The following is a 72,089-nucleotide window of genomic DNA, read 5'->3' as shown; positions in this document are numbered from 1 at the left end:
ATATTTTGGTTGACAGCAAATAACAGGGGGGGATTCGGTTTGCCAACGGCTTGGTCTTAATGGTAGACTGTACTGAAAGTTTACAATGTAATATCTTGCAGCTTGGAAAGAGGTGCAGGACGTATGATATGATAACTAACACTTCAAGGGCAAATGATGTCAATACGGAAGAAACCTACGATTACTGAATACAGTACCAGATAGTGAATAGGATACTGGAAAAAGTAGAGTAGGCTCTTCAGTCCCGAACCTGTGTTCGCATTCAATATGTTATATTTTGCTGAAGTAACTTTAAAATGTTCAAAAAAAGAAAATTAAATTTTGCAATTTTTTAATGACTTGTGGCATATATGCTACATCAGGACTCAAGGAGTTGATTTTTCTACCATTATTAATCTCTTCCTTATATTTTATTGTATTATTGCAAGTCATTAAAATGACATGTAACATATATGCTTATTTCAAGTTTTTATGGTGTGCATTCTCCCAGGTAAATTTGCTCTCGAGAGCTACTGTTCACAGTGCACTATGTCTTCTGGTACTGGCTTAAACAAATATGTTGTTGTTTTTGTTTGGGTCATCAGTCCATAGACTGGTTTGATGCAGCTCTCCATCCCACCTGTCCTGTGTTAACCTTTATATTTCAACGTAACGATTACAGCCTGCATCTACTCTAATCCTTTTGTGAACACGTGAACAGCTTGTACAAATGCTAATGTGAATTAGAGCAAGTATGATTTAGAACTATTGTTAGGTGATGTAGACAGATAATATTAATCATTAGCAGGAACCGCGTTAGATTTTTCTAAACCGTTTAATTAAACGCAAGAAAAAAACTATATTTAATAACATATATCGTTTTTACTTTTAATATTGGTCGTTTTCTACTATTTTAATATTTCACCCCCTTTCAACCTCCGCCCTTAGGGATGTCTTACCCTACAGTTTTCTTTCCTAAACAGTAAGTCATATGAGTATCACGTCTGATTGAGAGCTAAGCTTGAATATGCACACGTATATCCATGATCTTGGTCATTTTCGATATTCCTTTCACCCTTTCTAACCCCCATCCCGACTGGGAATTAACTTTGGCTCAAACGGCATCCAGAGTGCCACGGTTCATCTCAGCTACCCCAAAGACAATGAACTCGCCACTAATATCGGTCACTTTTCGGATTATTACATTTCACCCCTTCCTTTAGGGGTGCTAGGGGTTTCTTGTCTCTACAGTAATTTTTCCAGATATTAAGTTATATGTGTATCTAGTGTGGTTGAAACCTATGCTGAAACATACACACATTCACCCGTAATCTCTGTCATTTTCGACATTTTCTTTCTTCACTCCTTCTCACCCCTAGGCCATGGGGACTGAACTTGGACTTTTTATTTTTGTATGCCGTTTATATAATAATAATAATAATAATAATAATAATAATAATAATAATAATAATAATAATAATAATAGTAATAATAATAATAATAATAATAATAATGATAATAATAATAATAAGAAGAAGAAGAAGAAGAAGAAGAAGAAAATAAGAAAAGAAGAAAATAAAAAGGAGATAAGTTTTAAGAAGAAATACAGTACATCATAATCTTTATATTTGATATACTGTTGGATAGGCAACCCGCTGATCAGTCTTGTCATGCGGTTTACTTACCGTCCCCTAATTTCTTTTCTTTTTTTTCCACCCTTCTCACCCCCTATGCCGAACTACCGAGCAGATTTCGTTCAAACCACTTCCTAAACCCTCCCAGGGGTAATAAAAACAAATTGTGAAAATTTCAGCGAAATCGGCCTAGTAGGTTTTGAATCCATTCGAGATACACATACAAACATTCATTTGTATATACACTGACCGACAGAGCAAATGCAACACCAAGAAGGAGTGGTTCGAAAGGGATGTAAGTTGGGGAAAAACAGAGACGGCACGGACGAATAATTGATGTTTATTTCAAACCGATATGCAGGTTACACAATGCGCACGGCATCGACTCCGTAGGATGTAGGACCACCGCGAGCGGCGATGCACGCAGAAACACGTCGAGGTACAGAGTCAATAAGAGTGCGGATGGTGTCCTGAGGGATGGTTCTCCATTCTCTGTCAACCATTTGCCACAGTTGGTCGTCCGTACGAGGCTGGGGCAGAGTTTGCAAACGGCGTCCAATGAGATCCCACACGTGTTCGATTGGTGAGAGATCCGGAGAGTATGCTGGCCACGGAAGCATCTGTACACCTCGTAGAGCCTGTTGGGAGATGCGAGCAGTGTGTGGGCGGGTATTATCCTGCTGAAACAGAGCATTGGGCAGCCCCTGAAGGTACGGGAGTGCCACCGGCCGCAGCACATGCTGCACGTAGCGGTGGGCATTTAACCATTTAACGTGCCTTGAATACGCACTAGAGGTGACGTGGAATCATACGCAATAGCGCCCCAAACCATGATGCCGCGTTGTCTAGCGGCAGGGCGCTCCACAGTTACTGCCGGATTTGACCTTTCTCCACGCCGACGCCACACTCGTCTGCGGTGACTATCACTGACAGAACAGAAGCGTGACTCATCGGAGAACACGACGTTCCGCCATTCCCTCATCCAAGTCGCTCTAGCCCGGCACCATGCCAGGCGTGCACGTCTATGCTGTGGAGTCAATGGTAGTCTTCTGAGCGGACGTGCCTGCCGGGAGTGCAGGCCTCCTTCAACCAATCGACGGGAAATTGTTCTGGTCGATATTGGAACAGCCAGGGTGTCTTGCACATGCTGAAGAATGGCGGTTGACGTGGCGTGCGGGGCTGCCACCGCTTGGCGGCGGATGCGCCGATCCTCGCGTGCTGACGTCACTCGGGCTGCGCCTGGACCCCTCGCACGTGCCACGTGCCACATGTCCCTGCGCCAACCATCTTCGCCACAGGCGCTGCACCGTGGACACATCCCTATGGGTATCGGCTGCGATTTGACGAAGCGACCAACCTGCCCTTCACAGCCCGATCACCATACCCCTCGTAAAGTCGTCTGTCTGCTGGAAATGCCTCCGTTGACGGCGGCCTGGCATTCTTAGCTATACACGTGTCCTGTGGCACACGACAACACGTTCTACAATGACTGTCGGCTGAGAAATCACGGTAAGAAGTGGGCCATTCGCCAACGCCGTGTCCCATTTATCGTTCGCTACGTGCGCAGCACAGCGGCGCATTTCACATCATGAACATACCTCAGTGACGTCAGTCTACCCTGCAATTGGCATAAAGTTCTGACCACTCCTTCTTGGTGTTGCATTTGCTCTGTCAGTCAGTGTACATAGATTAACAAAAAACTATATTTAATCATTTACAATTAAAAACCCATGACTCAGCCGGGAATCGAATGTGGGGCCGCCGGATGACGGGCGGACGCGTTGCCCCGTACACCGCGGGGCGGACCATCATACATCTTACACAGTAAATGGAATAACCTCGCCATGCTGGTTTCTCCTGTGGGGGTAAATAATTTTAAGGACATGGCATCAATTCCAGGTGCCTTGCTCCTATTTAGGTCTCTCAAGGCTCTGTCGAATTCTGACCTCAAAACTGGGTCTCCCATTTCATCAGCATCAACAGCCTCTTCTTGTTCCGTAAACTTATCATATACTTCTTTCCTTTGAATCAATTGTATATTTTCCTGCCATTTTTCTGGAAGTGGCCTTCTATGTGAGCTCTTAATATTCATACACCTAGGTTTACTTGATTTTCCTGTATGCAGCATCTACCTTTCCTACAACCATACAACCTTCAACATCCTTGCACTTATCTTTCAGCCATTCTCCCTTAGTAGTCCTGCACTTCCTATCTACTTCATTTTTTAATCGCCTGTATTCTTATCTGCCCTCTTCGGTTTTGGCAGTCTTGTATTTTCACCATTCATCAATTAGGTTTGATATATCCCGAGTTATCCACTGATTCTTTCTTTGTCTTACCTTTCTTCCTAATTTGTCTTCAGCAGCCCTACCGATATCATTCGTCACGACTCTTCACTCTTCATCTGTTTCCTTCAGCTTTTTCATTTAGTGCTTGTGCTACATATTCTATGAAACAATCCAACATACTCTTTTCTTTCAACTTATCTACATCCTATGTCTTTGCATTCCTTTCTTCAATTTCTTCAACTTCAGGTGGCATTTCATGACCACCAAGATGTGGTCCGAGTACACGAATACTCTTACAGTATAGCGTTGACTGCTACTGTGAGCTCACTGCATTAGCTTTGCTACACCTTGATTTAGTCTCATTCTGGGAGACTGCATGTATGATGAGTAAAGAGGCATAAAGAGGCGTAAAAGGGAAATGAGGTAGTTTCCCGTTGCTGTCATCATCGAGCCAGAAGTTCCAATTACATATGTCTGCCAAGCCCATTGAAATGCACGAGTTGCAATCCAACACCTGGTTTCTGAATCCCTGGCTAATCGTAATGAAGTGTCTCCAGTTCTCGTCCACGTATAGAGCCATCGTTTGTGGTGTTTCAACCAAGTATTAGCAAGGACTAAATTATGATTGGTGCAGAATTCAACCAGCCCATCTTTCATTCCTCTGTCCCAGTCCAAATTCCCCTACGGCATTATCTTCTCTTCGGAGGTGCATATGGTTGTGGGGTTCACTCAGTCTACACCACTATACCCCATCAAGTGCCAAGGTTACGGATGGTTACCTTCCACCTCTTCTATCTGCTTCTTTGGGACGCGCAAGCCTAAGGTCACATGGTTCACAGGGGCGGTGATCAAATGTTTATTTCATCTTCGTGTCCTCACCCTCTCCTATGGTTCTGGCAATATGAAAGTGAATATAAGATATGAGCGATGTTATTATGAATTGAGTGAAAATGGCGCTAATCTCATAGGATCGGTTTGTGCGTGCATTTCAATGGGCTTGGCAGACATATGTAATGGGAACTTCTGAAGCAACGGGAAACTACCTCATTTCTCCCAGAATGAGACTGAATCAAGATGTAGCAAAGCTAATGCAGTGAGCTCACAGTAGCAGTCAACGCTATACTGTAAGCAAGAAGTCTGTATTTGGCGCGTGGACTCAGGATATATTATTCACAAGTGCTTCTTCTTCTTCTTCTTCTTCTTCTTCTTTTCTTCATTGGGGCTCCAAAATATTAGTTCCCAATTAGCGTCGACCTCTAAGATATTTTACTACCATGTTTTCCCTTCATTCCCACCTAGATATACCTGCTCCCTTCACAAAGCTGCAGGTTGTTCTTATTGGGTCTTCTTGGATTTTTTCTCTCTCTTCATCTGGTAGTCCTAGAGTGGAGAGTCTGATTCTACCCAGCGCCTCACATTCGAAAAGTATGTGTTCAGATGATTCATCTGCTTCATTGCATTTCCTACATATATTGTCTCTTATTACTCCAATTCTATGTAGGTGTTTTTCAGATGGCAGTGTATTGTCAACAGTCCTACTACCCATCTTATATTTTCTCTGCTGAGTTTCAACAGTTCTTTAGTATGCTTCTTGTTTGCTCCTTTTATCAGTTCCTTTGCAAGCCTGCATCTTGGAGTATTTTTCCAGTTTTCCATTTGTTTCTTTTGTACCCATTTTCCTATGTAGTGTTGGGCTTGTCCATAGGAAATCTCACATACAGGTTCTGGGCCTACAAAATGTGTTTCTGCCCCTTTCCTGGCCAGTTTATCTGCCTTTCCTTCTATACCTGCATGCCCTGGCACCCATATTATTTTGACAATGTTGTACTCTGAGAGCTTCAGGAGAAGTGAGTGGCAATACCAGACAATTCTGGATATTATCCGGACTGCTTCTAGTGCCTAAATGGCCGCTTGGCTGTCCGTAAAAATGGAAATGTTCTTATTCCTATAGTTCATTTTCATATTTTCTTCAAGACATGCTATGATAGCTATTACTTCCGCTTGAAAGACTGTAGTGTGTTTGCCCAGGCTCATCTGGATTGATCTCTCAGGTCTTCCCCGTTGATCCCTCCTCCTGTGCCATCCTATTCATAAGTTAGAAGTTGTTGTTTGGGTGATCAGTCCATAGACTGGTTTGATGCAGTTCTTCATGATACCCTACCCTGTGTAACCTTTTCATTTCTACGTAGTTACTACATCTATTCTACTCTGTTCGTCATGGCCATGCCTGTGTCCAACTCTACAGTTATTGACGCCTACACTTCCATCAAAAGCTAATCGAACAAATGCTGGGTGTCTTATAATATGTCCTTCATTCTATCGTTTCTTCTAGTCAAATTTCGCCAAATCGCCCTGGTTTCAGAAACAGACATGAAAGATGATTTCTGGGACAATGGCAGGAGGATACTCGGAATGAGGAGATGAAGGCTAAATTAGGATTTAACTCGATAGATGGAGCTGTACGTATAAACTTGTGAGTCACTTTCATATTGCCAAAACCAAGGATGAGGGTGAGGAGAGAAATATAAAATACAGTAAATAAGGAGGTGTGAAAATTATTAGACTTAGCACTACTTTTTTAATATTTCCATTGTCGTATTACCTATCATTTCATCTCCTCACGGGCCATGAAGGCCCATGGAGGGGTGGAAGGTAAAGGCTTCCACTATCCGTAACCTCGGCACTTGATGGAGTATAGTGATTAGCTCTACGCCCCGCCGCCTTTTCCCCCAGGAATTCACCTGGTACTCATCTTTGGTGTAGGCTGAGTGAACCTCAGGACCATATGTGAAGTGAAAATCTCGTTTCTTAACTTTCTCGACGTCCTGACGGGGAATCGAAGCCACGTTCTGCCGGGTGAACCGAACACGCCTTTACCGCCTCGGCCAGGCGGCCCGTTTGCCTACCTATCATTTGCCTGTCCATAAAAATCATTTTGTGCTGCACGGAGCTCTTTTGTATGTTACTTGTTGCCCGTTTAAAGTAGATTGTAGAAAACAAATTGCATTTTCTTTCAATGACATGAATGACGGTATTAAAGTCAATGGACTCCTCTATCAATATTAAATTCTAATGTTGAGATTCTAAATTTCTCTTTTGAGCGTAAATACATGAACTGGTTCTGCAATATTTTGCTTTACTTGAGCGCTGTTATAGGCTAATTTTCTGTCCAAACTCTTGGAAACATGTAGGATTAGCAACAGTCCAAACAGAATTTACGTCGCACCGACACAGGCAGGTCTTATGACGACGATAGGAAAGGGCAAGGAGTGGGAAGGAAGTGGACGTGGCCTTAATTAAGGTACAGCCCCAGCATTTGCCTAGTGTGTGAAAATGAGAAACCATGGAAAACCATATTCAGGGCTGCCGACAGTGGGATTCGAACCCACTATCTCCCGGATGCAAGCTCACAGCTGCGCGCCCCAAACCGCACGGCCAACTCGCCCAATACAGAATATTTAATCTCAACGTAATACCACAGTCTAATATATACAGTCGCGAAGCTCTGTTAAGAGGAAGGTTCATCCACTTGACAGCTGGAGCGACACTAGCACCTCCAGCGGCGAGGTAGAGGCAACTTGCTAGCAGACAACAGGGAACGAATTACCACTACAGTCTAAAATGGTCATAACTTCTGAACCATTCATGCAAATAATGCCCCGACAAGGTTATTTTCATCCTTATGAAATAATGGAGGAGGCCAAACAATTAATTTCGATGAGGAGTTCGAGGATAATTTCGAAATATTTATTTAATCTTAAGGAGTTTTTTTTTTTACCGCGGACTATAACATAAAATCGTTTCTAGAGGGCAAGCGGTTCGAAATAGGTGCATACCATCCCGGACTTTTTTGAAGAGGTTGTTATGCTCTACAGGCTTCACATAGGCTTGCAGACTGAACGCTGAAAGGAATGACCGTCTATACTGAAGGTATGTAATTAAATGTAAATACGTCAATAGTAATAACAGCATGTCCTTATCCTATAAATTACAAGATTTCTTAAAACATTACAATTTTTACATCACCAGTAGCATTTACATCATTTCTGTGGTTACAAAATAGTAAGTATGAATGAAATCCTAGGAATATGATGATTACTATCTGGTTGCTGTGACATTCTTCTACGCTAGCTATCAACACGCAAGTCTGGTGTGACATCAATTCTCGCTCGATGTTATGTGGGAAAGATTCATGTAGGGAGTGACGCTAATAAGAACGTCACTGAACGAATAGATATGGTATCGTAAGATCAGGTAGGCGTGGTACATGGCGTTCACTCTCTTGAGCTTGACTGTCATTGAACTTGTACGAGAATCACCATTAGCAAGGGCGTCACACTCTTGAACTGCAGCTTTTTGATCGCAAGGTTTCCGGACTGGACGTTCCTATAATTCTTTTTTTAGCGTCTCTTGTCTTCCGGGAACATGCTCCATTCATAGTGGTAATTTTACGATTATTTTCGAAATAGAAGAGTGATAAACAAATGCATCCTATTCCAACTCATGAAAAAGGCTATCGCTAGGTGGAAGAGTTAATTCTGATGTCATTCGATTATATTTACGTCAATGAACTTTTTCCCAATAGCAATTTCCTCGTAGAAGCATTTTTTTACTAGCCTATAATAATTCCGCCAACGGCCTTAGCCGTGTTGAAACACCGGATCCCATGAGATCTCCGAAGCTAAGCAACATTGGGCGTGGTAAAGATTTGGATGGGTTGCCACGTGCTGTTGGTGAGGGGTAAGGGAATGGAGGATCGGAAAGGAACTGGCCACTCTATCGTACGTAAACTCCGGCTCAGGCACACCACTGCAGAGGTTCGGACCTGCGTTCGGGCAGAATACACCCTTACTGTACCCTTACCTTTATAATAATTCCGAACTGTATTGAGAGTTCAAATCTGACATTCGTGTACACAAAATTCTGAGTAAGTTATATGCCAGCCTGTCATTATAGATTAGGGGTTTCCAAATAGTGGGGGCTCGAGGGCCACATTGGAAAACCTAGGCATGATCCCGGGTAGCACTTTAATCATATGCCAATTTTCGAATAATTCCGCAAATAGAACATAGGTACAAGTATGAATAATATGCATAGTTCAATTGAAATGAAGGTTTAATAATTTTAATTGCTTAAAACGCTATTTTAAAATTTCATAAAAGAGTGAAATTAAACATATAAACACTATTATACCCAGGAAAATTGAATTTGGAAGAAGAGTACCCAACAATGTCAATTCATTTGAATTATTTGACAAATGACAAAAACAGAAAAAAAAACTAAAAACAAACTGAAGTTATTAATGTAGTGAAAACAAAAATTAAAGGACAATTTACTGGAAGTAGTGTGAAAGGAACAATGATATACAGTTGTAAGAGCCTAGAATCGCAGCAATGTACTTCCAGGAGTACTTCCCTGAAAATTTCTTCGAGTGTGCATCACCGTGTACTAGCCAGTACTACCAATGAGAGAAGAACGAAGAACTGAAACCGCTTCTTACACCAATGACAATTAAAGTATTTCTTGGTATTCATTGCATGCTATGTTGCATAAAATGTTCACAGTGAGGTTGGCATGGATCCCATAGCCATTTCTATAATGGTTAAGACCTAGCACTGGCATTTGTGAGAGCTCAATTTCCACCAAAGTTCGGATTTTAATTTTAATCTATTAAGTGAATTCTTAAAAAAAGAAGGAATTAGTTCTGAATTCAGTCTATAAAGGGTATTTAAATTAACACATTTTGAACGAGCTATGGAATATTTTTGTGCATCACTGTGTACTACTACTACTACTACTACTACTACTACTACTACCACTACTACTACTACTACTACTACTACTACTAATAATAATAATAATAATAGTAATGGGTTTACGTCCTACGAACTATTGTGACAGTCTTTGGAGACACCGAGGTTCCGGAATTTTGTCCCGCAGTAGTCTTTTAATCTGCCTGTAAATCTACCGACACGAGGCTGGCGTAGGACGGTAGAAGCGCTGGTCTTCCGAGCCAAAGTTGGCTTGTTTCGATCCCGACTAAGTCCAGTAATATTCGAAGAGGCCAACTTTGGCTCGGAAGACCAGCGCTTCTACCGTTTGAGCCATTAAGCCCGGTCATTCTAAACAGTTGATGTGGTTAATTTTATACTTGAACTAGCTGATGTACCCGTGCTTCGCTACGGAATTCTACAGTACAGTATTCTAGGTTAGGTAGTGTTCACGTTGTGAGCAAGATTGTATTAAATTGCGTAGCACTTAACTTAGAAACACGACGGGGAATTCACCAAACGTTTTTTCTCATATGAAGACTGGGTTAGGGAATTTTCATTGTAAGGGTAGGCCACCTTGCCTACCATCAGTCACAATCAGGTTGGGGAGTTTTCATTTTAATGACAGACACTCACTCTCCACCTGCCTTTCTACATCCTCAGAAAGACTGTCTTAGTAGTTTCCCCAATTGAATTGAACATAGGTCATTACAATGACGTCAGTATGAATGGTGCGATTAAAAGCAATGCTTTTGTATGAAATACTCGATCAAATGAAAACCCACACATTTTCTCTGCCGATCTAACAGCTCAAAGTTCCAGAGCTGGAATGACCAAGCCGCAGAGAGCCGTGATCCGTGAACACAGTTCGTCTTATCTTCGGCCGGGTGGGGGTGTCGAATAGTGAAGACTCCCAGGGCAAAAACTATGCCCTCTTACTAATCTTACTAATCTTACTATGCCCTCTTACTAATAGGAGTACCCGTCGAGTCGGAAAATCTCAGTTCACTACGCAGGCGGCGGAAAAATCTATCTGACTTGGATTCAAATTTTTCCTCCAAGCCAGAGGAGAAACCCCAGCTCACTGCAAATTTGGAATAAAATGCATGTAGAATTTAATAAAAGTGAAGAGGAAGAAGCTTTCCTTAAGAAACGGCTCTTTTCAGGGTTGAATTTTGAGTTATTTCGTGAATTGTGGTGCTATAATTTGGATTAGTTCTAAATTGTAATCCTAGACCAGGTCATACTAATACTAATACTACTAAGTGAGAGTTTGCCTTAAGTGTGCACACTGCTCATTCAAACAGTGCGTCAGAGTAGGGATCGAATTGCTGGAATACTCTGATGAACCAGTCTGTAACGTACTGGCAGTATCAGAAAATATATGAACCAGAGAAATGGCATTCTAGAGAAGAAAGTTTTCTAACTCCCTAGTTATTTTCCGCCAATATTCAGTCAGGCTGTTATACTCGTTACGCAGCATTAATCCCATCTATTTGAGTTGAGCAGCAGCATAAAAGACAAAGAACATCACAACAAACAGTGGTCATTGTAATGTTATTGTTGATCATTGTTATGCACTTTCAATATTGTAGGCCTCCACATTTAGTTTTCCTCCGCCTCTGAAATACCACTCTTATCATAGTCGGTACGGTAAAACTGAATAAAACATAAATGATAAGCGCCTTCCCCTAAACTACAATTTCATCCAGGGTGAATAAAATTGTTTACAACTTAGACTGTAGTTTCTTATTCCCCGACTCCATATACCGATTTTCATTAAATTCTGTTCACCCATTTTCTCGTGGCTCAGCGTTGATGTGGGCTTGGCAACAAAAATACAAATTGATGAATATCTGTATTATCGAAGCCGGTACGGTAACAATGTATGACATAAATGATCGGAAATTTAATTCTATATAACTTTGGTTATGTAGTATTTCGTCGGCTTACTTCTAAAACCTCGTATGTTACAATGTTATTCCTACCCATTACATTCCTTAACACAGGTCACGCCTCCCAGTCACATATTTATATGCAGTCCATCAGAACCTTTTTCGTAGTGTTCATTTTCCTGTGGAGACGTGTAAAGGAAAATGGACCTTACCATACAGTGTTGTAGGGATGTTGTTTTCATGGCGAATTTAAACACTCCTTCAGTTTAACGTATTTAAGGTTCATTTTCCTTTACACATAACCAGAGGAAAATGAACACAACGAAAATTGTTCTGATGGACTATGCATCCAATTGTGGCTGGGAGGCGTGACCAGTCTTAAGGAAGAAAATGGATAGAAAGTGAATTGGGAGATACGAGGTTTTAGAAGTAAGCCATCGATTTATCGATAGGACCACTAATAAAATAAATATTTGAGAATTAAATTTTAGGCCTTCCCCTAAACTACCATTTCACTCAGCGTGAGTAAAATGATTTATAGTCTAGATTGTAGTGGCTCATCCCCCGACTTTACATACCAGTTTTCATTAACTTCTCTTCAGCCGTTTTCTAGTGACGCGTGTACAGACAGACAGAAATTACGGAAAAGTAAAAAGTGCATTTCCTTGTTACTATGGACATGACCGATACAGAAAGACCATTTTTTTTTCAAATTCTGAGCAATGTACAGACAAAACTCTTATTATATATATATAGATTCTACCTAACCAGTGTTTTTACATTACCATCCACTCAATTACTTTGAAAATTAATCACTTGTTCAGTTACTGAAAGGCCGGAATATGTCTGCAGGTTCAGAAATAATTAACAACATAATTCACTTGAAAATGAAATGGACGTGCTTACATAAACTACTTCTTGAAAAACATTTATTGCATAAACCAGTTTTGTCTCGTAACAATAAGTCTTCAGCGATTAAATGCGTCACAAAACAGGTTTTTCCGTATAAGCATATCGTAAACTACTTTGCCATCTGTTCTAATCTAGAAGAATGAATAATAACAAAATGTAGCATATGTTGTTTTCTCAGCGAATCGTAGGCTGTGATTAATAGCAAGAAATCCCCGGTGTGGTTTCATTCTGACGACCTCTGAGCCGTGTGACGGAAACCGGTCACACTGTTGCGCACAATGAAAATGTCTTGTTAAAGATACGCGGTACATTTGTCGCTGGCGGTAGTTGTGCTGCCACACCTACCATATCCCGGTAGTAACGCACATTGTCAGATGGGTGCTCAGTGGAGTTTGAACCGCGTTGCATTGTAGACTCCTGCTTCAAATAATGGTTAAAAAGCTCCAACTTCTGATCTTCTCTCATTGACCGGATGAATCCAAATAAAAAGATATTTCCTTTCCCATTCTTCAGGATCAGAATAACCAGAGTGCAAGAACGTTTTGTCGGTCCCTTTTGTATTATAGTAATTTTACTCCTTACATTAAAAAGCGATACATAAAGGAAATTCACCTTTATTACTCACTGGACAGAGTGAAACTTTAGTAGCCATAAACAAGGTTAAAAACCGGGCGAGTCGGCCGTGCTGTTAGAGTCGCGCAGCTGTGAACTTGCATCCATGAAATAATCGGTTCGAATCCCACTGTCGGCAGTCCTGAAGATGGTTTCTCGTGGTTTCCCATTTTCACACCAGGCAAATGCTGGGGCTGTGCCTTAACTAAGGCCACGGCCGCTTCCTTCCCACTCTTAGGCTATACCATTGTCGCCATAAGACCTATGTGTCGGTACAATGTAAGAAATAAAAAAAGGTTAAAAACCGAGCGAGTGGCTGCGTGGTAGCTGTGAGCTTGCATTCGGGAGATAGCGGGTTCGAGCCCCAATGTCGGCAGTCCTGAAAATGGGTTTTCTGTGGTTTCCTGTTTGAATAATAATATTATTGGCATTACGTCCCACTAACTACCTTTACGGTTTCCTGAGACGCCGAGGTTTAGTTCCGCAAGAGTTCTTTTACGTGCTAGTAAATCTACCGACACGTGGCTGACGTATTTGAGCACCTTCAAATACCACCCGACTGAGCCAGGATCGAACCTGCCAGGTTGGGTTCAGAAGGCCAGCGCCTCAACCGTCTGAGCCACTCAGCCCGGCTTTCCTATCTTCACAGTAGGCAAACGCTTGGACTGTACCTTAATTAAGTCCACGTTCGCTTCCTTCCCGCTCCTGGCCCTTCCCTATCCCATCGTCGCCATAAGACCTATCTGTGTCGGTGTGAAAAAAAAAGGAGGTAAAAGCTCACTTCTTATCTCGAACTCCTGGCTCCTGAAAGCACGCTCACCGAGCTCGATAGCTGTAGTCGCTTAAATGCGGCCAGTATCCAGTATTCGGGAGATAGTAGGTTCGAACCCCACTGTCAGCAGCCCTGAAAATGGTTTTCCGTGGTTTCCCATTTTCACACCAGGCAAATGCTGGGGCTGTACCTTAATTAAGGCGACGGCCGGTTCCTTCCCACTCCTAGCCCTTCCCTGTCCCATCGTCGCCATAAGACCTATCTGTGTCGGTGCGACGTAAAGCAACTAGCAAAAAAAAAGTAATTCCTTAAGGTGGCGACGGTAAATATTCCGACGCGGCAAAATCCGCCGAGTGTGTAACCGGTCTAAGTGCAGGTAGCCTAGGTACGAGAGCGTCCCAAACTTCAGCCTCGGAGCATGGGCCTGTCATATTTCAGAAGCAGATGACATTAACACGTGTTCCTAAAAACACGAGTACAAAGGCAATGGATGGATAGTCCACATTATTCAACCGAGACGAGACGATTGATCAACAAGAAACACGTTGGCAGTTGTGCACTGATAATACCGAAGAAGGTCATGAACTGGTCTTGATCAGTGATAACATCATTCTTATTTTAAAGTCCTGTTTACTATCATCAGAAGTCAAAGGGAAGAATGATAGCATGTCTTGTCAAATTATTGCTTAGTAATGATATCATGTTGTCGGAGAATAGCAGGATGTGTGTAGACTACTGCAGTGTGATAAGAAGTATCGTACAACCGTCGTCAAAAAGATTGTTGGAATTTCAAACGATTGATTTTATGTCGTGTAAATCTCGTACTTTAAGGACATTAATATCTGCATCAGAGGACAGTTTCCTTCAAAAAAATAGAGGTTTCTAATAGCTGAAGGGAGCAAAACCATCTCATGAAGGACTATGGAGGAGTGGAAAGCGAAGGTTCCCATTATCCGTAAACACGGTACTAAATGAGATAGAGCGGTTAGCCCTATAGCCTACTTCTAGCAGCCTTGCTACCCAGGAATTAACACAGGAATTAACTCCAGGCAGCAGCGGCGATTGGGAATTAGTAGTGGGCATAAAAATGTATAGACAACAGAAAGTACTGGAGGAGGAGTGGGGGTTAAACAGTAATATTAAGAAAAAGCTACAAAGTGATACATTTTAATGTTCTGTGAGCAAATTTCGACAGAGAAGTAGAGGCTGACAGTTTACCCATAACAACTTACGGAGCAGAAACTTGGACAATGACAAAGAAGGATGAGAGTCGAATACAGGCAGCCGAAATGAAGTTCTTGAGGAGTATGATACAGAAGAGTAGAAGAGACAAAATAAGGAATGAGAAAATTCGGGAAGAAATTGGAGTGGAAAAATTGAATGATAGAATAGAGAAGAGCCAACTAAGATGGTTTGGGCACATAAAGCGAATGAGCGACGAAAGAATGCCAAAAAAGGTGATGGAAATGCAAATCCAAGGAAGGAGAGGCCGTGGACGACCAGGATTGAGATGGAAGGATACCATCCAACGCAGCATTATAGAAATAAACCTGGACTGGGACACAGTGTTGGAGGAGGAGTGGTGGAAAGATCGAAGAAAGTGGAGAGGAACCATATTTGCCCCTACCCGGCTACAGCTGGATAAAGGGAAATAATGATGATGATGATGATGACAATAACATTTTCAACAAAGAAACACTTATTCATCTACTAGCAAATGTACCCGTGCTTCGCTACGGTATTCTACAGTGTATACGTATATCGAAGTACATGCAGTGAATACGATTTTTTAAATCGCATGTCTCTTAGCGTTATGCAAGAAGCAGCATGGGGAGGTCCTCATACCTTGTTTCCAATGTAAAGTGCGAGTTGCGGAGTTGTGAAGATAACGGAAGGCTCACTTGCCTACTGACATTCACAATCGAGTTGGGAAGTTTCCAATACAATAGGAGGACCCTTGTCTACTGTGCGGTCACAATCTATTTGGGAAGTTTTCGTTACAATAGTAGGCCCCCTTTCGTACTTTCAGACACAATCGGATAGAGGAGTTTTGAACACGTTCCCTTGCCTTCTGCCAGTCAAATCAAGAAGGTAATTATTCATTACAATGGTAGGCCCTGCTTACTAATGCCAGTTACACAGGAGTTGGAGGACCGCATTCCTACTGACAGTCAAAGTCGTTGTGGGGAGTAACGATTACAATAGCAGGCGCCCTAGTGCTGACAGTCGCTAGCGATTTGCAAATTATAATGGCGAACACACCCCTTGTAGATCGCTACAAATCGATTTCAATGAATATATACAGATCGACATACGAAAGTATTTGCATGATTACAACATTGCAGGCCCTCATTTACAGATTAACAACTGCTAAACGGTACGTTATATCGACACACGGATTGCACCACAAGTCGCCTCTTTTAACGGCTGAAATGATTGATCCTAAAATATTTCCCCGTATCTCCATTACGGGGCAAATATTCCTTTATAGGAAGGGGAGTTAGGGATTGGAATAACTTACCAAGGGAGATGTTCAATAAATTTCCAATTTCTTTGCAATCATTTAAGGGAAGGCTCGAAAAACAACAGATAGGGAATCTGCCATCTGGGTGACTGTCCTAAATGCAGATCAGTAGTGATTGATAGGGCGAACAATTCGATTCACTTTCAAATACCACCGGACTGAGCCAAGATCGAACCTGCCAAGTTGGCCACTCAGCCCGGCGTTGTGAAAGTAGCAGGCGTGACCTTAATTAAGGTAAAATTTCAGCATTTTCCTGGTGTGAAAATGGGGGACCAGGGGAAACCATTTTCAGGGCTGCCGATGGTGGGATTCGAACCCCCTATCTCCCGAATGCAAGTTCACAGCTGCTCGGTCATATGATGATCCAAACAGCCTCTAAACCAACGAATCAAGCAAGTTTTACAGTACGTGTCTGAACATATCGTTATCATTGCCACAGGACTTCGGTTTATACGTGGAATTCGAACCACAGGGATGTGACATTTGATTTTCAAAATCTCACATGTTCGGGTCGGGATTCGAGCCGTGGTCGTCTTCGTGAGAAGCCACTGACGACGCTACTCGACTACCACGCCCTTTTGTTAGATATCAATCACTTGTGCCACGAACTGTTCACTGAAAGCTTTCTGAATTTCACGAACTACTGTGGTCACGTCAATTTGCCAAGCGGAAGTTGTGCCATAACCTTCGTTCACACGTCATACACACAGGACATTTCCTGAAGCACTTTCCATAGTTCAACCGGAATTCCGAGATATCATCAACACTCGATGTAATGATTTCCAGTTCTATCCGTCGTTTAACAGTGACATTTATTTTTTATCGTTCCGGTGTACGTTCGTCATGAGTTTATTGACTGCGATGGCCCTCGCTTTTTGCAATGATGTAATGACACTTACCATCAGCATTACCAAGAACATAGAAGTTTGAAAAACCTTTGATACCTAATATAAATCAAGATGATTACATGTTCTTCGAATCATCATTCCATAGACTGGTTTGATGCAGCCCGCCATTGCTACCCTATCCTGTGCTAATCTTTCATTTCTACGTAACTACTGTTTGGCATATTCATGCGTTAGACTACCCCTGCCATTCTTACCACCTACATAAAACTAACTGAACAAATCGTGGGTGTTTTCTCGCCAAATGTCGTCAACTATTTCTTCTCTCACCAACACTCTTCATTGGTGATCTAATCTATCCATCTTGCCTTCAGCATTCCTCGGTAACACCACACTTCAAAAGCTTATATTTTCTTTGAACTTTAGGACACATATCTCCCCTTATTATGAGAAGCTATACCAGGTGAAAATCGATAACTAAGGAACCTACATACTGCGGCACTAATATTTCGGTTTCTGAACGAATCTACACCTGAATACCTATCCTCAAATTTTCTTCTCTATCCATGGACTTAATACCAGATCGACTTCTACCCTTATGAGACTCTTGACTCACTTATCTGTAGACCCCACACAGCCGCTGCTTACAGATGTCTGGGGCAAGCCAATGGAACACTCTCTCTCAGTATACGCCTCATTTAAATGGTCTTGTCGAGATTCTCTCTTAATAGGTGAACAGCTTGTAAGAATGTTAGAGTGAATGAAAGCAAGTAATTTAGAGCTATGGTTAGGTAATACAGATAGATGATATTAATCTTTAACAAAATAACTATAGTACTACTATTTTATTCCGCTAATTTAGGTAGTTTCTTGATACTGTGTACAGTCTTCTTAATTTTCAAATTATGTGACTGTGTACTCGTATGTTGTGGTGAAGTGTAAGAGAGGGCCGTGAGCCTAATTTCGCCACATGCAAAGGCATAAATCCGCCTCTATGGTTTAGTGGTTAGTGTGATTAGCTGCCACACCCGGAGGCCCGGGTTCGATTCCCGGCTCTGCGACAAAATTTTTAAAGTGGTACGAGGGCTGGAAAAGGGTCCACTCAGGATCGGGAGGTCAACTGAGTAAAGGCGGGTTCGATTCCCACCTCAGCCATCCTGGAAGTGGTTTTCCGCGGTTTCCCACATCTCCTCCAGGCAAATGCCAGGATGGTACCTAACTTAAGGCTACGGCCGCTTCCTTCCCTCTTCCTTGTCTATCCCTTCCAATCTTCCCATCCTCCCATAAGGACCCTGTTCAGTATAGCAGGTGAGGCCGCCTGGGCGATCATTCTCCCCAGTTTTATACCCCGACCCAATGTCTCACGCTCCAGGACACTGCCCTTGAGGCGGTAGAGGTGGGATCCCTCGCTGAGTCCGAGGGAAAACCAACCGTGGAGGGTAAACAGATTAAGAAGAAGGAAAAGGTATAAAATAAATAAATAAATAAATAAATAAATAAATAAATAAATAAATAAATAAATAAATAAATAAATAAATAAATAAATAAATAAATAAATATTCTCTTTCTTCCTGCGCTACTTGTTGTTAATGTTTCACTTCCATACAATGCCACGCTCCAGACGAAAGTTTTCAAAAACAAATTTTAATTTGTACATCAATGTATGAAGTGAGCAATTTTTTTTCTTCCGTACTCACCCAACATATTCACATATGCCCATACTTCATGTTCACCTGCAGTCAATTTGTTTCACAACTCACTAAACCACTGTGTTTAATGGATCTGAAATTTAAAGAATTATTATCACACGGTAGCTGCAATAATAATAATAATAATAATAATAATAATAATAATAATAATAATAATAATAATAATAATAATAATAATAATAATAATACGTTCACAAACGGTTTGATGCGGCTTTATACGCCGCAAGAACTTTCATAAACAATATCCTGGAACTCCTGTTCCTATTTCTTGCTGGATGCAGAATTTTTCCATCTGTCTCTAGGCACAGGCGAGAGCAAAATATAGCTTCCACTCATTTCTCAGTCTCATTTACTGCTCTACTAGAGCCTCCGTGGCTCAGGCGGCAGTGCGCCGGCCTTTCACCGCTGGGTTCAAATCCCGGTCACTCCATGTGAAATTTGTGCTGGACAAAGCGCATGCAGGGCAGGTTTTTCTCTGGGTACTCAAGTTTCCCCTGTCATCTTTCATTCCAGCAACACTCTCCAGTATCATTTCATTTCATCTATCAGTCATTAATCATTGCCCCAGAGGAGTGCGACAGGCTTCGGCAGCCGGCACAATTCCTATCTTCGCCGCTAGATGGGGGCTTCATTCATTCCATTCCTGGCTATGGATTTTCATTTTCATCTGTAGTAGTAGCAGTAGTTGGTGTTTACCCGACAGAATTAAGTAAAAGTCACCCATAGTTCGCCCAAAAGAGACCCGTTCCTCTGCCATCTGATAGAGTAATGTGGAGCGTCGAAATTGACGCGTTGGCAGTCTAGATGGCATCAAATAAAATGCCTGCAGACGGTAGCGATCTTATTATTATTTTCTTCATGGGGTCTCTAAATATTAGTTACTAACTAGCGTCGACCTCTAAGGTCTTTTGCTATCATGTTTTTCCGTCATTCCCCTTCACAAAGCTGCAGGTTGTTCTTATTGGGTCTTCTTGAATTTTTTCGCTCCCTTCACCTGGTAGTCCTAGAGTGGAGAGTATGTTTCTACCCAGCGCCTCACATTCGAAAATTATGTGTTCAGCTAATGTACAGTAACGATAGTAGTAGTATTTAAAATATTCAGTCTTCATCCCTAAGGCTGGTTGGATCCTCAACAGCTCTGCCATCATCTGTCATACATGGCCTAGGCATCACTGAAGAGGCGTACTAGGGAAATGAGGAGTGAGGTATTTTCCCGTTGCTTTCCTCGCCGAGCCAGAAGTTGCTATTACATATCAGTCTGACAAGCTCACTGAAATGCATGCACCAACCAACCCTATGAGCAACATTTTCGCACCATTCATAGCAGGGACTGGCTGCAGAAGGAACGGTATTACTAGCATCGCTCATACCTCAGTCACTTTCATATTGTCAAAGCCAAGGATGAGACAAACACAGGTCAATGAAAGTAACAAAATTGTTCTAGCCTATACCAGACGACATAGCGCACTGTAAACACTATGTCCTGCCAGCAAAGGCACAGTATTTAAAATAGTTTAAATAAAATAAAAAAATAAATGTAAGTTTGCTGCCTGTGAATTGGTAAAATCATTAAATTCTGGTAACATTTGATTGACATTTTCTACAAGATCTAGAATAGTAATAATGCTATTTGTTTTACACCCCACTAACTACTTTTACGGTTTTCGGATACGCCGAGGTGCCGGAATTTAGTCCCGCAGGAGTTGTTTTACGCACCGGTAAATCTATCGACACGAGGTTGACGTATTTGAGCACCTTTAAATATCACCGGACTGAGCCTCTGAGCCACTCAGCCCGGCAAGATCAAGAACAGTACTTCGTTAAATGTTACTCTGATCCTGTCAGATAGTCTAACAATCTGTACTGTCAATGCTGGTATATTTACTGCCAACTGATTAGCAACTGCATCGTTTCGGGAAGTGCGATATAAGCCTATTTTTATTAGAATAAGACTTCAGACTTTGAAAAGGACTTTTTTTATTTAGTACTCTACAGGAATGCGCCGTCCTGATGGACTTTGTAATGTTATTGCCCCTCGCATGGAAATTGGTCTCGTGACTTTAAGAATAGTTCTTGGCAGTAAACTGATCCTCGATTCTAAATTGATAGGCTGGGTGGTTTTTAATAACAAGAGGTTAAACTCCAAGGACACTTGACACAATATAAACTGAATTTCGAAATGATAACATACTGTATGAATGTGTATGAACAATTCTGTGAGGAGTTACATGAAAAATTAACAAATACCAGTGTAAAAGGAGCTACAGTAGTTTTTCATATCTCTTACATGAATTAGTTTGGAATCTTTGAACTCCTCACCCCGCGGCTATTTGAGCTGCTCTAAAAAATATTGCAGTGCCACGTGATCAACTTGACATCTTCAGCCATATTGTCTGGCTTTCTTGCCTTTCGTATCAAGATTGAACCCCGTTGCAAATATCAGCTCAGAAGTAAAATCACTGGACTGGCCAGGAATCGAACCCACGGCAGGCTAGCTACCTCTACACCGCGGGCTGGCTTGAACTTCTGACAATGGTTGGTATAACCATGATGTAAATGTAAGTAAACCGGGCGAGTTGGCCGTGCAGTTAGGGGCGTGCAGCTGTGAGCTTGCACCCGAGAAATAGTGGGTTTGAATCCCACTGTCGGCAGCCATGAAGATGGTTTTACGTGGTTTCCCATTTTCACGGTCACTTCCGTCCCACTCCGAGCCCTTTTCTATCCCATCGTCGCCATAAGACCTATATGTTTCGGTGCGACGTAAAGCCAATTGTAAAAAATATAATACGTAATGGATAGGAACAAAGAAGAGACAAATAAAGTCGTAAGATAGGAACACGTATGAGAATATACAGTAGCCACAGAAAGTATTCGTACACCAACATTTTAATGTATACCTTGTATATTAAGCACCATGAAGTAATATAAACACATCCAGTGAGACAAATGCATAAAGAAAAGACACCTAGCTGTACATTTGCTATGAGATTTACAGCGCTCAATATAATAAACAAATTAACTCGTCTTTTAACACAACAAAAAGTATGCGTACACTACTAGATAATTCAAACACTTGCCGAAGTCTTTGTTCAAACACAGTCTTAATACTTTGTATGCATGCCTTTAGCTTTGATGACATGTCCCAGACGTCTTGGTATTGAGTTAACTAAACGTTTGGTGTACTCTGCAGATATGTTGGACCATGCTTCTAAGAGTATAGCTTTAAGATGTTCTTTACTAGTAAAATGGCGTTTTTACACTTCTTTGCCTAGATGATCCCACAGGTTCTCTATAGGATTGAGATCTGGACTCTGCGGTGGAGTGAGAAGTCTTCTTGGGGCATTGTTCAACAGCCATTCACGGGTTATCATGGCACAATGCTTAGGATCATTGTCCTGTTGGAAGTGGAAGACTCCTTCCAGATGAAGCTTGTGTACACTGCTGCTTAAATTATGGCGCAACACATCTATGTACTTCCTGGCATCCAAAATACCATCAGTAAATGCCAGGTTTCCCACTCCATTCGCAGCCATGCAGCCCCAAACCATCACACTCGCTCCTCCGTGTTTTACCGTGGGGATTACATGTTGAGGTTCAAGTTCGGTGTTTGGCTTCCGCCATACCGTGCTCCTCCTACCAGTTCCAAACTGTGTAAACTTCGCTTCATCAGAAAAAATAACGGTGTTCCAAAAGTCCATTATCTTTTCACAATACTCTTTCGTGAACTGTAGGCGCTTCTGCCTATTTCTTTCACTTATAAGTGGCTTCTTTCGTGGACATCTACTACGCAGGTTCGCACTGTGCAATACATTCCTTATAGCTTGCACATTCACCGTTTTGTTGGACCTTGAAGCGAGTTCTGTAGCAATGGATGCAGCACTCCGGAACGGTTCCTTTCGTGCACAATATTGTGTCGCTCCCGTACTGTCAGCACTTTTGGACGACCAGATCTTGGTGTGTTCTCCGTTTGTCCGCTGTGCTTGTATTTATTACTATTGTACTCACAGTAGTAAAGCTTATTCCGAGCTGTTTTCCAGTCTGACGATAACTTTTACCTTGTTTATACAGTAACACTATATTCTCTCGTTGCTTTAATGAAAGTTCCGTCTTCTTTCGCCCCATGCTAAATAACCTTGCGGCAACGACAGCACAGTGATGACTGAAGAGATAACAACCCCTCCTGCAGGCAGAGCGGCGTAAACCTGTGCGACAACTGGTTTAACCAATCACAAAGACAGTACATCCGCACTGTACGAATACTTTCTTGGCGGTACGATCTGCAGTATGTATACAGTATCGTGCCGATCATGTTACATTTTTAAACGATCTGTATGTTCAGCGTGTATATCTGATGTCTGTCGTTATGCCGTTTATAAGTCTAACTTCAGCTCGTATGCCGTAATGATGTTCCATCACATACCATAAGTGTACGAATACTTTCTGTGGCCACTGTACACATTGCCAAGTCAGTGTAAGAAGAAGGCACATTCACCTTCAACACAACATTGTCCTCCAACGAGAGATGTTCACAGAGGTTTTGCATATCCTAAACTTGTTTCTCATCATCAACATTGCGGCAGGATCAAACAAAGATCAGCCTTATCTAAAGAAGAAGTAAAAACAAGACAATGACAAATATTTAAACACAAAAGAACAAGGACGATCACCATATCTTCACTCACTGCTGTTTTTTTAATACCGAAATGAGGTCTCTTCTTATCAATTATCAGTTCTTCTAACATTTTTCCCGGACCCCGACGAGGACGTTTCTGACTTCCAGCTTGATCAAGAGATTATTTTTTATTTATTTATTTATTTATTTATTTATTTATTTATTTATTTATTTATTTAATTTACCACAAATCATACAGACTTATAGATGGTCTAGTGAGAAAGGGCAATCCGCATGTTCATTAGTTGCTTCACATACCCACTTCATTTACGGTAATTACAGTCAGCTTGACATGTGTTGCTTGTAAGCCCCGGAAAGCATTATTTTTGATCATATTAGACACGTTTGCGAAATTACTAACTGGTTTGATAGAAGGCAATTTGTGTTTAGGAAAGCTTATTCCAGTGAGGCTCAACTTTTAGGATTCCAGCAAGATATAGCAGATATGTTAGACTCATGAAGTCAAATGGTCTGTATCGCTATTGACTTATCGAGGACTTTTGATAGGGTATAACATGGGAAACTACTGATGAAAATGAGGGCTGTTGGACTAGACAAATGAGCGGTTGAATGGGTGGCTAAATTTCAAAAGAATAGGACTCAGACAATTAGAGTAAGTGAAGCATTAGCTGATCCTTTAATGATTAAAACGGCGGTCCCGCAAGACAGTATTATTGGTCCTATATGTTTCTTCTTCTTCTTTCTTAATCTGTTTACCATCCAGGGTCGATTTTTCCCTCGGACTCAGCGAGGGATCCTACCTCTACCGCCTCAAGGGCAGTGTCCTGGAGCTTCAGACTCTGGGTCGGAGGATACAACTGGGGAGGATAACCAGTACCTCGCCCAGACGGCCTCACCTGTTATGTTGAACAGAGGCCTTACCGGGGGATGGGAATATTGGAAGGGATAGACAAGGAAGAGGGAAGGAAGCGGCCGTGGCCTTAAGTTAGGTACCATCCCGGCATTTGCCTGGAGGAGGTGGTAAACCACGGAAAACCACTTCCATGATGGCTGAGGTGGGAATCGAATCCACCTCTACTCAGTTGACCTCCCGAGGCTTAGTTTACCCTGTTCCAGCCCTCGTACCAATTTTCAAATTTCGTGGCAGAACCGGGAATCGAACCCGGGCCTCCGGGGGTGGTAGCTAATCACACTAACCACTACACCACAAAGAGCGGACGCTATATGTTTTCTTAATTAATTAATTTTTAATGATATGAGCCGGGCGTAGAGCTAACCACTTTACCCCGTCAGGTGCCGAGGTTACGGATAGTGGAAGCCTTTACCTTCCACCCCTCCAAGGGCCTTTATGGCCTGTACGGAGATGACTTTGCTTTATAATGATATGAGTAAATAACTGGAATCACAGATGAGGCTTTTTGCGCAAGCTGTTATACCGCACAGAGTAATACACCGACTGACAGAGCAAATGCAACACCAAGGAGGAGTGGTTCGAAAGGTATGAAAGTTGGGGAAAAAACAGAGACGGCACGGACGAATAATTGATGTTTATTTCAAACCGATATACAGGTTACACAATGCGCACGGCATCGACTCAGTAGGATGTAGGACCACCGCGAGCGGCGATGCACGCAGAAACACGTCGAGGTACAGAGTCAATAAGAGTGCGGATGGTGTCCTGAGGGATGGTTCTCCATTCTCTGTCAACCATTTGCCACAGTTGGTCGTCCATACGAGGCTGGGGCAGAGTTTGCAAACGGCGTCCAATGAGATCCCACACGTGTTCGATTGGTGAGAGATCCGGAGAGTACGCTGGCCACGGAAGCATCTGTACACCTCGTAGAGCCTGTTGGGAGATGCGAGCAGTGTGTGGGCGGGCATTATCCTGCTGAAACAGAGCATTGGGCAGCCCCTGAAGGTACGGGAGTGCCACCGGCCGCAGCACATACTGCACGTAGCGGTGGGCATTTAACGTGCCTTGAATACGCACTAGAGGTGACGTGGAATCATACGCAATAGCACCCCAAACCATGATGCCGCGTTGTCTAGCGGTAGGGCGCTCCACAGTTACTGCCGGATTTGAACTTTCTCCACGCCGACGCCACACTCGTCTGCGGTGACTATCACTGACAGAACAGAAGCGTGACTCATCGGAGAACACGACGTTCCGCCATTCCCTCATCCAAGTCGCTCTAGCCCGGCAACATGCCAGGCGTGCACGTCTATGCTGTGGAGTCAATGGTAGTCTTCTGAGCGGACGCCGGGAGTGCAGGCCTTCTTCAACCAATCGACGGGAAATTGTTCTGGTCGATATTGGAACAGCCAGGGTGTCTTGCACATGCTGAAGAATGGCGGTTGACGTGGCGTGCGGGGCTGCCACCGCTTGGCGGCGGATGCGCCGATCCTCGCGTGCTGACGTCACTCAGGCTGCGCCTGGACCCCTCGCACGTGCCACGTGCCACATGTCCCTGCGCCAACCATCTTCGCCACAGGCGCTGCACCGTGGACACATCCCTATGGGTATCGGCTGCGATTTGACGAAGCGACCAACCTGCCCTTCTCAGCCCGATCACCATACCCCTCGTAAAGTCGTCTGTCTGCTGGAAATGCCTCCGTTGACGGCGGCCTGGCATTCTTAGCTATACACGTGTCCTGTGGCACACGACAACACGTCCTACAATGACTGTCGGCTGAGAAATCACGGTACGAAGTGGGCCATTCGCCAACGCCGTGTCCTATTTATCGTTCGCTACGTGCGCAGCACAGCGGCGCATTTCACATCACGAGCATACCTCAGTGACGTCAGTCTACCCTGCAATTGGCATAAAGTTCTGACCACTCCTTCTTGGTGTTGCATTTGCTCTGTCAGTCAGTGTAAATACAGTAAATTACAGGACAGTGATCCACTAAAAAAATAAAAAAAAAATCTCGACAATACTGTAAGATGGACAACAGACACGGGTATAATGCTAAGTGGGATGAAAAGCCAGGTTGTAAGTTCTACCAAGACCGGGCGAGTTGGCCGTGCGGTTAGGGGCGCGCAGCTGTGAGCTTGCATCCGGGAAATAGTGGGTTCGAGTCCAACTGTCGGCAGCCCTAAAGATGGTTTTCCGTGGTTTCCCATTTTCACACCAGGCACATTCTAGGGCTGTACCTTAATTAAGGCCACGGCCGCTTTCTTCCCAGTCCTAGCCCTTTCCTATCACATCGTCGCCATAAGACCTGTCTGTGTCGGTACGAGGTTAAGCCACTAGCAAAAAAAAACAGAAAAAAGTTTTACCGAGAGGGGAGGGCCTCTAGTTTTAATGACTGTGTTCATGAGGTGATAGTACCGCATGGGGATCACTGTACTGTATGTAGCCTACTAGGTATTAATACGAGGAAAAATCTTAATGTTGAGGTAATCACATTAACGATGTCTGTATAGGTTATATATCTCTTCATATCGTTATGAGAGTATTTAGGGTTGTAGTAAGGATGTAAAAGAGAAAGCTTGTTTCTGGTAAGACCCCAGTTATAGTATGGTTTCAGCGTATTTGACTCATACTAGGCTTCCTTGATTCAAGAACTGGAAATGATCCAAAGGAAAGCAGCATGATTTGTTCTTGGTGACTTCCGAAAAAAGGAATATTGTTACAAAAGTGTTGCGGACTTCGGGTTGGGAAGACCCGGAAGTAAGGAGACGAGCTACTCGACTAAGGGGGTATGTTCTGAGCTGTCAGTAGAGAGATAGCGTTGAATGCCATTATTAGACGAAGAAGCTTGAGTGTAGCTTTTACAAATAGGAAAGATCATAATATAAAGGTAAAATTGGAATTAAAGAGGACAAGTGGGGGCAACTATTCATTTATAAAAAGAATGATTAGATATTGGAATAATTGATCAAGGATAATGTTTGATCAATTTCCAAGTTCATTTAAGGAAAGGCTAGGTAAACAACTGATAGGGAATCTGTCACCTGGGCGGCAGACCTAAATGCAGATCATTGATGATTGACTTTGACAGAAGACGGAAGCCGAATGCATCTCATTCTCTCCTGTCGACCAGAGATGGGCACCAAGAGTTTCTTCCAGGAATTGTTCCTATGAGAGGCGGAGTGCTGGTTGCTTTTATACTTCGATGTGCACAGCACGTACATATCAACATACAATTCTCTAAGCATGAGGCAATTCCAATGCCATTTGCTGTTTGTATTCACGTACGTCTTTCAAATGAGACTCTCTGAGCGTAAGGTTGGAAATTATGACGATTTTTTTCCTTATTTGCAAGGTAACCGGACTGACCTTCGAGTTGGCAGTGAGCTCACGACCTCTTCTACGGAAGGCTATGCAAGTTGTTGACCAGGGTCTTTAACGTTATGCAACAAAAGATCTAAGGTAAGGATAATAGAGTCCATGATAACCCCTGGCAAAGTGGAAAGTAAGTGCTTCAATTATCCGTAATGTAGACATTCTAAGTGGGATAGAATAGTTAGCTCGATGCTCGGGCGGCTTTTCCCTTAATAATTGTTCTAGTACTCATTTCGACTGTAGAATTAGTACATTCTGAGTTATGGGGTCATTTTGTTTATTAATTTCTAGAGGAATAGAATCTGTGTCCCGAGAAAGCCAAGCACGCCTCGGCCTCTATTATTATTATTATTATTATTATTATTATTATTATTATTATTATTATTATTATTATTATTATTATTTATTTTCCACTAATTGTAGTTACAATTTAGGGATGGTGAATGGAGAAAGGGCATAGCCCCACATACACAGAAGTGCCTCCATCACCACTTAAAACTATAATATACAAATATACAATTACATTCTACATGGTGTTCTTATATACAGTTACCGTATTTACATAGGCATATTTACATAATACTCACAAGACCTGTTCAACATTCAAGTCATTCGACGCATCCACACACACACACACACACACACACGCACACACACACACACACACACACACACGCACACACACACACACACACACACACAGAGATTCTCTCTCTCTCTCTCTCTCTCTCTCTCTCTCTCTCTCTCTCTCTCTCTCTCTCTCTCTCTCTCTCACTCTCTAGAAACCCCACATATATTTTAGCTAGGCCGGCTCACTCATACCCATTTACCGTCTCAATTACTCGGGACCCCATAACTTTCATCCATCCTCCCACTCATACTGAACATTCTCACCGGGAGAGTTGACCGTGAGCGTAGAGGCGCGCGGCTGTGAGCTTGCATCCGGGAGATAGTAGGTTCGAATCCCACTATCGGCAGCCCTGAAAATGGTTTTCCGTGGTTTTCCATTTTCACACCAGGCAAATGCTGGGGCTGTACCTTAATTAAGGCCACGGCCGCTTTCTTCCACCTCCTAGGCCTTTCCTATCCCATCGTCGCCATAAGACCTATCTGTGTCGGCGCGACGTAAAGCCCCTAGCAAAAAAAAAAAATGAACATTCTCACAGTAGATAAATTATGTTTTGTACAGAGGGTTTCGTTATATATACATCCTTTTTACGTCTTTACAAAAATTTTCTGCAGGTAGTTCTTTTATCTGCGGTGGGAGTTCATTCCACAACCGAGCAGAACGACTAAAGAAGCCACTTGGATATGATGCTGTTCTTGCAAATGGAGGGAAAAGGGACACACCTCGACCTCTTTGAGCGGAACGATAGTTCAGCAGTAAGCGGTTGAAAGGGTTTATATGAATGTTACCTGCGAGGGATTTTCTCAGGAAAGTAATATCTATTTGTTTACAGAGGGATGTTATGGAGGGCAGTGACCTGGCTGTATTTAAATGACCGTGTTGAGTAATTAGTCATTCTGCTCGGCGTTGAACTCTCTCTAGTTTCGTCATGTTCTCCACTGTAGTAGGGTGCCAGGAAGGAAGCCCGTACAACAGTATTGGCCGTCCCTATCGGTGGTCACGGCCGTACTAATGACAAATAGGCTGTCTGAACGGCTTTCTTCCTGGCTCCCAGTAGAGATCTGCGGATGAATCCCAGGACTCTGTATGCTTTGCACCTTATTTCCTCAACATGCTTATTCCATTTTAAATTGCTGCAGATGTGAATGCCAAGCAATTTTATTGAGGTACAAGGCATCAGGTTTTTACCACACAGTGAAATTTCGTGTTGTAACTGTGATCTTGCTCTAGTAAAGCGGATATATTTACATTTCTGTACATTTATACACATTATATTTATTTTGCACCACAGAACCACGTTATCTAGTTAAGACTGTCCTTCTTTAACGCTTTTGCCGCACCCTCTGGGATCGCGCATGCGATCTCCACTATGTCGCACTTTGCTCTGTTTTACGACCAGATACATTCCTAGTCCTCTTCTAGTTAGACTAGTAACTGAAAAAATAAGAGTCATATCAAATAATACAATAGTGCCATCTAAATATAACCCTACAACTCTGTCGTCGTAAGTTCCAATCGACTGTGCCGGGATTGAAGCCTGTGCCTGCAGAAGACGAGCTGCTATCCAACTACACTTCTTATTAATTCTGCCTAATCCCTACTAATTTCTGATAAAACAATAACAATATAATTAGGATAATTTTGGCTTTCGAGGAGCAGTATTATATTTTCATGAAATCATGTTAATTAACTCTTCAGTTTCTGTGCCTCCGTGGCACAGGCGGCAGCGCACCGGCCTGTCACCGCTGGGTTCCATGGTTCAAATCCCGGTCACTCCATGTGAGATTTTTGCTGGACAAAGCGGAGGTGGGTGGTGAAGGTGGACGTCCTGCATTCTCAGGAGGAGCAGTAAAAGGTTCCTCGACAGATGGTAGATGAGATGTTTGCTGGGGACTTGTCTGATCGGAGATGGAAGGGAGAGGAAGAGAGGTCAGGACGGGAGAAGGATGGGACGGAGTGGTAGTTGTAATAGGAGTAGTGGGAGGGAGATGTACAGAAGTAGTTGTGGTGGTAGGGACAGGGCCGGTAAGCGAAATGTTGGGGAAGGTGGGAGCAGAGTTGGCGGTGGTGGCGATGGTACTAGTGATGAAACAGGAAGACGAAGGAATGGCGAGGTGAGAAATATGGAGGAGTTCTGATGGCTGTCGGAGCAGTTTCTTGAGCTTTGATGTAGGCTGGAGTAGATGACACTCGATGAAGTCGACGATTAATAATCACTCCGGTAGCTTGGACGGAGGTGCAGGCACTGGCAGAGTGGAAGTGAAGAAGTACCTCCGGCGCTGGATCAGAGTCGTAATACGTAAAGACGGGTGACACTATAGACACCGAGATGGCGAACGTCATTAGAGATATCCTTGACTAATATTTGAGAGAGCTGGGTCAACATTATTGACTAGGCAAGAAGACATGGGTCGAGAAGGCCGTCAACCCACTTGGGGACAGCCAATATGCTATTTGGCTCGGCGAGGGACGAAAGTAGAGGTGTGGCGTCACCCCGGCCGATCAAAAATAAAGGATACGACGAAATAACGATGAGTCCTCGTTCAGAGATGGCGAAAAGCGAAAAAGCCCCAATAAGCATGCTGTGATAGGTAAAGTGGCCCTCCACGAAGTGATCACTGCCCGGTGGAGCCTGGTGTTCATTATAAATTCGGCGATTGCCAGGACATCGCGAGGTAACTCACGATAATACTAAGCGTTTGTAATAATATACATAGTAGCTCCCTCCTGCTAGATGGAGCCTGGCTGTTAACAAAAGAATAAACTGTAATAGGGATAGTGGACCCTCCACGCAATGATCACTGCGCGTTGGAGTCTGGTTCTCCGTCAGATAGCTCCTCAATCGTAATCACGTAGGCTGAGTGGACCTTGAACCAGCCCTCAGATCGCTGATCTGGCCGGGAATCGAACCCGGGTCCTCCGGGTATGAGGCAGGCACGCTACCCCTACACCGTGGGGCCCGAATAATAATAATAATAATAATAATAATAATAATAATAATAATAATGTTAAACGTCCGATAAAAGTTAAAGAAACGCTGGGATGTAGGAAGTTTGTCCCGCTGTATTTCTTAATCGTAAACCAACGACACAGATACAAGCAAGGCCTCAAAAGAAGAAAGCTTTTAGCTTCTCAATAACATCTCATGTTCTATTCTAAGTACGACGAGAAGCAGCACGAGAAGGAATTTAGCAACTTGTTTATTTGTTAAGAAGTGTGTTCAAGGCGAACCTGTTGAAGTTGTCAAAAAGAGAGGTTTTGTTTGTTCACGTTTGTGATCACATGGGTTGTGTAGTCCGTGCATTCATTCTGCCCCCAGCAGACGGGCTATTTCGTGCTCCGCTGAAGACTTTGTTATATCCCATAGTTTTCCATTCACACCGGGAAAATACCGGGGCAGTATCTGATTTAAACACACAGCGGTTACCTTCCTAGTTCCCTTTCCTGTTCCGTTGTTGTCGAAACTATTTAATCTTATCCTTTTTTTGGATGTGTGTATAAAATTGTACAATTCAAAAATCACCAGTAAAACCTGTGAGTCTTTCTGAATTGAGCATACTGGAAGATGATTTGACATCAGATTTCCAGAACACCTAACGCTACTTCGGCTGCGTAAGCATGAAAAATCAACAGTTGCTGCACATCTACAAGACAGAGGGCATGGAATATCAAGTATACTCAATTCTCACACCATTCTACACACACATCAAAATGAGATAAAATTAAATACGGTATTTTAGAAACTCTAGAGTCCGACTCGTTGGCTGAATGGTCAGCGTACTGATCTTCGGTTCAGAGGGTCTCGGGTTTGATTCCCGACCAGGCCAGGGATTTTTGCCTATATCTGAGGGATGGTTCGAGGTCCACTCTGCCTACGTCATTAGAATTGAGGAGCCATCTGACGGTGAGATGGTGGCCCCGGTCTAGAAAGCCATGAATAACGACCGGGAGGATTCGCCGTACTGACCACACGACACCTCATAATCTGCAGGCCTTCGCGCTGAGCAGCGGTCACTTGGTAGGTTTTACTTTTTACACCTTATAGGCCTAATTAGTGTTTCCGACAGACTGAAAAGCTTTAAACTTACAATGATAAAATTGAAAATGAGTACTTAAAAACAATATTACTAGTGTTTACAGTCTTCTGGTATGGGCTAGAATAAATTTGTTACTTTCATTGACCTGTCTCAGTCTCATCCTTGGCTTTGACAGTATGAAAGTGACCGAGGTATGAGCGATTCTAGTAACACCGTTCCTTATGCAGCCAGTCCCTGTTATGAATGGTGTGAAAATATCGCTCATGGGGTCGGTTAGTGCGTTCATTTCAGACTGATTTGTAATACCAACTTCTGGCTCAGTGAGGAAAGCAACGGGAAACTACCTCACTCCTCATTTCCCTAGTATGCCTCTTCAGTGACACCTAGGCTATCTATGACAGCTGTTGGTGGAGCTGTAGAGGATCAAACCAGCCTTCGGGCTGAATACCCAACATACATTAAACTTTAGCTCCCAAGTGCCGACAGTATATTTCTGAGACGACACACACATATAATTGACTCGACATAGATGTTCTAAATTCATTATGCACATAGCCCCTACTCTTAAGAGTTTAATTTTTTTTTTGAAAACATGTATCAATAAAGCAACAATTAAATGTCATCATTTCACTACCTGACGATGGAGCCTAGACTCGAAGTGTCCGACTCGTTGGCTGAACGGTCAGCGTACTGGCCTTCGGTTCAGAGGATCCCGGGTTCGATTCCCGGCCGGGTCGGGGATTTTAACCTTAATTGGTTAATTCCAATGGCACGGGGGCTGGGTGTATGTGTTGTCTTCATCATCATTTCATCCTCATCACGACGCGTAGGTCGCCTACGGGAGTCAAACAGAAAGACCTGCACCTGGCGAGCTGCTGTGGCTTTGCTTGCGCCTTGACTCACATATCGTCATCTAGTCTTTACAGCACGAACTATTAGCAATCAGCTGCTCTCGGTTCTTCCCGCGCTCATGCTGTTAGTTCAGGGAGCGGACCTCTCTCACTGCCACCCTATGCTATGCGGTATAACATCATCTACAAAAAAAGGCTTATCTTTGATTCCAGGTCTTTACTCGTATCGTAACGTACTGAAACATCTGCAGTAACACATTTGACTACAGTCCGTCCAATCAACTGGACGTAACCGTGCTATTCTCATAAGGCGACAACCGACATGTTGAGAGACTGCGGATCTAAGAGTATAAATGCAAAAATTAAACATCTATTTTCCACACTGAACGTTTTGTTTTGTGTTTGTCTGTCTGTCTGTTACGTCATCAGCCCAAAGGCCGTTTGGATCTTGAAATAGCACCACGAAACGCTATCCGGTTATAGGGAAACTGCAAACACCAATGGCAGGGTGAAAATGAGGCGTACTAGGCAAGATGAGGAGTGAGGTAGTTTGCCATTGCTTTCCTCACTGGGCCAGACAGTGCTATTGTAGCACGACTAACCCTATGAGCAACACATTTCATGACACTCAGACGCACTGGTTGTGCTCTGAATAACATTAATCACCACCAACCATATCCCAGCAGTTTTCATATTGTCACAACCATGGACGAGACTGGGGCTTCAGTGGAAGCTACACTTTGCTCTGGCCTGTGCAAAGAAACGGTTTTTGGAGACGTCGAGGTACCGAAATTTAGTCCCGCAGGAGTTCTTTAACATGCCAGTAAATCTCCCGACACGAGTCTGACGTATTTGAGCACCTTCAAATACCACCGGACGGAACCAGGATCGAACCTGCCAAGTTGGGATCAGAAGGTCAGCGCCTCAACCGTCTGAGCCATTCAGCCCGGCAAGAGAGAGACGGATGCAAAAGTATTGTATCCTTCAAGAAATGGCAACAGGCAGAGTGTATAGGTTATGGACACAATTTGATTGTTTTAAATTTATGCACTTTAATCATCATTAATTATTTAATTTTGTAGTTATTCGTTTAAGTCCGCCTCTGTGTTGTAGTGGTCAGTGTTATTACCTGCCACCCTCCGATGCCCGGGTTCGATTCTCGGCTCTGTGACGAAATTTGAAAAGTGGTGTGAGGACTGGAAAGGGATCCACTCATCCTTGGAAGGTCGGTTGAATAGAAGGGATTCGATTCACACCTTAGTCATCCTCGAAGTAGTATTTCGTGGTTTCTTACTTCTCCTCCAGGCAAATGCCGGGATTATACCTAACTTAAGACCACGGCCGCTTGCTTCCATCTTCCTTGCCTATCCCTTCCAATCTTCCCAACCAGTGCGTCTGAGTGTCATGAAAAGTGTTATTCATACATAGGGTTACTTGTGCTACAATAGCACTGTCTGGCCCAGTGACAAACTGCCTCACTCATCTTGCCTAATACGCCTCATTTTGGGGCCGCAATTGGTTTTGTGGTTTTCCAATAACTGTGCCTTTGGTGGTGTTATTTGAGGATCCAACCAGTCTCTGGGCTGATGATCTTTTGTTGTTTTCAGATCCACGAGCCGCCCTAGTAATCACAGAAATTTCTAGGCTTAGCTTTGTTAAATTCACGTGCCTAAGCCGCATGTTCAAACGTATCAGCAGCTTCAATCTCGCCTTGAAAACAATATCTCTATAAACAAAGAGATTCATTGACATCTGTGAAGAGATATCAAGAGGTTATTTCTTCTGGATCAACATGTGTTGCCGTCCACACTTGGCGTGATGTAGGTCATGTGTGACTGGTCATGTGCGGCCTCTTATGGCAACACAGAGGGAGACAGTGCGATGAAGAAAGATGGCCTCTACAGTGACAGTTCCTGCTTCATTCCCTTTCAAGATTGTATCTCTTTAAAATATATATAGGGCATTAGCGCCGATTAGGAGGGATTAGGAGGGGTTGGGGGATAGCACTTGACGGTTCATTTTCTCAAATATAACCACACACACACAGAAGTTGTCGCCATTAAGGCCCTGATCTGCCAAAACCACCGCCACCTATCGGGTTGGTCTGCAGATATTGTACTGCACGTGGTCAGCAACACGAGATCCTCAACTGTATTGGTTGGCCTCCCCGATTGGTTCCTCTGTCTATCGTATCAGAAAGCTCCTCAGATTGCTCACGAGGATCTGATTTAATTCCTATTTCTCATTGAGAAAGAAAGGGCACCGAGGAAAGCTCTCCATTCGGTACTTAAGCTGGGCTGAGTGGCTCAGACTGTTGAGGCGCTGGTCTTCTGACCCTAACTTGGCAGGTTCGATCCTGGCTCGATCCGCTGGTATTTGAAAGTGCTCAAATACGTCAGCCTCGTGTTGATAGATTTACTGGCACCTAAAAGAACTTCTGCGGGACAAAATTTCGGCACCTCGGCGTCGCCGAAAACCATAAAAGAAGTAGTTAGTGGGATGTAAAAACAATAACATTATTATTATTCGGTACGTTCTGCAGCCAGGTCTTTTACTTCATCGCATGTTTTCTCAATATCAATGAGTTTCTCTTGAAGATGGTTTTCCGTGGTTTCCTCTTTTCACACCGGGCAAACGCTGGGGCTGTACTCTAAGGCCACTGTCGCTTCCTTCTCACTCCTAGCCCTTTGCTATCCCATCGTCCCCATAAGTCGGTGCGACGTAAAACAAATTGTAAAATAATAATAATAATAATAATAATAATAATAATAATAATAATAATAATAATAATAATAATAATAATAATAATAATAATAATAATAATTGTACCGGGAGGTACACTCCAACGCCGCGCATTTAAATCTTGCGCCTAAAAGAACTCCTCTACTGGAGAAACCGTGAACTTGAAACTAGACCTACTTAACACTTTACTCACAAGATGTCACCATTAATAATCTGATGGAATTTTGTTATTTTGAAGTTTCCTGTACTGTGTGAATTTCTATTTGTTTTGTTAACCATTCATCATGAAGTTTGGACATTCTTCCATAGATGTCACTGCTAAAAAAACTATGATCACGCACCCTGGTGCGAAGTGAGAGAACTTTTGATTTAAAGAAATTTTGTATTCATACGTTTTTTTACTAATCGACGTTCATTTATTTTTGGGTTGGCAAAATTGATCTTTTCTTTCCGCCAGTTTTGAATCCAACCAATCAAGAATTACTGTAATTGATTTTCTACCAATCCCTGTCTTCTTCTTCTTCGGTTTTGAGTGTAACTTTTAAATTAACCAATAAAATTGAGAGGATGTGGCTGGGTTATTCGTGAAAGGGCTCGAACTTTCCCCAGGGTTTATAAACTGCGGATTTTCACGTCTCTTGGCCAATTCATCGTCATCTTAGTGAGTGTGTGTGTCAAGCAGGAGGCGGGCGGCGCCTCTTTCATCAGGCAGCAGTACAGCGACAAGGTAATGGCCACATATCATCTTTATTTCTTGCTAGCTCCGCAGTTTAACCTGAGGGAAAGGTCCGAATCTTTAACTATGTAACCTAGTTTTCCTACAGATGTAACTTCTGCTGGCTAATGTAAAAACTTCATAAATCTTTAACGGTAAATCGGAGATAGAGAGTGATGTACCCTCTCGAGCTCCCCTTCATATTGGTATGAGGTGACTACGTTTTGTAACTTGTTTTCTTCCCTTCCGTAATGTTCTAATTTACGAGTCACCTCCATAGTTTGGGAATAGCCCCTGTTTCATCGGCCTAGTGCCCCTTAGGTTTTAAGTGTTCATATCTAGGAGTGGAAGCATTCGCCTCCTTTCATTTTGTGTTCGGGCCATTTATTTATCTGTTATTTCTCTTTAAACGAATGCCCTGTAGGTTGGGTACGAGATACCCCTGTTTCAATTTGTAAGTTGGGCCATGGAAGGCCAAAAGGTGTAAGATATTTTTGGTGTTGCCTTGAGTAGGCTTGAGAACTGAGAGCACGTTAGCTCTTTTTCAACGTAAAGCCCCTAGCAAAAAAAAAAAAAAAAAGAAAAGAAACAAAAGCTCTTTTTCAAGTGCTGTAAAAGTGCCTCTGGGAGGCCTGATATTGTGTACTGGATAGGGGATTTCTTCCCTTTGAACAAATTTATGCTCGTCTGTAAAATTTGATCTGGGAGCTCAAAAAATTGTAAAACTAGGGGCTTGTAGCCCGATAGTGTCAAATTCTGAAATCTTGGATTTTTCTAAGTCTTGTACCTGAAATGTCATTGTCATCTCACTAAGTGAAAAGTTGTTAAGTTTTTTCAAAAATATAACCTTCAGTTTAATTTTTAAATGCTTTTCTTGACATTGTAGCTATACCCATTCATCCCGACACCTTCTTTCACCTCTGTTGGTCCACGAATAATAATAATAATAATAATAATAATAATAATAATAATAATAATAATAATAATAATAATAATAATGGTTTTACTTCTCACTAACTAAATTTTTATGGTCAGAAACGCCAAGGTGTCGGAATTTCGTCCACAGGAGTTCTTTTACGTGCCAATAAATCGACTGATACGAGGCTGATGTATTTAAGAAACTTCAGGTACCACCGGACTGAGCTAGGATCGAACCTGCCAAGTTGGCGTCAGAAAGCCATTGCTCTACCGTCCGAGCAGCTCAGCCCGGCAATATGATCGGACAAGAAATAAATGGACAAATTCCAGGTAATATCTCGCGTCCCGGGGTTGAGAAACACTCAGACACCCAACACCATAGGGATTGGAAGGGAAGAAGGGTTGATCAAGGAAGGTAATGAGACGTTATAAGCCAATAACATTGAAGCATTTTAGGCCTTTCCGGTCGAGAAATTTCCAGCGATCGCCCCATGTAGTAGCGGGCTCATCAGTTGGGTTGCTACACCTTTTGATATAAAGACCAGATGCAGGCATTTATACAAAGGGAGGTGCTGAAACCGTACAGTGTCCTGTACAGCTCATTGAAATCATAGGTGCCTTTCTACCCTATTAAAATCAGTTCAAAAGTCGCGTCATTTGTAGGATGATGGGCTAGGGGATCGAGCAGCGCGTAGCCAGAACGAAACCCGCGAAAGATCGCCTGGAAAACAAAGGAAAGATTGGACTGGAGCCAAGCCCTGGTGAAAAAGCCCTCTCAACTTGCAGACAGAGTTGGAGATACGACGCGACGCTACGGTAATCTAATACGCCCAGAGGTGGGGCTTAGTTTCTCATAGTTCTTCCCTAACAGAAGGAACTTCCGGTTTTTATGCACGTTCCACGGATGCCAATGTCGAATTTTGGCGCGTAAAAATTATAGGATATTTTGATCCAGACATGGGAAAATTATGGGAGGCACATCAATGAATAGAGCTGAATTTTCTGCGTATCCCAGACTAAAAATATGGAACACTTTATTCAAGGGGCGAAATGAGGTCACTGGATGTCCAGCTGTAATGTATTACTAACACTGTAATAATTTGATGAATACTAATAAATACAATGATATAAATAAACATATTTAAATAAATAAAATCACTCAAAAACTTAATAAAATTAATAAATATAATTAACCGAAATGTCCGTAGTATGGGCGCCAGAGTTCACCAGAATGGATCCCTCGAATTTTGATAGAGCATGATAAACTTTATATCCCAGGGCGTGTACATAATGCTGCGTACTGGTACATCTGCTGCAGGCCTTACCTAACCTCCTGAAAACGACTAAATAGGTAGGAACTGCACCTAGGTTCATCAATAACTCCACTGATTTTAAAGTAGCCAACTATATTCTTAACGAAATCCGTGCATGAGCACCTCATCAACATACAACATTATACATATAATACACACATAAAATATTGCTGAAAGACTCCATATTTACAACAACAATAATGAAAACCGTGGGAAAACGGAAGCGAGAACTAAGCTACCATTTGTAGATAGTCCGATGAACAATGTACATGTATGAAGATAAATACCCTTCACTGCCTCTATATCAATTCGACTTACCGATTCTCATAATCGGCAGTTATCACATCACACAGAGACTGTACCTTTACTACTGTGTTCACATATTTTAACACTTGTTGTACAGATATATACACACGTCTGTCGATCCTCAACATAAATTATGGAAAGTCTGAAATAGCTTTCACCAACATATAATGCTAGGTCGCCACAAGTGCTACAATACTTAATGCGCAAGCAATCTCCACAATTATCCACTTTCCACGAACATAACAAGACTACGCTCCACGAACGTTTGAAGTCCAGTCCATTGCAGCCGTGTCACTCCAGTACCGTGTATCAGCACTACTTCCTTCTCGTACAGTGCGTCAGTTGTAGTTCTCTTATACAGTGTCACTGGTTGTAGTTATCTTCCTTCTCGTTCCTTTACAATCACCTCGGTTGCCGCCGTATGATCAACCTTTATAGACATCAACATCCCCCTCCTCTCAGATGATACGTCTGGATTGGTGCTTGCCAGCCAATCAAGAGTGAACCTCTTGTCAAGACCTTGCTCCCAAGGTATAAACAAACTCTGGGGTTTGCCTCGGATGAGTCAACGAACTTCCCTAATACAACAACAAGCTCATCTCATCAGGCTGGGATATATACATGACTCATGGAATATCCCGACACAAGTACATCACAACAAACACTGGGGTAGCCACATGACTCAACCAAATTACCAGAGTTATTAAAGCAATGTTTTCCCACTCGTGCAAAACAAATTACTCATACCTACATATGTGGATATCTTCCAGCTTACCAATATAAATGGCAAAATATACAAATGAAATACTGATAATAATAATGATAATAATAATAATAATAATAATAAATCGAATACTGACAATAATATCTCTAACTTCTACATATAATTCTGGGGTGTGATATATGTACTATCACAACACATGTGAATGTAGAGCGTCACCCAAGCTAAGAGTCGCGCTCAAAGATCACTCCACCCACCAGGGGACGCTAATGAAATAATTAATGGCGGGAGCCTAATTACGCGAGAACTGCCAATCGCAGTTCGATCACACCTGACTCAAATGAAAGAGGAAATAGAGGGTTACAATACGCACCATTTAAATGTCTTGAATTCCCGGGATGAAAGGAGCTGTTGTCCTTAATGAACCGTGACATGTCTACGCCCCCAGTCTTCCGGCGTGAAAATGATAAAGGCTGGGCTGACCCTCGTTGAAGACAGTTCCTAGAGGGTCGTTGAGAGAGGACAGTGTGTTACATTGTGTTCCAGTTTTTACAGTTACCGTCCGCAATCTATTTACCGCTTACTAAGACAGAGTTATTGTGTCCGTCGCGGCCGTGAATTCAAAAAGCCTTGTGAAGTGTAGATGGGAAGTATTAGCCAAGCGAGCCTAGGCAAATGTCTCAGTGCCGCGTGTCAATTAATTAAGCTGCAGCATAATTTATGAACGAGTAGCGGGAGTCGGCTATGAACAATGCCGGCCTAAATGAGTACGTGGTATCAGTACATTGGTATCATCCCAATCGCTACTCTGAGTCAGGGTTCCCAAGTACTGTGAGCCATCCGATTCATGCTGTGAACGCCCGCCACGTGTGATTGCCTCCTTAAGAAAATACATTGTGCAAATTCTGTCTGTGTGTCGCTGTAAACAGAGGGACGTGTGACAAGTTGTGGAGTGACACCCTTTTGGATTTCTTTAAGATTGTAGCAGTGAACGAGCCACCCAGGATGACGGACTTGTGCAGACCAGGGTCGAAGGACAACACGCTCGTCTCCAGCGCCGAGGGCATGCAGCAGTAAGCTCGACCATGGGTCTCCCGTGGAAGGAAGGACGGCCACCAGAGAGATGAGTTGATGTCATATATATATATATATATATATATATATATATATATACTTAGCACGATAATGTATAACCGGGGTCATAGGATGAGATTTTTCTTTTGTAATACCTAAATGTTGTAAATAACGCATGTCCTAATATGGAAATTTTATTGTTCTTTATCATGATAACGTAAATTCAAGGGAGCTAACTCCCCGAATGACCCATTTCTTCCTTAGTGATTAGTTTTTCGTGAGGGATTATTATTAGTAATATGTAGAATATCCTAGCAAGTATGGGAAACAAGGATAGAAGAATATTTCGAGTTCCCCTATGGGTGGTTGGAACTATAGTGTTGATGAGCAGAGAAGACCATGTCCAGAGGTTGTTAGTTATGTCTATCGTATATGCTGGGGGAGCTCATGGGTCAGTTAGACGATGCATGCGTAGCTTATACGTATAATTATGGCATGTGCAGCAAGAGAGAAGAAGTCCTGACTGAGAGAGGTACAGAACTGTGTTGTTTAGGTAAATTGTGTGAGGGACAATGTGCAAGTTTCCCGTGATTCTTGATTATTTGACCAGAATTGTCTGGAGTGTTTTTTTTATCAGTAACCAGGGTGGGACACAGAGAGGCCGGAGTCTTTAATGTATGGTTAAAATATAAAATATACATTTTTTTTGGCGATGAGCGAAGAGAATGAGAAGGGTCGACGGAGGAATCATGAGAGTCCTATGCCCAAGGAAAGAAGATATGCGATATGAGACGTAATGAGAGGGCCGAATGCCCAGAGAGTTTTACGATGAGATAATTCGGATGTGATGTTGCCCACATGCGGCGCTCAACGATAAGAATGAGAGGGTAGAGTATTTCTTGGGAATTCTGCGGTAAGATGGAATAAACAAATGAAGTGGGCCAGAAATATGTGTCTCCGGGAAAGGAGAGCTGGCCGTTGTAACTGAGAGGGGTCAGGAATCTTGCGTAGCCAATGAATGAGAGTAGTAGCGCGAATGACCTTCCCTTTTTTTTTTTTGCTTCTCTCCCTTCACAACAAAGCGGCCCTGCCGTGTTACTGTAGTTAAAGACTCGGGGCTCTGGGTTTCACACCATGTCTGTTTGTTTGTTTTAAATGGTTCGGCTAAGAACACTTGTGTAAATGATACTATCACGGTGATTTAGAAGGTAGTTAATAAATGATTATGGATTCCCCCCAATATCCAGTAGTATGAGACCGAAGGTAATTTAGGGATTTTCAGACATGTACCTCTTAGTTGGAAGGCGTCCAGTTCGAGCCCAGGTCAGAATGGGCCGCCTTGTGCGAGCGTCCATTAAGCTTACGCTGGGGCGGAAGATGTTGATAACCATGTTTTTCTTACAGGAATGACCCCATTTTATACATGATGTGTATATATGATTGTGTTTAGTGTTAGTGTGTATTACTTTCAGTTCAAACAGAACCGATGTCCAACGTTGTTGTCTTGGTGCCAGATTAGGGAGTCCGGGAGTTCAGCTCAGTGGTATGTGTGTCTTTGTCTGTGTATTATGTAAATATCTTTTTTAATATGTCAGTTTTGTAGCGTAGGGACCGGTTAATTACGTGCTAAGAACAGAATGTATTATGTAGGGGGACATCAGCTCAGATTACACGGTGTGATCGACAGAAGAATAAAATTAACGACAGTTGTACGAAATAAATGAGGGAAAGATAGACGATACAAGTCGCGAACCCTCAATTATACCTTTGTGCTAGATGAATGCCCTCAGGTGAGTCAATTTAAAGTGTTAATTGCTTTTAGTTTCCGTCCGTATGCGGAGAATTCATTGTATAGGATTGTTTTCTTTTGTGTCATAATTCTGAATAAATTAGTCTTTGTAGCCCCCATTACATGATTCTTGTCATTTGTAGTAGTGCTAAGCAGTATCCAGTAGACAGTTGCACCCAGAGACCCTACTTTCATATTATATAAGGCTCCATCTTAAGTATTTATTTTTCTTCTTGCGAACGTGTCCACCCCAAAGTACTCGAGGTGCCGAGGCCAGCACAGAAAGTATGAGGGGAGCGGTTCGAAACTCGTTATGCGAATTCGGGCCGCTCTTCTCTCTAGTCTCATCCGTGGTTGTTACCAGGTTACGCGGAGGCATTATTATGCGTGGGTCGTCCTTTCTAGGCCCGTAAGGTTACAGTACATACTTCTCCCACAGCACCGTCTTTGCATTGCCCAACATGGAGGTGTCTCATCGGCGCACTAGTCACTAGCGTCTTGGGAACAATCAGGTAAACAGTCTGTCAGTAGCCAAAAGAGCCTACCCAGAGCCAAACCAAGACACCATGCTACTTCCCTTGGCTACTTCCAAGACAGGCGCAAGTCCGCGCCCCAAGAACTGACATACTCCACGGCCAGCAATCTTCAACACCAAGTCTACTGAAGAAAGCAATTTGTTATGGCGTCCCGTTGTTCTGCGTTCGTGACTTATCTATGGCACTGACCACTTAAGCGTTCGTTCTGCCACGACTCAGGCAACGGACTGCAGTATAATGGTCAGGTTGATTGGAGAAGCAACCGTCGCACTCACTCGACTGTATGCGAGCTCGAAGAAAAGTAGTACGTGGCATTACTTTTATTTTATTTTAGTTTATTACACTTAGAGAGTTTGAAAGAGTACGTAATCAAATTAAAATGTGGTTGTCATCAGTGGCGAAGCTTGGGGGGAACCTAAGAGTCTCAGATTCCCCAGACGAAATACGAATAATAAATTATTGATATAAGGTACGAAAATTATGTCTAATAAACTTAATAGACTTCACGGCTCTCCGATCTGCCGCGCTACCCACAGAGCACTGAGCCTAGCCGTTGAGTCTGGCTTCAGCCAGACTCTTACCTTTCTGCTAGCGGGCGGGGCTTGTACTGGTTGCTATGACAACGTATGACGTCATGCAGCGGTAAGTGCTCGCTTTGAAACCTAGCTGGGAGTCTAGTCTCCAAGTCGCGAGTTACGAGTTAATGTTTACGTTCTGATCTGTTGATCTGTGAAGTTTACAACTTATTATTAGTGGTCTGTGTTTTGTGAAGAGTTGCCAGTATTTTTAAATCCGTGTATAATGAATGAAAGTAATGATATTATTACATACTTGCATCGAACTCCATTTTCTTCTTTGTCTTTCGAAGAAAAATGTGCCCTGAAAGACAAGCGGCCACAGCCATTATTGAAAATTGTACAAAAGGATGGAAACCAAATAAGAACTTTCCAGTCCCAATGGTATAAGGATTATACATGGCTTACAGCAAGTGTGACAGATTGTAAGTTTTATTGTTACATTTGCATATTATTTGGAGGTGATAGGGAATGGAATGAGGGTGGCATCAGTACCCTAGAAAATTTTCATAGAAGAGCACGTAAACACCAGATTTCAAAAAGACATATTCAGAACAGTGAGCGTTTTCTTCTTCTCGGCAGGAGTAGAATAGATCATGCGATATCAGAAGCGGCTCGTCTTGCAGCTCTAAAGCATAATGAGTTAGTAAATCATAATAGACGGGTTCTTGGCAGGTTAGTTCAAGTGGTGTGTTTTCTCGGAAAACAAGAACTTCCATTCCGTGGGCATGACGAGAGTAGTGACTCCGTAAATAAAGGTAACTACCTCGAGACCTTGGAATTGCTAGCACAAGAAAAACAATTCATGAGAGAGCATCTGGGAGCAACTTCGGGATTTAAAGGAACTTCGAGTGACATTCAGAATGAACTTATTGACTGTGTAACTCAAGTGATGAATGAAGAGATTCAGAAAGAAATTTCTATTTGTGAATTTGTATCAGTTCAGGCGGATGAAACATTAGATATATCTTGTCAGAATCAGATGAACATTATATTTCGGTATTGTGTTGGTTATAACGTTCACGAGAGGTTTGTGGGGTTCTACGACGTCTCAAAAGATAAAAGTGCCACTGGACTGTCAGCCGTAATATTGGATGTCTTACGAAAATGGGGCGTAGAAAAGAAGTTAATATGTCAGACTTACGACGAGGCTTCCGTAATGGCGGGTTCTACAGGGGGTGTTCAAACTATCGTAAAGCAAGTTTGCCCACATGCAATGTTTATACATTGCTATGCACATAAGCTTAATTTGGTACTCTTGTATGGAGCAAAAGCTATAAAGAAAGTGCGTCTCTTTACTTATGATTTGACTGTCTTCCATACATATTTCAGCAAGTCATCAAAGAGAACTCAAGCCCTAAGAGATAAAGGCTTTAAACTTCCCCCGGCATGTACGACACGTTGGAACTTCCACTCCAGAACAACACTAACAATAGCATCCCATTTCAAGGACTTGAAAGAAGCTCTTACACACATTGTTGATAAAGATGAAGAATGGGATGGCGAATCTGTTAATTGTGCTATGGGACTGGTAAAGAGATTAGATGACCCTAATTTCCTCTTCCTGTTGTGCGTCTTCAACAATATATTTTCCTACATGGATCATTTATTCAAGGTGCTGCAAGCAAAATGCACATCTAATGTAAATATCTGCAACCATGAGATAAAGCAAACCATAAATAACTTAAAAAATCTGAGAAATGAAGAAACAGTGAATGAATGCATAGACACCAGCAAAGCTCTCAATACCGCAATGGCAACAGAATCATTTGTAGTGCCAACCCTCACAGCCTTAGCATATGAAATAATTGATACCACCGTGGTACAGATGGAAATACGGTTCTGTGGCTTTGAAAACTTCCATTTTGCAGAGTTATTGGATGAGAATCAATTTAAGACTTACAACACAAGTTTTCCCTCAATGAAAATGAAACAACTCCTGAAGATGTACCCTTTTTTCGAAAGTGAACAACTGACAAATGAACTTAAGAATGTGTACCCTGATGAAGCTAAACATCTACCTCCACAAATACTGCTAAAATATATGTTGGATAATGGTCTGGACAAGGTTTACGAACTAACAACACGTTTGGTTCGTTTAGTTCTCACATTTCCAGTGACAACATGTTCGAGTGAAAGAAGTATGAGTGCGCTAAAACGCATAAAAACCTCCCTGAGGAATTCACTGACAAACAGTAGACTATGTAATTTAAGTACACTTGCGATAGAGAAATCTCTATTGCACGAACTGTCAAATAATCAGAGCTTCAGGGACCGTGTCATTGATGCATTTGCAGAGAGAAAGGAGCGCCGCATACACTTGCTGTATAAAAGAATTTAAGGTAAGCTTGAACAATATTCTTAGACTCCCCAAGTAATATAGCTAGCTTCGCCACTGGTTGTCATATGTAATAGTGATTAAATAATGAGAAATTAAGGCACAGGGCGTGGCGTAATACAGGAAGTCTTCTCGTAGTGAGGGCAAGTCCCAAGCTGCACAGCGTAGAGATAAGGTGTTGCATCTTGCAGCAGCAGTCAGTGTCAGATTCATAATGAGAGAAATGGAGCAAGAGGTAGGACCATCGCGTGTAGTGAAGCATAAAAGAGGAAAACCGCTCAGAAATGGCCATAGGCAGTGCATCGTTAATGTGTTCAATAAACTAAGGGCCGTTTTCCCCAAATGAGTTTAAACTAGGTTTATTTTAATCTGGTTTAAGTCTGAGTTTAAACTAACATTCATTTTCCCCATATTGGTTTAAACTTTGTATCAAGTTTAAACCTGGCTCAGAGTTAAACCTTCTATATTGTTGGTTTAAACTGCTGTTTATATTCAACCTTCTTGACATTTTATTAACGTATCTGTGATTTTCCTAATAAAAGGGTTAGTTTTGACTACCAGTACTGCAGCACTTTAATGAAAAACGTACTAAAATTATAACCTAGTATTAGCATTAGAAAAATGGGAGAATTTATTGAAGTCTTTGGTTAAATAGGAAATAATTTTGATGTGCAAGAGAGGTTAAGAAGCCGTGTTCCAACAAAAGTTTACAATCTTGGAAAATCGGATGTAACGGAGTTCTTTGATGGATTTATAATTCATAAGCGAACAGCAAGGATTGTCTAGTATCGAAGAAGGATTCATTTAAAACGTCAACTGCACGAAATAATGTTATTTCGCTAGAAGCAATGATTCTGGTTGCTTTAAGATTTGATGCGCAGGCATTTTTTTCATTAACAACGGGGACCACAGACCTTAAATTGCAGTCTCCTTATAATATTATATACTGTAAAATACTGTTCGTGGTATGAATACTGTAATGTGAAGCATAAAAAATATTCGTACATAAGTCGTGTAATACGTCGGCTCTTCCTGCGGTGCGTGGTGGCTGTGGTCGCTAAAGCGTGTAGTCAGCATCGTCGGAATCCGTGACAAGACGGTTCGAATCTAATTTATCGAAAATATTTTTACCATCCGAATGTTGACCGGCACGGGAGGAGAGGCGGTGGTATACAATTTCTAATCGCTAGATTATATATTTATAGGATCAGAAAAACAATAAAGTATTTCATGATTGCTAATAAACTTGTAATAGAATAGATTATAGTTAAGAATGTTTCATCGTATCTATTGCCAGCATACCAGCAATAGAAATATTAATGCTATAGGGAGAAGAGTATTATGCATACAGTACGACATATCGCGAACTTGGTTATGTTATAAACGAATATGGAATCAAGTAATACATCTCCAAATAATACATCCTCAGTGGTCTGTCTGCTGGATCCAAGGTTTGTGAGATTGATCCCGGCCGAGGGCGATGGATTTTGATAGGAGATAGATCCCGAGCATGCTTGGAATTTGTTTACTTGAAATTCACATAAATGTTGATTTTCTGAGGAAAGGAATACCGTAGGCCTATTGCTGAAAGACCAGGATTTTAATATTTCAACGTTCCCGTGTGTTCCGTAAGACAATAGACATCAAAAGACACGTATTAGGCCCACGGTACTTGTTTATGGTAAAGCATGACAGAGAAAAATAAGAAATAAAAGTGCGTTCCAATAAATTGTAGACAGCAATAGGTAGAATTATATGACACAACACTTCGCACAAATGTAAACAATTTATTTATCAGTAAAGCTAATATCCCGCCGAATTTGTTCTTTATTCACTACGTACGATAGCATTAACTCGCCACAAACAGCTGATATTACAAAAATGTCGGTCATTGAATTACTTGGCTCTGATTGGCCAATTCCAATCGACCATGCCTTCGACTATTCCTTCAGTGCAGCCAACGTTAGCGCCAACGACAGCTCGCCCGTTTAAACTAAACGAGTGTCAGAAATTGGTGGAGAAAATGGACGCAACTTTAAACTAGGTACTAAAGTTAAACGGGTTTAATTTATACCAGGTTTAACTCGATTTGGAGAAAATGGCCCTAAGTGAACAGAATCCAGGTTTAGTCGTTGATTCATAAGTTCAGATCTTCGCACTGTTGTCGTATGCGATGCGCAGCCCTGTACGTCCGAACACGGAACGTTGACGGGGTGGACGTCGGTACTACCTCCTTCATGCCAACCCAAAACTCTACCCACTGCACCAACTGTACTGCATGGTTAATACTTGCTTACAGAGGTACTTATCGTACATGTGGTTACAGTGTTGCCAGATTGACACTCTTCAACGTCCTTTTTCTGCCTGATATACTCGCAGGATGAACTTTTGTGAGATACTTTTTTTATTGCTGGCATGTGAGGAATCGCACTGCGACGGCCGAGTGCGCGAATTTCGCTTCATCCTGTATATGAAAGTGACACATGAACATTAACTAACGCTAGAAGAAGAAAAAAGAACATACGTGTTTGAAATGTGGCGTTATAGAAAGGATGATGAATGTCAGATGGGTTGATCGGATCACAGATGAAGAGATACTGAATCAATTATGACAAGAGAACGAATTGGCGAAATGTGACGAGAAGAAGAGGCGAAGTGATAGAATACATCTTGAGACATGGGCGCCCGCAAGGGGGAGCAAGGGGGGGAGGGTGCTTGCTCCCAGATTATTTCATGAACTGAACTTACTGACAGTCATCTAGTATCTGCTATAACCGGAAATTTCTGTAAACAATTTAATGTTGCTGACGTTATATCGGTTTTTATATTAAATAAAATTGTTAATGTGCCCCCCCCCCCGGAAAAGATCCAGCGAGCGCGCATGTCTTGAGACACCCAGGCCTTGCTTACTTGCTCACATGAGGGAAGTGTAGTGGGTAAGAACTATACGGGTAGAATACATGGATGTGTAAAACAGCTTAGGGTATATGATGTAGCATTTACGTAGAAATTTGAAATTTAGCACAGGGTAGGGTCCGGCATGGGAAGTTTCATCAAACGAGCCTACGGACTGTGGTCGTAACAACAACAACAATAGCACGCCTTTAAGTTTACTATGACGTGTCTAATAATATAATGATTTATTTTATTGCTGACCTTTTCCCAATTACTGGGGATCACCGACTCACTGATGTTGTTCCGATACCTTACTGCACAACTTCAATTGGCTGATGTAGAAGACCGTTGCACTGCTATGACTGGTACCAGCACCACCGTAAGTGCTCTGCAAACAAAACCAATCAGAAATAAGCAACGAACTTCAACAGGAAGACAGCTTACACCACCGGGCACTACACATAATTGTCACAAGTAAAATGGCCCATATCACAACAGTTATTGGTTTGGACATATAGTAGGAGAGTTAATTCTAGTTTTGACCAATACTACCTCCTTTTTTAAACACCCTATACCTACGTACATATATTGACACATACAGTATATTGATTGATTGATTGATTGATTGATTGATTGATTGATTGATTGATTGATTCATTCATTCATTCATTCATTCATTGGGCACAATTTTACGGTCAGATGCTCTTCTGACATGGAGGGATATATTCAGTATTGCATGTTTCTATGGTATTGGTAGTATGGTGTGTTGTGTGTAAAAGATGTGGTGTTTACTACCGTGGAATAAGTTGAATAAGTTGAATTTAATCTTTTTAACATAAATCTACCGTAAATTTCATTTCAGTTACAAGGTGATGTATAGAAACCGGGTGGTTTTCAGAACGATCCCCTTTGTTTGATAGCGGATAAGAATATATATATATATATATATTACAATTTGCTTTACGTCGCACCGACACAGATATGTTTTACGGCGACGATGGGATAGGAAAGGGCTAGAAGTGAGAAGGAAGTGGCCGTGGTCTTAATTAAGGAACAGCCCCAGCATTTGCCTGGTTTAAGATGGGAACCACGGAAAACCATCTTCAGCGCTGCCGACAGTGAGGCTCGAACCCACTATTCAAGCTCACAATTGCGCGACTCTAACCGCACGGCCAGTTGCTTGATCAGATAAGAAGATGTAACTACGTTTCAAACATGAAGAAACTGTCGTAGATTAACTTACAACCATAGCAGATGTTTGAAATGGCCTCCATCTTCCTGTAAACACAGCCATACCCGTCGCTCTATGCTTCTAGCAGTTCGCTGCAACATTTCCTCGTCTATTCCATTGATTTCATTCATGATGTTGGTTGGTCTTCAAATATTAATTTTTTCGTGGTCGATTTCTTTATCCTTGAGATAACCTCACAGAAAATAATCTTGTTATTAAGGTCAGTGACAGTGGTGGTCACAAATTCGTAGAGATTACTCTGTCATCAAAGAAGCTGCTGATCAGAGCGAGAGACTTAGTTGACGTGTGGCAAGTTGTACCGGCTTGCTGAAAATAACACTGAGTTAACTCAATGTCGTCTATTTGCTCGACAAATTTCAGGAAAATGTTCTTGTACCGGTCTGTGTCCATCGTATCCGAGAAGAAGAATGGATCCACTATTCGGTTTGCCGAGACTGCAGACCAAACTTCGATCTTTTATGGATCCAGGGGTCTTTCACGAATATCTTGTGGGTTATGTATGGCCCAAACGCGGGTATTTTGCGAATTCTTATAACCAGTCAGATAGAACCAGGCCTCATCAGTGAATCACGTGATGTACAGAATTCTTGGTACCGTACAGTAAAATCCAAGAACCATGTGCAATAATGGACTTGTTTTTCGGCAACCGGCACCTGAAAATCGTGAATGGCAGTCAACTTGATGTATGGTCACAGTTTCTCATCGGCCTATATTATACTTACTGCATAGATTGGCTGAAAGGGCTCGTACAGCGCTCCAAGCTGAGGAAAGTTGCAACACGTCCTCCATGTTTCCTGGGGGCACTCGTCAGCTGTTAGTTGTCAACAAGTCAACAAAGAAAGATGCCTAAATCGTGTTCTGAAATTAATTGCACGAACAGAGGGAATACAAGAAGAAATATATCATTTTATAAGTGAGTATTTGTTCCTTGCTACCACCAGAGAACATGACGGAGCAGCTTTCAAAGATGGCAGGTCTTCCGCCAGTCTATTTAGTATCATATAGGTCGTTGCAGTTTCTTTACCTTGGTTGCTCTTTGTCGTACGGAATACGAATACCGCGCCTCCTGAGGCAAACGACGTAACAGTTTCCTAGGAGACCAAAGCAGTACTAGTCTGAACATCCTCTGCCAAGTCTGCCAAACCAGATGTGCGATGCTTGCCAGACTCACTCAACAAAGACCCAAATGTTTCCAACTTTCTCACTATAGTCAGTATTGTGTCTCTCTTAGGAGGATCGTGCACACTAGACTCTCTTCTGAACGTCATTTGCGTGTCTACGATGGACTTTGTAATCCAATATCTTTTCTTACTACAAACACACCTGGGGTCACGTGTACTGCATCTTGAACGAATGTATGGTAAAACAACAAGCGAGCCAGGAGCATACAAAGTTGAAGAAACAATTGATGCCTAACAAAGAATAACTTATGTATTGTTGTCAAATTATGGTAAGTGAATCTCCCAGAGTTTCTTCACATTTATAAAGCAATCGCATCTTCCTAACTGCTATCAGATGGAAATGGGGTCGTTTTGAAAAACACCCTTCTTCTTTCCTGGCCGTAACACGGGCACTCTCGACCTCACTCAGGGTCGGCTCGCCTTACTCGGAGAGAGTACCGGTATGTCCGACGTTCTAATGGCACTTCACTTTTCCTTATACCAGTCTCAGCAGTTCGTTTCCACGTTGCCTTAGAACGCCCTCTTCCTTACTTGGGCTATTCGATGGCAAGAGCTTTCTTTACTAAACGATGCTCATTACGTCTTCTGACGTGACCATACCAGCGAAGCTGTTTTTCCTCCACCTTGTCGCTGATGGGCACAACTTTAAAAGATCCTCACACATAGTCATTACGTACTTTGTCATGCAGAGCGACGCCCGCTGACCATCGTAACTTCCACACCTGTGTGAAGCATTCGCTAGTCATGCTTCTTCTGTCTTGCCCGACATTCGGAGCCACATATGAGGGCATGCCGCATAGTGGTTTTGTACACATTGCCCTCCGAAAAGCACCATGAAGTTGGTTTTCCGCGGTTTTCCACTTCACACCAGGCAATTGCTGGGACTGTACCTTAATTAAGGCCACGGCCGCTTCCTTCCACTCCTAGGCCTTTCCTGTCCCATCGCCACCATAATACACTCATGTACATAAAAACCAGAACACCTTGAAAGACTAGAAATAGGAAGTTCATATTCACAAGACATATGCATTTAGTGTGTTCTGAAGAAATGATTAGCATTTGGACCATGTCGGCCTTCAGGTTCAAGGTCCACATCAATATCTCGGCGCACCACCACCGACTGGTAAAATGTGCCTGCGGCTCTCGTTGTCGTTATGAACCGAAGGTAATGGATCAGTGTGACCTGAGCAGACGTGCAGGATGCCTCCCAGACGTATGTGAGAACCGTACCGTCAAATGAGTGAGTTTGAGAGAGGGCGCATTAATGACATGAGAGAACGTGATGCCCCCATCCAGGAAACTGCTGCTCGTGTGGGACGAAGTGTGTCGGCAGTGCAACGGGTGTGTAGAGAATGGTTCACAGAAGGCCGTAGAACACGAGGAGATGGGTCTGGTCGCACTCCCGAGAAGATCGACAACTCATCCGAATGGCATTGCAGGACAGATCTGCGTCCTCCTCGGCTCTGGCGCAACAGTGGAACAGTGTAACACATCGTACGCTATCAGAGGTGACAGTCCGTCGCCGTTTATTACGGCCTGAGTTACCGGCGCGTCATCCACTTCTTTGTCTACCTTTGACTAATATGTATAAACATACTAGACTGCAGTGGTGCATGGAACGACGTCACTGTGGACAGAAATGGCAGCAGATATTGTTTTCGGACGAATCCAGGTTCCGTTTGTTTGAAAATGATGACCGCATTTTGGTTCACCACAGACAGGGGGAGAGGCATTACATTGACTGCATTCGCACAAGACATACAGCGCCAACTCAAGGCCTTATGGTGTGGGGTGCTATTGGATACAACCGCAGTTGGTGCGTGTCCAGGGCACTGTGGCCAGTTTGTCCTACGTGAATTACATCCTGCGACCCGTAGCCATATCCTTTCTGTACGACGCCCCAGACGCCATATTTCAGCAGGACAATAAACGACCAAATGTTGCTGCATGAACATGCGCCTTCTTGTTGTCACAGGATGTCAGACTGTTGCCCCGGCCCGCACGATCGCTGGACTTGTCGCCAATCGAAAATGTGTGGCATATGGTGTAACCCGTCATGGGGGTTATATGCATATATTATATATATGATAGTGCCAAGGGAAGATCTCAAAGTATCGATGACACCAAATAGTTAGTAACCAGTAGGTTGAAATATTCACGCCGAGAAGAAAATGCCGAATTGAGGACAGAGGCCGCGGTAATCAAAATCTCCAAAAAGCATTCCAGAGTAACAACACATAGCGCAGTGGAAACAGTGCTTAATAACATTAAAAATTAAAGGAGAGTGTGAGGAGGAATAAGGGACATGACGGATGAAAATAGATGAGAAACCATGATAAAATTTGGAAACAGATATATTGAAATAATTAAATCGAAACTCTAGAAATTTACATAAAAAGAAGAATATACAATATGGAATTTTCCCAACCACATATACAAAATGCAAATCTATTACACAAAAATAAGATATCCACGAGAAAGAAAGCAAATAGGAGAGAATAAATTAGGAATGGAAAGGGACAAACAAGGAAAGGACAGATACGACCATAAGAAGAGAAACCCAGAATAACAACAAGAATAAAAAAAGATGTTCACGGTTACAAAATCAGAGTATACCAGCAGGAAATCTTCTAAATAAAGTTCGAAAGTAATATGCAAGTCATAACACTTCAGTTACCACCCGAATTGACACTAAGTAACGTTCTCATGCAGGCAGAAATCAGCTTATAGTTCAAATGAAGCAGTATCAAGACATTCAGAAGCACTGAATAAATACGAGTGTGTGTAGAAGTCGCGGAGTTGCAAATATACCACACGCACAGTTAGAAACAAAGTTGACACTAGGTTCGACAATAGAGATTTTAAATATTGAAAGGACGAGTGAAATCTCGGCCTGGAAATGCCATGCTCCCTGTGAGAAATTCAAAAGAAAGTAACTCCCGATGCAAGTAGAAGTATCTACAGGAAAGTAATTAAGCGTTTGTCATACCTCATCATGATACAGGTGGTACTGCCCGAAAATGGAGACTCCTGGGTACATGTCCCTAAGGACGGAGGCAACGTTAGATGTTCCTCCCTCCACACAGGCCAAAGTCCATCTCGAAATATTCCGAGGAAGGCCAGGTATTTATAGTGTGGAGTAGAGGGGAAATAATGAGAAATATGTCTGGAAGATTCCAGAGGTTACTGGAGCATGCGCGACAAACCAGGCGATGTCACATGACGTCAGCCGGCGAGAAGGAAGTCAGTTTATCATAGATCGTAGAGATGGATAGAACAGAGTTCATGGAAAGTATGATGTGTCGAAATTCACTGAAGTATGTAAGTCCAATTGCAGAAAAAATACGGTTTATATCAAGATGAGGGTAAGTCCATATTAATAGTAGAAAAAAAAAAGTTATGTGCATGGCGATTTTCATAACAATAGGTGCCGGTGACGTGAGGAATCCGTTACAATGGTGAAACGACGGGTGCGGCGCTGTGACACAATGCCAACCACCAAAGACGAACTGTGGAACCAGGTCAATGCAGCATGGATGGCTATACCCCAGGACGCCATTCGCTCCTTATACGCGTCGATGCCATTACGCATGGAACAAGTTAATCAGTGCCCATGAAGGACCCAGCGCCTACTAGGCAACAGGACACATGCTGTACCTAGCGGAGTGGAAGGCTAATCGTTTCTGCAGCACATGCTAATGAATAATGAATATGTCCTGTGAATATGAACTTCCTATCTCTAGTCTTTCAAGGTGTTCTGTTTTCATGAACCTGAGTCGGTGTGACGTACAGCAAATTGTAAAAAGAAAAGCACCCGATGTATGTAAATCATCCTGTAAGTTAATATTCAATTCAGTCTAATATTATAATATCCGTCTTTTCTAAAATCTGAATTTCTCCCTTCCCACTCCCACCCCCCTCACACACACACACACACACACACACACACACACACACACACACACACACACACACACACACACACACGCGCGCGCGCGATTTTTAACCTCCTAAATGCAACAAAAAGTACAATATACTCTAACGATATACAGAGAGCATTTTCTAGTGACGTTTGCTTTTTATGAGTCCTTTTGGTGTAGGCTATGTAAGATCATATGCATAGCCTGTGGTATTTTGTTGCACTCATGGCGAACGAACGATCGAGTTGTTGTCTAGGTTCAGGACTAAGAAATAACCATCTTTACACTGTCCTTGTGCGAGTTGGTAAAATTTTAAGGAAGGACTATAGACAGGATTGCTGCTGTCATTGCCGGGATTTGAACAGTCTGATATTTTAAGGCAGTGTATACGAAATATTTCTGAAACTGATTGAACGAAAATTTCAACTGAGAGATAAAAATATCAGAGGTTGTGGAAGAAAATACATTCAATAATTAACACAGAAGTGAGAGATAAGTAGTTTATGGATTTCTATGAAGGCGACACTACGGCTGGTTACCGAGCTGGCCAATTAGGAGAAGTAGGAATATCTAGCACAAGCCTAAATAAACTAAACATACATTTACTGTAAGTATGGGAGATACCTTCCCGTGCGTCATCCCTCAAGAATTTCCAGAGAACAGTAAACGGCCCTGGCTTTTGAAATAAATGATTAAGCTGTCGTGAATTAAGTTATTATCTACCGCTTTGGATCAGATTTGGTTTATTATTTAGACTAATTCAAGAACACCGAGTCATATCGTCACCGAATTCTCACAAAGGTGGCCACGGTTCGAATTCCGGCCAATGTATGTGGGTTTTGAAATGAAAGATCATGTACTGTACCTTTCATTCAGAAAACATGTGGTCCCGCGGCTATGACCACGATGACACCAGACTCGAACAAGAACACACGTAAATGGTAAACTAACTGTTATAATAGACTATACATATATTTGCAACTTGGCAATTTGGGAGCAAAATAGAAATAAATTTCCCCAGTGATATCTGAGAAGACTGCGAAAAGTGGCTGCGCGGTTTGGACCACATACCTGTCAGCTTGCATTCGGTAGATAGTGGGTTCGAACCCCAGGCTGAAGATGGTTTTCTGTGGTTTCCCCCTGTTCCTCAATTAAGGCTACGGTCGCTTCTTTCTCACTCCTAGCCATTTCACATCCCACTGTCGCCATAAGACGTATCTGTGTCAGTGCGATGAAAAGAAAATATCCGACAAGACGTCTTGAGCAATCAGTAAACTGACATAAATGTCGGGGAGATTAGTTGTATTGATCATTCACCATTTAGATCATCCCAGAAGAAGATTGACTGTTCGAAGGTCAAGGGGCCAGCGCTTAGGGGAAACACAGCAAAGATCAAAACAAACGTATGTTGTTGGTAATAATAATAATAATAATAATAATAATAATAATAATAATAATAATAATAATAACATAAACTTACGTTGTCTTCAGTCGAGTGATGATGACCCAGCTAGTAACAAGGTGTAGGAATATACCGAATGGCGACATAGCGTTAACAAACCAGTGATTACGGAATGGTATTGGAATGAAATTGACGGGGGAAATCGGAGATCTCGGAGAAAACCTATCCCTCCTCAGGAACTCTGAAAAGCGGTGGCAAAAGGGGCTCTGGTTAAGACGCAGCAGGTCATTATGCTACTTAGGTTCCAAAATGGGTAAAAAATAGATAAATAAATACAATGTTAATTTTAATCTTATACCAGTTGTATAGTATAATTAGAAGTAATTTCGCATACTGTATATGAGTTGATAATGTTTGTAAGTACAGGAGATATTATAAGTAGAATTTTGTAAACAATATAAATTTATTAAGGATGTGGTGTGTGTTTAATAGAAAAAATTGTTAGCGTAAATTGTATAATATTGTATTCTAGGAAAATTTTCTTCTTCTCTTATTAATTTAAAATTTAATGCTTGACAATAATGTATTTAAGTGTACCATTTGCCACCGAGGTAGACACCTCATTTGCAAATAAAGAGATTTTGATTTGTTCAGTACAAATTTCACTTGGAGTTCTCGAGTTTTGAACCCGGTACGTAGCGTAATCATCAGAGCCACGGAGGAAACAAACAAACGCTTTTCGGAATAATTATATTTATTTTCATATTATTAAATATGTGGAGACAGCCAACTGTTGTTGACATCGACATAACCACCTAGATCACATGAGGTCTTTAAAGTTAAGCAACAATGGGCTTAGTTATAAAATGGATGCGTTGATCAAGTGCTGTTGTCTGGAGAAGTACTGTGAAGTTAACTCCAGCTCAGAGTAATTAACCATTGGACCCTTGGCTTAGCTCTGGGCACTGTCTAGGTCGCCATTCAGCGCGGCCCAGGAATTTATCGCCGAAATTCTGGAGATCAATCTATTAATCAATCATCATTGATCAGCGTTTAAGGCTGCCGTTCAGGTGGCACATTCTCTGTTATTTGTTTACCTAGTCTCTTCTTAAATAATTTCAAATAACTTGAAATTTATCGAACATTTCCGTTCATAAATCATTCCAATCCCACCATAGATGACAGCACAGTGAGTTATAAACTTACGAAGTGGTGACAAGAATATAATAAAATGTAGTGTGTTTTCTAAATCTGAACATTGTCAACCACAGAGCTTAAGGCGACACTCCGGAGATAAAAATATATTTTTAACTAATGCATGGATTTTCATGAAACTTTGTGGGAATGTCATCTACATAAAGGTAGAGATATCACGAACATTTCTTTCATATACATAGTTTTCCCAAAATAATTTTTTGTTGAAATTTTTAATTCCATTTTGTCAAAAATGTAATTAATATTTTAATGTAAATTCGTAATTAGGTAGATAATACTTCTTTTAAAAGCACTACGTATCGATTTTTCTGTACATAATTTATATACGGTGATATATTGAGCCCTTATTGAAGAGCTCATTTAATTCATCAGTCATCTATTCTAACGTATACATTTTATTTTATTTTATTAAGTACTAGTAACTGGCAAGGGACATCTACATTCAGCAGCATATGTCGCAATTTCTGCAGGGAGCTTGGAGCTCGGGTTTGTTTGCTCGCCAGCTAAGTTCAGAAGGAGGAATTTCGACATGACGTACTCAAAACAGAACAAGAAAACAATAGAAGTCCAACGGCCAGTCCAACGGACAACATTTCGGAGGCCTGGCGAGAGGCTACAAGAGCTGGAAATATACGTTTGAAGTAAGCAGCACGAGCGGGATGTGCTGGACCAATGACATGATAGTGTCATCGTCATTTTGGCTAGGAATTGGTCTATGCGAGTGATGGCCCCGATCGAGGATACAACGGCGTCTTAGAGGACGAATTGATAAAAGCGATGAGCGCGTGGGCTAGCGACCCTATTATTCGGTGAGATGCTATGCAGGTAACATCGAGAGAAGCATTATTTACGCGAGTGCGGGTCAGAACTTATGTTTCTTGATCGTGTGGGGACTTGAACTTCGGTTTAAGACGCTCGGTCTGCACTTCAATTATTCAAGATTTGAAACTTTTGAGAATGGATTTTATTTTTCGATTTCAGAAGGGAAGAACAGTTTCCAGATAGTCATTCAATGTTTAGTAGCTTGCCAGTGTAAACAGATTTTATAAGGACATCAAATTCAGTCATTTCCAGTCCTGCATTTAAATGGGAAATATTTGACCTAGTTACGGGATTAGATAATAGTTTTTCCGCGACTGAATGGGAACTGGTTTCATGGTCAGTGGAAGTTACCCGATTGTAGTATTCTAGTAACAGGTGGGTGAATTTTGACCCAGTTTCCTACCCCGTGAACGAGGGGGGATGTTTTCGACGACATGGAGAAGCAGCGACGGAGACTACAACATCACCACTTCAACGCCAGAAGAATTGAGACCCAAGGACTGATTCGGTTCTTTACTGAAGGCACCACTTTCGATATGGCTGGCTAAATCTATGGGGCGCCGGCTGTCCGAAAGGGTGGCGATGATAAATCAACGAAATAGACGAGTACAGAATTTTCAATGAAATTATGTGAGTGTGAACGTATTGTAATGTTGCAAGAGGGGATAGGTTAGTTTTGATATTTAATTTCAGTAAATTTAGCTTTTGTTTGGAAGGACTACGTCCAATTTAATGTAAATGTTAGGAAGCTTGTTAATGTAAATATAATTGTAACGTAAATATGGACCGTTTGCATAACGTCACAGTTTGCTTTCTTTCTATTTTATGAAGATTTTTAGCTGAGTGGTTAGCGTCATTTCTTTTACGAGTCAGTTTCTTATTTTAGCCTAATTTATTTTGATTTGTTTTGCTTTGATGTTTGAGACTGTTGTTTATAAGTTTCATTTCCGTATTGATAGATATTACTTTACAAAAAACAATATAAATATAAGTCACCACCTTATCAATACAAAATTTATTCACATTCAGCTAGTAAATATGGTCAAGACCGGTTTCGACCCCTAAGGGGTCATCTTCAGTTGACATGCATAAAATATATATTTTACAAAAACATCACATATAATGATTAAAACTTAAATAAAATCGGACTGATCATAAATGTTGGTATGTATGTCTTGGTACATTTGAGCTATTGTATGTGTCAATCCTAAATTTTCCAGCATACAGTGTCAAGGTAAATGGTTAGCTAATATACATTATCCATGAAATTACATGCTATTTTTCATGTTATCACTATCTAATTTGGGTTGTACAATGTGGAATAAGATATACATACATTTGTGTAAATTAATAGTAGTAAGTTCAGTAATATACATTTAAAATTTTGGTTCTTAAATTACATTAATTGATTGTTGATCAGTCATATAAAAATGTAGAATTATTGGTTTGGACACTTGTGATTAAAATATTATTATGCAATACTTTGTTGGCATATATCTTAAATACTAAAGTATCAGTTTATAAAGCCTATTATTCTTATTTTATGTCTTGGAATAGGGTTAAACTTTTTAAAAAACTATTTGTTTTGGTTTAGCATAGTCATTGGATAGTCTTGTTAAATTGGACACTTAACTAAAACAGTGGTATATATATGCCTGGTTAAAAATACATTGCATTAACATTATTGATATGTGGTGCTATATATACATTGTTTGGGGTAAAATGGGGTTAACGAGGTTTTTACAACAGTATTTGATTAGTTATAATGTTCCGATAAAATGGGTCCGTAAAAATATATCTATATACGAAATTGCGGTTAGGTAAGTATTTGTATAATCTGCATGCAATTCAGGTAATATTTGGTTGTATGTCTGGAGATATCTTAGGCAGCTACTGTTGTTGAGTTATTAAGAGTCTTGAATATATAGATGGAGCATGTTCTTCATTTCGTGTGCCGTAATAAGTTGAGTTGGTGACATTTGTAAGAACGCGTTGAATGTATGCGTCCTGGTAGGGTGCACGTTGATTTTATCGTAGAAGCATATATGTTGTGAAAACAAAGTATCTGAAAATAGAAATAATGAGTGTGAAAATGGTGTGGTATGAAAGTGTGATAGTAAATCGTATGTCGTTTCACTTACGTTAGGTGTTGGAGCCGTCCATTCTGTGTAGCTGCCTGTTGAGATCTGATACGTGTTGCTCTGAGATTGTAGTTGGCGACGGTAGAGGGGAGGTTTGGGGGAATGGGTGGAGTGTTAGTAACGGGAGTGGGGTTGGAGGGGAGGAGGTCTTGGGGCGGTTGATTTGAACGTATGGATTTTTGTTTATTAATTCTTTTAAGGTAGAAATCTTTTAGTAAAGGAATTACTGCATGAAAAAGAATATTGTTTCTGTCTATGCTTTCATTTAAGTTGGAGTTCGGATTGACGTATTTGTCTAAATTTATGTAAAATTCTTCTATTATACTGAGCAAGGGACTTTTTGGATTCATATTGAGGATTTGCATGTCACTATTAATGTCCGTGAAATTGTGTTTTTGATCGTCAATGTGCTGACCCATAGCTGAGAAGTGTCGGTGTTTGACGGCATTTACGTGTTCATTATATCGTATTAAAAAACTCCTACCAGTAAGCCCTACATAGCTGGCTCGGCAGTCGTTGCATTTGAGGCGATAGACTCCTGAGTGATTGTATTTATTTATATTATTTATATGTTTGAGAGGCAGTGTTTGTCTCGGGGCTTAAATGTAAATGTAAATAAGGAATCAAATCAAAGTCCGGAAGGACCAGATTAAAGTATTATTAATGGGAGCTCAAAGTGTACGGAAATATGCCGTCACGTTTTCTGGGATTTATTGCATGGTGTGTGAATGAGAATGAATTCGACGGTGGAGTTTGAATCCACAAATTTTGATAGCGTCATCTTCACCGACTATTTTGAATATCAAGATGAGTGTAAATTAGTAATTGTTTCACGAGTTCCTCGAACCTAATTTCGTATTTCAAGTTCCAAATATTTAGAATCAGTTTTCTGTAAAATTTATTCTTCTTATTATTAATTCGTGTTACTCGAGTTGTAAGATTGAGATATTTCAGTAACTTTCCGATGTTCAGACATGATCGATTGTCTATGTGGCAATTTCCTAGTTTCAGATTATGATATTTATTACAGAGTTGGCCACTTTATTATTCATAAGCGCGAGTGCTTTGATTTGTGACCAGCGCGGTCTTGTTTCTTTTCATGCGAGCGAATGTTAGACGACGTCATTTCATATACTTATTCAATTTCGGCAACTTTGGGACACGTGATATGGCTTAGTGTGATTTGAGTAAGAGGACGCGTTCCTCGTTTAAAAGGCCTGCATGTTTTATTATTGTGTGATTTACCTCGGGTAAATTGTTGAGCAGCGAGTTGGACCCTGTGTTTTTGATGTTTGCTGCATTATTTTGGGAGACCGAATCACTGCTTTTGTGTCACTCCGCCGTCTGTTGGCGAGGGTGAGAAGTGTGTCTACCGAGAAGAGTTTTATTTTAGTGGCCTGTATTTCGTGATTTTATTGGTTTTTGTCCATGTCACTAAGTGTTGTAGTAGACGTGATGTTTTTATATCGTGACGTTTCGTTTGGATTTTCTTTTATGATATAACCACGCTGAGGAATATTTTTGTGTCATGTAATCTATTTCAGGAACCAACCTTGAATTATGTGTTGAAAGTTAAAGTCTGCTCTGTTATTTTTATAAATTTTTGTCATGTAATTTATTTCAGGAATCCACGTTGATTTGTGCGTGTCGTTATTAAGTCCACCAGTTGATTGACTTTGTGTCATATAATTTATTTCGGGAACCTACGTTGAATAGGATGTGTTGCTTAAAGAGTAAACTTATGTTTCCCTATATTTTCCAGCGAGGCTTTGAGTGAATGAGAGTTGCGTGAATGCCGCATGCTTTCTTGGTGAGCCCTGGAAAATATGACATCATATTTTGTGACCTTGATTGTTTATATTTGCCATTTATGTGATTTTATTTTGTGTGGTTCCGATCCACGTTATTTGTTGTGCTCATGCGATTGCTCATGATTCAGTGTGTTATATATTGTACAGATAGATTAGTTTCGTCTCCCCCTTGCGCATTAAATCACGTCCTTTCTTAAGGATAGGGATCCCCACTGCAATGTCAAGTGGGCAGGAAAGGGGAACGTACTCATCTACAATTGAAAATGTTAACAAACATAAAGCCAGGTGCGTTGTGCGAGCACGCAAGCCAAAGTTTGAAAATTAATGAAACTTCAAGTTTTGATTTGATATGTTAAGTATATGTGTCGGCATACAATCGTATATTTGTATGATTTATATTTTTGAGTCTCAAGATGGACTTTATTAAGCTGAAAGAAAAATTCTGAGTCATGTAAAAATTTGGATCATTTGATACTTTTGGTATTTTTTCATATTTTCTTGTTTATTTTAATAAACAGATTTTCCTCCAAAACTGACGTCATACTTCGCCTTGCTTTATTTATAGCTTTTGGTTGACCTCACCATGTCCATATTAGTTATATGTTCCCCATCAAAATCCAGCGTGTATGTATTTTTAGGGCATTTTTTCAACCACAGTTCGAACTGAGCACCCCTGGGAGTGGCTAACTAGTCTAGGGCAAATTACCTTGATTGTGGAAACGGAAACAATATCCTACTAAAGTCTGTGTAATTTTTAAGTTCTAAAATTTTGGACTAAAAAATCCCTACTATTTGAAAAAATTCTGCAATAAAAAATTTCATACGCAGGTTCCATAATATATTTATTTATTTATTTATTTATTTATTTATTTATTTATTTATTTATTTATTCCTGACTTACGTTTGTGGCGAAGTTAGGGCTCACGGTCCTCTCTTACACTTAACCACTATAAACAATAAAATTTTAAAATGTGAATATAAAAGTAAGACACAGAAATTCTAAAAAGAAATAATACTGCGGACAGATCATTCTAAGACTAAGTTAAGCCCACATATCAGTACATAAATTAGTGTGACAATAATAATAATAATAATAATAATAATAATAATAATAATAATAATAATAATAATAATAATAATAAATGAAGAAAACTCCGTCACACAACATACATACAATGACTCATGCAACTCAGTTTTATGCTCCCAGGAAAAATTTTCGGCAGGCAAATTTGAATTTATGAGACGAAGTAAGGTGCCGTATGTCCATTGGGAGTGTATTCCAGAGTCTCGATGCAGTAACTAAAAAGGAATTATTTTTGGCAGAATATTATGGGAGAAAAAGGGTATTACAATTGGCAAACGAAGCATTATTACAGTGATAAATTGAATAACTTCGTGACAGGAAAAAAGAAACTTTCAATTTCATTCATTAAAAAATCACCAAAATGACCAAAATATAGATTTTTATCTCTGGAATATTCGCAAACTTAATTTTTGATATTTACAATTACTCCAGGACCATGGAAGGAAAACACTAACTGTCTCTGTCTTTTGTCTCTTTCACCGGGACCGAGAGAGTTGGCCGTACTGATAGGGTGGCGCAGCTGCGAGCTTGCATTCGGGAGATGATGGGCTCAAACCCCACTGTCGGCAGCCCCAAAGTTGGTTTTCCGTGGTTTCCCATTTTTACACCTGGCAAATGCTGGAGCTGTACCTTAATTAAGACCACTGCCGCTTCGCTTCCCACTCCTAGCCTTTTCCTGCCCCATCGTCGCCGTAAAGACCTATCTGTATTTGTGCGACGTAAAGCAAATTGTAAATAAATAAATAATTAAATTGATATTTACAAATTTATTCAACAACCATGGAAGTAAAACGTTAACAATATTTTTCTGTCGTTTCTTTCACCGGAAGAAATGCATGGACAGTTTCCACAGATTCATTCACTTGTAAGCTCAATTTCACTATTCTAATAAAATACAGACATCATTAATTCCCTACTACTATTCTCGTTTTCATTCCCCAACCTGAAGGGGTGGGGCGGGCCACCTATAGGGTGACGCCCTCGCTCTGGCCAAGAGATTCGGGCGGGTCAAGGAGACGTGTGGAAAAGGAAGGTGGGTAAGCGAAGTGATAAATGATAGGGCATGTGTTCGAAGAGGAAAAGTTAGATAGATGGGAAGTAGAATTGTGGAATAGGAAGGTGCATGTGGACGGTTTTAATATATGACTTAAGAGAGACATGACGGAACTGAAGGAAGAGAAGTTTTAAGCAAGAGGGTGATGGAGTTGAAGAGCAAGGAGATGAAACACCGATGGGAAAGTTGCAAGAGAAGTGAGTAAGGGTCATAAAAGGTCAGCGGGGTACGGTGGCGGGGAAAAGAAGAAATTAGTTGGAGGAGGGGGAGGACTAACGGGTTGAGGAGGTGAAACGGGAGGAGGGGTCGGCCGGGGGCGACGACGGATGATGTAGTTTTGAGAGCGTGCTAGTGGTGAACGTGAAGGCTCCACTCTATATCGATGACCATAGTGGGGGCTCCGGTGGCAATGGGGCGCTGGACGTCGGCGATAGTCGGGAGGAGGAGACGTACCATATATGTTGGTCCTGAACTGGTCTGAATGCGAAACGCACGACAGGCGGGGATTCCGGGGGCTTGAAGTTCTTGTAGAATGTCCTGGTTAGAGATGGAAGGGCCGAGTCCACGGATCACACAGCTGGGGAGACCATGATGAGATGTAGATTGCTGCGTGGGCGTTGATGACGGTGGTGCTGCTGCGACGTTGTCTTGAAGCGATGATTGAGGCGATGGGGGCGTTGAGTCGGAGGATGCCAAGGTGTTGTTATGAGGAGGGAGGGGGTTTACCGTTGTAGAAAATGTAGAAAGTGGAAGGCAGAAAGTCATAATGGGCGATGGGTGGCTAGTGGTGACAAATGTAGCCGGTATATGAGAGGAGGACAAAGGCGTCGTGGCAGAAGTCGTGCTGGTGATAGTTGTTGTAGGTGAAAGGGAAGAGGAAGTCGATGTGGGTTGTTGCGAGGTTATCGTCGGCGGCATGTGGACGACGGGAAGGGTGGTAGGGTCGGCGAAGAGTTGGGCAAGTATGGATGGAGGAGTAGATTCTACGGGGTAGAAGCGGTTATGCACGGATACGCCGGCGTCGATGAGGCGCTGCTGGTCGTCCAACGTTGGTATGTAGAGAAGAATCAGTGGAGATGGCAATGAACTGGTGCCGCCCAATAGCCGGTAGGCGTCATGTATGCGGAAGCCAGCGGAGCGGATGGCGGTGTAGCTATCATATTCGAAGATGGCTGGAGTGATGTCTAGGATGGCACAGGTGTACATGGTGACAGCCAACGAGGCGTCAACCTATGTTTTTGGGGGTCGGCTGGGTAGCAACTATAGATGATGGCCACCCGGCCGCCAAAAAAGACGAAGGGATGCGTGGACGTAAGTATAGTCCAACTTGGACAAGAAGAGCCTGTGCGTGTGTCCCCCGCAGTAGTCTTGAGGATCTCTCGTGAGATGTGTGTGTGTGCATTAATTTCCACAATATCTAAAACATTATCCTCCGTCCTGCTTTCATTACATATGGGTGGAGAAATTAAGACAGCTGTCAACGTTGAGCACAAGGCACAGGGTTATAGTACAAATACTGTAAAGAGATCAGTCAAATCGACTGACGTCTTCACAGATGATACCGCCTTGTGGTGAACAGCAGAACTGCAGCGTCAGACTAAACTCGGGAGTGTGACATTTAAAATCCGAGTTAACTCGCGGCTAGGACAGTGGAAAATGTGTTGACTTCCGAGTTATCTCGGGAATGGAATGGGAAAGGTTAATTCGTTCACACAGGCTAACAGACTGAACGTTGTGGGGTATATGCTGGAGGCAATGACGTCCTTCCGGTTCCTCGGCACTCGATCAGCTTCTTACTGTCAATCCGGAACTCAGTAGTCTCTCATACCCGTCTGCCTCCTTGCCCGGTTCAGAGAGTTCCGGGTACGATTTCCGGTCGGGCTGGGGAATTTAAGTACGTACCGTACGTTTAATTCCCTTGGCTCGGGGAATGTCTTAAAACACATTATTTCATCTACATATGTAGGCCTAATTCAGATTTTATCACTTGGATTATTTCTCTCTCATAAAGCACAATGGGTGTTGTTTACCTCTTTACGAGTAATTTTACATTTGAATAACATCCGGTTGTTAGTGTGTGGGTACTGAGAAAGTTTGAGTTCACAAGACGCATGAACAGTTATGAATCATGATCAGCAGATATGAACATTTAAACGAACCGACCCTAATTCGGGCCCTCTTTTTCTTACTCCAATGCCGCTTTTCCCACATTCTCGTGGGGTAATGAAATGAAATGGCGGATGGCTTTTAGTGTCGGGAGTGTCCGAGGACAAGTTTGGCTCGTCAGATGCTGGTCTTTTGAGTTAACGCCCGTAGGCGACCTGTGCGTCGTGATGAGGATGAAATGACGATGAAGACGACACATACACCCAGTCCCCGTGCCAGCGAAATTAACCAATTTAAGTTAAAATTCCCGACCCTGCCGGGAATCGAATCCGGGACCCCTGTGGCCAAAGGCCAGCACGCTAACAATTTAGTCATGGAGCCGGACATTTTCGTGAGGTCGCGGGTGCGAACTGTGGACTTGGCCCTGTTTTACGTCTGGATGTCTTTCCTATGTGGGGGAATGCATTCACTGTTGTGTGTTTCTGTAGTGGTTGTTAGTGTGGTGTGTTTTGTGTGCATGCACATATACAACCCGTGCTGGGCTGAGTGGCTCAGACGGTTTGAGCCACTGGCCTTATGATCCCAGTTTGGTAGGCTGGGTAGGTTCAATCCTGGCTCAGTCCGGTGGTATTTGAAGGTCCTCCAATACGACAGCTCGTGCCGGTAACTTTACTGGCACATAAAAGAACTCCTGCGGGACAAAATCCCGGCACCTTTGCGTTTCCGAAAACCGTAAAAGTAGTTAGTGGGATGTAAAATCAATATTACAGTATTATTATTTACAAGAGTTAAGATAAGTTAATAATTGAATGTCCAACCGTACGTATTACTTATGTATTTTATCAGTTCTTGTCATTAACTTTGACGAAGATCCGATGATTCATGACTGATAATTTTGTTAAAAACGATCTTTAATCTTCTATAATTACTGTCCGACTCCTTAGCTGAATGGTCAACGTTGAGGCCTTCTGTTACCGTCCGGGTCGGGGATTTTAATCACGCCTGATTAATATTTATGGCTCGGGGTCTGGGTGTTTGTGTTTGTCCCAATACTTTCCTCTTCATATTCAGACAGCACACTACACTACTAACCACCACAAAAACACGCAATAGTGATTACATCCCTCCACATAGTGTTAGCGTCAGGAAGGGCACCTGGCCGTAAAACAAGATCAAATCCACATGTGCCACACAGTTCGCATCCGCGACCCGACAGATGTGGAAATGCGGCAGAAAAAGAAGGAGAAGAAGAAGTCTTCTATAAAATTTGAGATGCCGAATTCTACAATATATATCAAGGGAAGCGTATCAGAGGTGGTTACAAAATGTTTCATGCATTGATTTCAGTGGCGGCGCGTGACGTTTCGAAAAGTGTTACCACACTCCTTCTGAGAGTACTGTATATTGTCGCTCGCACCGCAGCATTTTTATGAGCAGTACAGATGTCATTTCGTAAAAGTGAAAGACTTGATAATTGATATTCCTTTGGTATAAGATAACATCATTTGAAAATGATGAAATGGCACATAATATAGCGAATACTAGTGAGCATCAAAATCATAGAGATTAGCAGTCTCGATTATGCACTCATTGAAAATAGTTCACATCATGAAAAACGTATGGCAGGCTACTCATGCACCGAATCATGTATTAAAGTACTGACAATATATCTGTTATTTTTACTAGCTTATTATGCTCGTCAATTTTCTTTCTGTAAGCTGTACTCAAACAGAACTCTATTCTGGACTTTCCGAACTGAATCATATCGGCAACAGCGTTGATGTGTGCTTGAGACACCTCATGGCGTCTCTTTAAAACTCTGAAACTATCTAAATTGTCCACACCGTTTTTATTACAAGCATTATTTTCTGGGGGAAATGGAATACATGGCCATCAGTATAGTTTATTCATTTTTGCACAACCACATAATCGGTCCAGATTTATGTACCACGAGTCATGAAAATATCGTACTGTTCTTTTCGATTCCTTGAATAAATTTTTAAGAGAAGGCGCGAGTCGACCTTTTTCAATTATATTTTTCTTTACTTCAAAAGTTCTTAACGAAAATGGCGTGTTCATCAAGCTTTCTATTATACATGAACATTCTGAGCCCGCCAACTCACTTAGTTTCGAAGTGGAAGCGACAGCACTCATTTTGATGTTTAATACGTTGTCCAATCCTATAGGCTATCCTTACCTAACATAAATTAAATATAAATTCACACTTTAACAAGAGAAGTGACATCGTATTATAATAGAAAACAATAACAAAATAATATATTTTGTTAGTAGGGAATGTCGACTACCCTGCTCTAACGTAATGTAGTGCGAGTAACATAAGTTCTAGGGGGTTCTAATGGGCCGAACCCCTAATGTTTATGCAAACCTCATAGTAATACCGTCGTGCGGGTAGACTCTACTTGTTACTCGCTTCAGTAAGTTTGCATTCTAACCTATTACTGCATAAACATCCGGCCCTGATCATCAGTATGCTGTCGTTTTGATATAGTGTATGGTGCCCGACATTGTGTACAGTCTACATTTCAGTTGAACATCCCATATAATATAATCATAAAGCAGGTCTTCCTCTTCTTGCTTTTCTTCTTATTCTTCTGTTGATTCAGGTCGGCACTACATATATGAAGGCAAGGGAGTACCGAACATAACCGCCAACGGTATCCTCTGCTTGTGGTAAAATGAGACTAAAAGAGGGACCAGAAACTCTAAACATGGGAGCGTGGGTTGACGACCACGGTCCCACTAGCTGAGTCTGGAATTGCTTCCGCTTACATCTTATCCGACGTCCCTTCGCCAGCTCTTGCCCTCTTCCCCGAGCCCGACGTTATTAGGTTAGCGAGGCCTAGAGGGTCTTTCGTGTTCACCCCCTCGTGGCCCTTCGCTTTTACAGAATCTTTCATTTCCAACGTATCGGATCTCTTAGATTTTTCTTGTGATAAGTGTTAATAGGGAATGGTTTCCCAATTGTACATCCCCTTGAAACAATAATCACCACCACTGTTAGTAAAAGAGAAACCACTTTTCCCTTTGCAAAAATCAAATGATCATAAATAAACCATAGTGTTAAGAGCTGGAAATACTAACGTTGTGTGTGAAATTGTATATGATGATGTTGGATTTAGAATGTTGAACAACCGCGAGCGTTGGCCGTGCGGTTAGGGGCGCGCAGCTATGAGTTCGCATCCGGAAGATGGTGGGTTCCAACCCCACTGTCGGCAGCCCTGAAGATGGTTTTCCATGGTTTCCCATTTTCACACCAGGCAAATGCTGGGGCTGTACCATACTTAAGCCCAGGCCACTTCCTTCCCATTCCCAGGCCTTTCCTGTTCCATCGTCGCCATAAGACCTAACTGTGTCGGTGTGACGTAAAGCAAATAGCTAGAATGATGAACTAGTAGTATTTCTTGGAATATTTTCTTTCCATTGAATTGCTTGTTGTACTCTAGTTGTTTAATTATGTTTTAACTTTAGTGTTGTAGTGTTCTTCGCCTGGAAGCATGCAACCCGCTCGCTTATCGAGTCTTCGGGAATGTACGTGGTATTTCCAGCCGGCGCACTGATTGCATTGTGTGTGACGTCAGCAACCTAGTATATACACAGGGCTGGATATGACAGACAGCGGAAGCATTCCACAAAGTCTGGCAGGAAGGCCTACTAGCAAAACTAATAGACCTCGAATTCCACCCAGGCTATATAAGACTAATAAAATCCTATCTGGAGGGCCGAGAGTTCCCAGTGGACGTACACAACACGCTGTCAAGCACCCGAAGAATTAGAGCGGGCGTAGCCCAAGGGTCCCTTATTGGACCAATCCTCTTCATCCTATACACAAACGACATGCCAACCGCGGATCTTACTACCACACACCTCTACGCAGATGACACTGCTATCACAGTCCAGCACCCACAACTAGTGTGCACTCGGAAGAGGCTACAAGTAGCACTACGAGCTTTCGAGCCCTGGCTAACGAAATGGCGCATCAAGGTCAATGTCGACAAGTGCTAAGCCGCGATGTCCACTAGGAAGAGCTGACGCACGCACAGACCAGCCCACATTAAACCACTAAAGCTGTTTAACCAGGAAATAGCATGGCACGACAAAGCCAAATAGCCTACCTAGGAGTAGTCCTAGATAGAAAGCTTACCATGTTGTACCATATCAAAGACATCCAAAGAAAACCACTCATAAGACTCAGCCATCTATATCCAATACTGAATAAGAAGTCCAGTATAAACACGAACGTAGCTATAAACATGTACAAGGCCTTAATTAGGCCAATAATCATGTATGCAGCCCCTGCGTGGGGGTTCACTGCAATGACGAACTTGGATTAGCTGGAACTAATACAAAATAAATGCATACGAGCAGCGACCAGACTCTCTTTCGACACACCAATACGTCACCTACGCGCTATTGCGAAAGTTAGCCCGATAGGGTACAACATACGCAAATAAACACTAAGAATGTACACCAAGCCATGGGGTAACAAGATCAACCCACTAGTAAGTGGGATAGGACGCTACGACGTTGATCTTTACACCAAGTACCCCACACCGAAACACATTCTGTTCAGCCACAGGGTTAGGAGACGGGGGCCGATAGCCGCCCCCCCCCCAGCTGACACCTACACATCACACAAATATACACTACACTGCAGACACCATGCATCTATGTATTGAACCCTCTTGGTCCACTATGAAGGATAACTACCTTCCTATCAGCAAAATTTCATGAGATCTGTCTCTTGGGTCGTATCGGGTTCTTCGTCACTTGCTGAAGTAA

This window comes from Anabrus simplex, chromosome 1 (assembly GCF_040414725.1).
Source record: "Anabrus simplex isolate iqAnaSimp1 chromosome 1, ASM4041472v1, whole genome shotgun sequence".
Lineage (NCBI taxonomy): Eukaryota > Metazoa > Arthropoda > Insecta > Orthoptera > Tettigoniidae > Anabrus > Anabrus simplex.
The sequence above is the reverse complement of the archived record's forward strand: the minus strand, read 5'-3'. Positions refer to the sequence as shown.